Source organism: Cupressus sempervirens, chromosome 6 (assembly GCF_028749045.1).
Source record: "Cupressus sempervirens isolate cs-2001-9-10 chromosome 6, ASM2874904v1, whole genome shotgun sequence".
Taxonomy (NCBI): Eukaryota; Viridiplantae; Streptophyta; class Pinopsida; order Cupressales; family Cupressaceae; genus Cupressus; species Cupressus sempervirens.
In genome coordinates, this window is record NC_143123.1 from 188,592,250 (window position 1) to 188,664,338 (window position 72,089).

The 72,089-nt window shown below is 35.0% G+C and overlaps 2 protein-coding genes across 2 annotated transcripts; both read right to left on the minus strand.

Annotated features, from left to right (window-relative positions):
• Window positions 1-36,368: 36,368 nt before the first annotated feature.
• Window positions 36,369-36,900, minus strand: LOC149551883 (uncharacterized). Its single transcript, XM_089790147.1, has 2 exons — window positions 36,461-36,900; window positions 36,369-36,390 (listed from the first exon to the last, which is right to left on the minus strand). The coding sequence occupies exons 1-2, from the start codon at window positions 36,898-36,900 to the stop codon at window positions 36,369-36,371; spliced, it is 462 nt and encodes a 153-aa protein (XP_089646273.1).
• A 4,962-nt stretch (window positions 36,901-41,862) lies between these two features.
• Window positions 41,863-46,955, minus strand: LOC149551884 (uncharacterized). Its single transcript, XM_089787384.1, has 2 exons — window positions 43,012-46,955; window positions 41,863-42,762 (listed from the first exon to the last, which is right to left on the minus strand). Exons 1-2 carry the CDS (start codon window positions 45,596-45,598, stop codon window positions 42,284-42,286), a joined length of 3,066 nt encoding a protein of 1,021 aa, XP_089643510.1. The 5' UTR covers window positions 45,599-46,955; the 3' UTR covers window positions 41,863-42,283.
• Window positions 46,956-72,089: the final 25,134 nt, after the last annotated feature.

Sequence of the window (72,089 nt, forward strand, 5' to 3'; positions counted from 1 at the left end):
AGATGAATAATAGATATAGGATCCCTAAGAAACTAGTTGAAGATTACAAAGATGATATATGTTTCCTGGTGGAATGTGACATAGTATACATTCAAGCAATCAAACCTAGAGTGGCATGGGTTAAACCTCTAGCATATTAGGTTAACATTGATGACACCAAGGATATCATAGAGGCTTTGGTGAATGAGCATGTGGATCCCAAAAATACATACTTTGGCACATATGATGAAGCTAAGGCAAGAATAGAGCTTGAGATTAAGCTACCTCAGGTAGTGAACAAAGGAAGGAAAAGAGTAAAAAAGATATTGAAAGGAAAAAAAAAAAAAAAGCTCCCCTCTAATGCTCACTGGGGGAAAAGGTGATGATATCAAAGAAGATTATGCAAAGGATGAAGAAGAAGAAGCAAAATCTAAGGATGAATAGCCTCTCATGAAGAAATGAAAGGTTATCATAACCAAACCTGTCAAGTCATCCCCTGTTGTATTCACTATAAGGGTAGCCAAGTCAAGGAAGAAATTGAAGTTAGGTGAAGATGAAGCCAAGAAAATAATTTTCAAGAGTTCTCCTCCTACACTTCAAGAAAGATTAAAGGAAATGGAAGAAGGAGTTGGCATGGTAAATTTCAAATCTCTTAAGTATGAGACAAGGAATATAAATGAGATAAAGAAGATTGTGGACATGCTTATGTCAAAATTGGGCAAATGGAAGTACTTACTAGATTAGCTTGCACAGTAGATTCCTAATGAACTTATGCAGGTAATAAAGCCAAGATGGGGAAATGCACAAAATATTATCAAGGATATCTATGAACATACCTTGAGGAAACTAATGCTAGGTCTCAGTAACAAGGAAATGAAGGAATCATTAAATAAAAATGAAGAAAAATTCACTCTTAAATTCAACACATGTATGATATTGATGAAAGATATTGATTATGTAGTGAAGGTAGCCATAACTACATGGAAAAACATTTACAAGTTGCATCAACCTAGTGACATTATTGTACATGTCGATGACAAGGATGATGATGATGAGGAAGAGGACACAGAAATAAAATATGATGAACTTGATGATGTTAATTTGGATGATGAGGAGGAAGAATAGGAAGCTACTAGAGGAAATCTTCTAGAGATACAAGGTATTGAGGAGACTAATGTAGAGAAAATTGTAGCAGCAGGCCTCATTTCCTCACTCTTTGAGCACAACCTTAGTGCAATCTAGCTCAAAGATAGTTGCTACTGATTTGGTTTTGGATAACACTACTACACCAAGCACCCAACCAAGCTCTAAATTTGTTCAGCTAAATGTTACAATGACAGAAGTACCCATCACTTCATCTATCGAGCAACAAGGTCCTCCATCATCAAGCCTGACTGAGCAACAAGGTATTCATGTTGTTAGTGCCATTTCAAATTTTATTGCTAGTCCATCATTTTCAAATATTACTTCTATTCCAAATCAATATGTAGCAAGTACAATGACAATTGAGAAAGAGTCTCAACTGAGTATTGAAGTCCTAGACAAGGGGATACAAATTGTTTCCACCATTTTGAAAGAAATGAGCAAAGAAAAAGAAACTATTGATCTTGATGAGGATATAGTTATTCAAAATTAGGATACCTCTACCCTCACTCCTGATCAAATGAACACCATGGGTGAATTACTGAAGAAAAAAGCTAAGAAATAGAAGCTTAGAGAAGAGAAGAAGAAAGAAAACCAAGACTTTGAAGACATAAAGAGCATATTTGTTGATGCTCTAAGTATTGAGGTTGATGGCACTCAACCTATTTTGGATCAATTAGCAGATATTGTCCACAAATTCAATGAAGACTTCAATGTATAGGAGAAACTAATCCAAAGAGAAGAAATGAAGTTTGAGAAAAGAGTATTGGAACAAGTTGCACAAAGGATTGCAATAGACTAAGTAGAATTAGCTACTATTCTTGGTACACTAGAAACATTTGTTAATAATGTTGTATCACTATTTGTCAAATTAAATGACACATCTATCTTTACCAAGGATATCAAGGAGAAATTATCCAAGATAGATAAAGACATGAAGGAAAGTGCACATCAGCTTTCACTTGACCCAAGCCATAGCTCTACACATTATACAAAGATCAAATATCTGACTAATATGTAGGTAGAATTACTGAAGGAAGAAGCCAGGATCAGGACCACACTTACAAAAATCCAAGGCATGATTCTTCCAAACATGGATGCATTGTAGAAACATATTGCACATGCAAATGCACTCATCCATGATAACAACTTCCATGGAATTATCAGCAAAAGTGCAGATTGCATTACATGCAAGAAAGGTACTACAATAAAATTGGGACAAGAAAATGGTACTTATTTTGAAGGTAAGTTTTGAATTCTTGTCACATTTTGGTATTAACATATAGTTATTATACACCTGTGGCATTTATTTCAAAAAGGGGAAGTAGTGTATATAATATGTAAAGGAGAAGTATACTATACTATGTATATATATAAGGGAGATTTATGTATGGGGGAGTAGTATAGTATAGTATGAATAAGCAAGGAATACCTTTACAAAATCAATTTTGAAAAATCAAAAAAATAGAGTATGTTACCGAGCCATAGTAGGTGGAAGTCAAAACTGAGTTGAAGACACAAAATGATGGCAAAGGAAGTTTTGACTTATAGTTTTGAATGATCATATTTTTGTTCTGATAAGTGTTTTTATCACTAATTCCAAAAGGGGAGATTGTTGACATAAAGGTCAATTTTTCTATCAATGACTTGACACTTAGTCAATTGGTTACATTACTACTGAGCTCTACATTAGCTACTAAGCTTATCATTCAGTTTTCAGTTTTCAAAAAGTGATGCAATTTTTCCCGAGCTAAGTATTCATAATACTATGTCTATCGAGCACCTAAGTTAGTTTACAATGTTTGCAAGCTACATAGTGTTTACTGAGCTTTAGAGTTAAAGTTTGGTGAAAATTGAGAGTAGAAGAGGCTACCAAGCTAGTCAGTAGAAGTGAAGAAGATCATAATGTTAACTAGGCTCTATAATGTTAACCAAGTCCAATAGTGTCTACTGAGCTCATAGGGTTAACAAATTGGATCTAGTGTTGATCGAGTCATGTAGTGTCAACCGAGTGATCCAGTTGCTATAAAGTTTCTCAGAGTTCACTGAGTCACACAATTCTAACCGAGTTCAAGCTCCATGGAAGTGATTAGTATGGACTGAGCTTCAAGTTCATTCGAGTGTCAAATATTGTCAAGTGTTGATAGTGTTTTTCATGTATCAAAACGTCACTAATTTCATCTTTAGAACCTAAGTTACAACAATTGGGCTAACCCTGTGAATTATGATGAAATTGGTATTGTAGATGACTCTAGTAAGTTGTAATTTGGATTGGTATATATGTAATACATTGTATCATATCCAAATAAGATAAGTAAAGAGTGCATGATGAGAAGTACAAATTGAAGAAGGCAACAAACAGTATAAGGGATAACAAAGATTTATCTATCATAGTTAGGTGATCATTGTAATACAAGGAATCTCAACTAGCAAATTAGAGTTGTGGATTAGAGATCAACCATTGGTTCATCCTAATAGGTGCATCAACCAAATCCTTTAACAAGGTAGACCTAAGTGCATAATTGTATGTTTGTATATATTTTGACAAGGTGGACCTCACAATCCGTATTGCTCCTAATAGGGTAGATCACCAGAAGTGGTCAATTGTAAGCTTTAACAAGTTAACTTTATATTGTAGTACTAAATCTTGTGGGTATCATCCCCACCCCATTTTTACTTTCTAAATGGAAGGTTTATGGGTCACCATAGCTTGTGTCAATGTTATGAATGTTTATTTTCTTTCATTCTTTCATGCATACAATTAGATCACAATATTATATGAAGGATTAATTAGTGAAGTAAGATAAAGTTTTATTGGTTTCTGATTCACCCCTCCCCTCTTAGTAACCTTGCCTACCTTATATTTCCAATAGACTTTTGTGCCCCATGTAAGACAAAAATCTTTATTTTGTTTTTTTTTTAAAGCGGGAATCATGCTTTATGTGTGCATGACTTAGGATAAGTGGGGAATGGTGTCTTTTATTTAATTAAAGGGGGACAAATTCTTTTTAATTAAATAATGAATTATGGTATAGTGTTCAAACTATAGGATAAAACTAAATTAATTTTTTTTGAAGATTTGATCAAGAATGAGTGATTAATAAATTAAGCAAAAATGATTGAAATGGGGCTAATAGTCTAGATGACCATTTTTGTTGATTACAGAAAGAGTTCATTACCTATCACTCTTTGTAATAATTATTCCAGGTTGGGAAGATCATAATTATCCTTTACTGATGACATTTAGATTTCTAAAATCAACACATAAACTGGTATCATCATTCTTCTTTCTTACAGGAACAAGATTTGAAACCCATGTAGACTATCTAACAAGTTTAATGATCCCAATATCTCTCATCTAAATCAATTCCTCCTTCATATTTGGTGCCAACATTGGTTTTATAGGTCTTTGCTTCTATTTGAAAGGTTTAGCATCTAGCTTCAGAGGTATCTCATGTTGGAACATAACCTTTCTTAGGAGTAACAATTTCATCTCTCTAGGAGCCCGTCCCAAAGCCTTGGCTTCCTTCTAGGGTGAATAGTTTGTGGTTGTCTTCTTCTTCATCTTCTCCCACTTCATCTTCAACTTGGTAGGTTTCTGGTTGATTCTCATCATCAAGGGTCTTTATATTATAAAAAGGATTTTTCTCCCTTTCTAAATAAATTATGAATTATGATATAGTGTTCAAACTATAGGATAAAATTGAATAAATTATTTTTTGAAGATTTGATCAAGAATTAGTGATTAATAAACTAAGAAAAAAATCTAGAAATGGGGCTAATAGTCTAGATGACCATTTTGGGTGATTATAGAAAGAAGATCATTCCCTATCATTCATTGTAATAAATATTCCATGTTGGGAAGATCATAATTATCCTTTAGTGATGATATTTATATTTATAAAATCAACACATAAATTGATATCCTCATTCTTATTTCTTACAACAACAAGATTGAAAACACATGTAGAATATCTAATAGGTTTAATGAACCCAGCATCTCTCATCTTAATCAATTCCTCCATCATCTTTGGTGCCAAAATTAGGCTTATAGGTCATTTTTTTTGTTTGAAAGGTTTAGCATATGGCTTCAAAGGTATCTCATGTTGGAACATAACCTTTCTTAGGAGTAACAATTTCATTTCGATAGGAGACCATCTCAAAGCCTTGACTTCCTTCCTGGGTGAAATAGTACATAATATCTGAAAGGTTGCATCTAGTTTGTGGTTGTCTTCTTCGTTTTCTTCTTTGTCATCTTCTCCCACTTCATCTTCAACTTGATAGGTTTCTGGTTGATTCTCATCATCAAGGGTCCTTATACTATAAAAATGACTTTTCTCCCTTTCTAATTAAATAATGAATTAGGATATAGTGTTCAAACTATAGGATAAAATTGAATAAATTATTTTTTAAAGATTTGATCAAGAATGAGTGATCAATAAATTAGGAAAAAATGCTAGAAAGTGGGCTAATAGTCTAGATGACCATTTTTGGGTGATTACAGAAAGAAGTTCATTCCCCATCACTCTTTGCAATACTTTGTTCATGGTGGGAAGAGCATAACTATCCTTTAGTGATGATAATTAGATTTATGAAATCAACACATAGACCAATATCCTCATTCTTCTTTCTTATAGGAATAAGATTGGAAACTCATGTAGAATGTCTAATAGGTTTAATTATCCCAGTATCTCTCATCTTAATAAATTCCTCCTTCATCATTGGTGCCAAAATTGGGTTTATAGGCATGTGCTTGTATCTGAAAGGTCTAGCATCTGGCTTTAGAGGTATCTCATGTTGGAACAACTCATGTCTATAAGCTTTTAGTTCATGGTAAAACCATGCAAATACATGCCTGTATTTTCTTAATAAATAGATCAGGCCTGATCTGACCTTAGGAGTCAGTATTTTACCAATAAAGATTTCCTTTGGAGAATTTTCATTCCCAGTATAAACCTTCTTAATTTCTTATGGTGTAGCAATAGGATTATAAGTTTTGAGATTCTCATGTTCATCAAAATTTATTTCCAATGCTTCTAATCCTTTGGTATTTTATTAGATATGAGCTGAATAATTTCTTCTCCAAACAAGGTTTCTTTATCAGCCTAATTTTCAACAAACCATTCCAATCAATGCTTTGATTTTGGTAAAGTCCTTCACACGTCATATAGTTAAGCAAGTCCTTGTCATCATCAAAAACTTGCCAATTGTGCACTTTATCTAGTTATATAGATGGTCTATTCTTCATTTCAACCTATATAATTTCTTGCAATGGAATCTTTATTTGTTTTATAGATAGTTTAGCCATCATATCAACTAAAAAACAATTACTCCTATCAATCCACTTTACTAAAAATACATCAAATAATTCAATTAAATTCCAAACATAGTTTATGTATTGCTTCAATCTTGAATTCTTAGTGGTAAATTGACTTCTAATTTGTGACACTATCATTTCAGAATCTCCCAAGACTGCTAAGATTTAAATCTTGTACATTTTTGAAATATTTATTGCTAATATCAATGCTTCATATTTAACACTATTGTTAGTGCATTCAAAGTTCAACAACAAGGAATATTTGAAGATTTGTTTAGAGGGATATGTAAGAATCACTCCTCACCATTACCATCCTTACCACAAGCACCATCAAAGTGAATTTTCTATATTTCATTATTTTCTTGTTGTAGACATATATCATTTAATTAATTAGTACATTGAGCTAGTTTACTTAATTTTACCTTGAAATTGTCTATGTCAATTTGACAGAAGTTAACTCCATAATTAGGACTGAAGCTTTCCACCAGCTATGTGAATCCTAGTTCCCTATCAATTTTGACATGTCTTCCATTTACAAGGATGGCTTCATATAATTCTAAGTGAATGTGTCCTCCAACCAAGTTGGAGCATTGTCTTGAAAGTAACATACCATAATAAGCTGGTATTTCCACCATAGTGACATCCATTTTGTATGATACATCAGGACATGAGGGAGATTTGAACTTAGTGCCTTTCATTATTCCTACCACTGGTACTAATTGGTTATCCATATCATAGCACTTCCCATCAGGTGTATCCACATTTAAACCCAATTCTTTCATGACATCAATAAGAATAATACTCATTGCATCACCTGAATCTATCATGCAATTCCTCAACAATTTATTGTTAATAAACAAAGTCAGATAGAAGAGGTCTATATGTGGTGAATTCTCATATATATTTTTCCCTAGGTAAATGATTGGTGCATCACTAACATTTTTCTCTCTTGAATTATCATCTTTGTTTACCTTAGATAGAAGCTCTAAGGCTTCCTTTCCATACTCAAGGATCTTGACAATTTCAAAGAATGGAAGTAAAATTTTAATTTGTGTAATGGGCACCATGAAAATGCCCAAGGACTGAACCAGCTAATGATAAAGATTTTAATGTTTTTTTTTCCATAGATTTTGAAACCACATAGCATGAACAAGAAGGAATTATGCAAACTAGAGATTGAACTACTATTGAAATAATATTAGTTTTCAAACTAATAAAATTAAATACAAAGAAAACTCACTAATTACTCCAGCATCATAAAATCAGATACATAACAAACTCTTCAACTCACTAATTACACCCAATCTGCCTATAGCTAGAAATGTGCCCAAGATGCCTCTAATGAAGTTGATAGAAATGAATTCCAAATTCCAAACCCCAAGGGAATAGTGTCTATAATGTCATAAGAGAGGATAAATGTCCTCTAATTCTAAGAACAAATCTGTAACTCACACAGCCATGTTCTTCTCACATTCCACCATGCCTAACAATAGCTACAAGCTCTCCTTTTATTCCAACTTCATAGGGTTGACCACTTTACACAAGAAAAAATGAATAATAAATTAAATAAAAGAAAAGAAAAGGCTAATGGTTGCACAACTAGACAATTGCTAAAGTGGGGACATTATAGTCTGCCCCCCTTGAAATTGCTTGTCCTCAAGCAATCTCAGTCATGTTTGTTGTAACACCTGCTCACTCTCCCAAGTAGCATCTTCCTTTGGCAGGTCTCTTTATCTGACTAAATATTCTTTAATCACTATGTTCCGCAGAGTCCTTTCCTTGGTATCCTGAATAGCCTTAGGAAACAATACGAGATTTCCCTCCTCATCTAATCGTACCAAATCTGCAGAAAGCATAACTCTATGACCAATGGCTTTCTTGAGCCTCAACACATGAAACACATTATGCACCTGACTGCCCTCTGGAAGCTCAATCTCATAGGCAACCTTGCCCACCCTATGAATCACTCTATAGGGGCCATAAAACCTAGGCTTCAACTTCTCTACCCTGGTCTTCTTGAGTGATGACTGTATGTATGGTTGTAACCTCAAGTAAACCATATCCCCAACCTCAAAGCTATGCTCTATTTGATGTTGGTCATCATACAATTTCTACTAATTTTAAGCTTGTTGTATATTCTCCTTGAGCACCCTCAAAATATCCTAACTATCCTACAAGAAGTCTTTGGCTTTGGAAACTCTACTATCCCGCAAAACCATATCCATGAAGCTAGGTGCTTCATAACCATATAGTTCCATGAATGGAATCATCTTGATGGACATATGATAAGTGGTGTTATAATAATACTCTCTCATATGTAGCCATTTGACCCAAGCTCTCTATTGTGCAATCACATAGTTCCTTAGATATTCTTCTACCCATAAATTTATAATCTCTATCTATCCATCTAACTGTGGATGATAACTAGTGCTAGGTTTAAGATCTATGACACACTACCTAAATAATTCTTGCCAAAAAACACTCATAAATTTACTATCCTGATCACTAACAATGAAACTGGGTAGCCCACGTAACCTGAATATCTCTCTAAATAAAATATCGGCCACCTATGCTACTATGTAGGTGGATGGAATACCAAAGAAGTGAGAAAACTTTGTTAGCCAATCAACTACCACATAGATGCAATCTCTCCCCTATACTCATGGTAATCCGATGATGAAGCCCATAGAAATACTTTCCCATTTCCTATCTGGAATGGGTAAAGGTTGTAACAACCCTGCAGGATATGTGTGCTCTCCCTTATTCTGCTAACAAACTGCACACTCCCTGACATACTTCTAAACATCATCCTTGAGCCCTTTGCATGTGAACTGCTCATGGATCTACCTATAGGGCTTAAAGACCCTTGGATGTCCAGCTGTAGGTGCATCATGGAATGCCTTTAGTATTAACTCCCTAAACTGTGACGGAATCAAATATGTCCTACCCTGGAACTTGATCAATTTGTCTATCACCACATAACGATCATCCTATATGGTGCCTGCAATCACTCTAGAAGCCCAAGTATCCCTTGCATACTCTACCATAATATTATTTCTCCAATCTCCTATAATCTCAACTAGAGCATAAATATGAGGTCTCCTGGATAAAGCATCTGCCACCACATTCTTCTTACCTTTGAAAAATTCAATGTCAAAGTCATAAGCTTGCAACTTCGTAATCCACTTCTATTGTCTATCATTCAAATAATACTGACTCGTGAAGTATTTGATGTTGTTGTGATCAGTCTTGATAACAAACTTCCCCCCAACTAGGTAGGACTGAAACTTGGCCAATGCATGCATAATAGCCAACATCTCACAATCATAGATGGAATAGTTCCTCTCCACTCCACGAAGCTTCCTACTCTCAAAAGTAATGGGATGCTTGTCTTGCATCAAGACTGCCCCAATCCCATCACTTGACGCATCACAATGAAGCTCAAATGGCTTCGTGAAGTAGAGCTAATACTAGACATGATGACATCACTTTCTTTAAATGATTGAAGCATCTTTGAGCTTCCCTTGTCCATACGAAGGCTCCTTTCCTAGTAAGGTCTATCAAGGGTTTAGCATCTATGAAAATCCCCTAACAAATCTCCTATAAAAATTGCAGAGACCAAAGAACCCCTTAAGCTATGTGAGGTTCATAGGAGTAGGCTAATCAACAATAGCTCTAACCTTTTTGGGATCTACCTGAACTCCATCTACGCTAATGATATGCCCAAGGTATAGTAGCTTTGTTAACCCAAACTCACACTTAGATTCCTTGGCATGTAGTGACTCTTTCTCCAAAATGGACAACATCATCTCAAGATGTTGTAAATGCTCCTCCCAAGTCTTATTGAAGACCAAAATGTCATCAAAGAAAATTAGGACAAATCTCCTAAGCTGCCCCCTGAATACCTAATTCATACAACTTTGGAATGTAGCAGGGGCATTGGTTAGCCCAAACGGCATAACCAAAAACTCAAAGTGGCCATAGTGACACTGAAAATTTATCTTCTCAATGTCCTTCTCCCTCATCATGATCTGATGATACCCTGACCATAAATCAATCTTCATAAAAAAAATGCACCATGCAAACATCAATTAGCTCATCTATCCGTGGGATGGGGTATTTTTTCTTAATGGTCTTCTTATTTAATGTCCTATAATAATTGCACATGTGCATCATCCCATCCTTCTTCTTTACTAACACTACTGTTGAAGCAAAGGGGCTCTTACTAGGCCTGATATGCCCCATCTCCAACAAATCCTTAATTTCCTTCTCTATCTCATCCTTATGTTTCTTAGGATGATAATAGGGAGTAATCATAACTGGTTTGGCTCCCTCCTCAAGCTCAATAACATGCTCTATCCCTCTATCAGGAAGAACCCTATGCAGAATCTTGCCAAAAACTTTTGCATGCCTATCAAGTATCTCCTGATACCTAGTGGATCACTCTTCACTTGTGCCTCCTATGAGGTTGGCATAGTGAAAAAATATACTGCCCTCTCTACATTATCATGCCAAAATAGACTTTGCATTCTCCTTAAGGAAATTACTCTGCAACTCCCATCTGAAAGTCCTCTAAGTACAATGGTTCTACCCCCATGTTGGAACCTCATCTCCAATTTTTCTAGGTTGAGTGTGAACTCAACTAGCGAGGCCATCCATGTCATGATGAGGATGACATCATAGTCTCCTGTGTCTACTACATAGAACTCATCCTCCAACTCATAGCCATCTCCAAACCTTATGTGAAGATTAGATATCTTTTAAGTGCATAATAATTTGTCACCATTAGCTACCATGACTCTAAACCCGGCATACTCCTCAATATGTAAACCTCTCTTGGCTACCAATCATGCATCTATAAAATTATGTGTAGCCCTAGTGTTAATAAGTAAGATCATTTTCTGCCCCTGGATAGTACCCCTAATCTTAAATGTGATTGTCTTCTTAGCCCATGTTAATCATGCCAATGACTTCTCATCCTCAGGAATGTTGCTCTCCTCTGTAGTGCTATCCTCATCTGAATCAAAGTGTTGATCCTCCCTCTCTGACTATGACTCCTCTGTTGAGAAATACTCTATTTGATTTTCCTTAGCCTGAAGAGGACACTTATGAGATAAATCCCAAGGCTCTCTGCAATGAAAATATAGCTTCTTCTTCCTCAACTCATTCAGGGTGTCATTATCCAACTTATTATCCCTTTCTAGTTGAGCATCCTTGTGAAAAGATTTTTTGTCCTTTTCCTTGTCCTTTTTCATATATGAATCCCTATGCTGAAATCTACTCCTAGAAGAAGAAGGTGCTAAGTCACCAGCCTTCTTAGTAGCCTTCTGTAATGTAGTTGGGTCATGCCCCTTGACCCAACCCCTCAAGGGATCTAAAAGTACATCCATACACAACACTACTAACCTCCTCTCTGAAATATCTATGACCAACATAGCTAACCTTTAAAATTCACTGATATATGCCTCAACTGATCCCCACTACTTGAGTTGTGTCAACTCCTTAAACTGTAACTCAAGATCCCTAGTATCAAATCTCTCTACAAGCTTCTTAGTGAACTCCTCATAAGATGTGATCTAATTATGCGCCAAGGTTACAATGCCAAATGCCACCACTAATGTGCCTATCCATCCAAGTGAATAGCCACATACTTTATAGCCTCCTCCTCAGGCATAGGATTCAGCTACAAGTATTTATCTACCTTTTGCACCAAAGTTCATGCGGTCATCTTTCCTGAAGCATCATAATAAGGTAAAGAAAGTTTCCCAACTTTCTTAGCTCAAAGTTTTGATTTCTCTTTCCTAATCTAGGCATGTGTCTCATCCTCAAGTCCATATAATCTCTAAGGGAAATACCCACTTGAAACTCTAGTCCACTACCCTCCCAATCCCTCTTGAATTGATCATGTAACTCTGTAATCTATGGTTCATTAACTAGTTGAACTAGATCTCTGGGCAAGAAGGTGGGTACAAGAGGTCTTGAGCTTGTTGTTTGAGTTAGGCGTGCAACATGTCTAAAGTTATTAGCCTCATTCCCATTGTTGCCATGTCCATTAATGTTATTCTCAAGACTGTTGTTGTTGCCTCGGCCGCCATTATTATTTCCCCTATTGTTGTCATTTCCCCCATTGTTATTGTTTCCATTGTTGACATCACCTAGATTAATATTGATACCCATCTATCTAGCCATAAGTTGCAACATCATATCTATTCATCTATTATGCTCCTGTTGCATACGCTACCCCTCCTCTAATGTACCCAGTAACCATCTAAACATTACATCCTCCTAGTCTGGACTAGTATTCTTGCCTCAACCTAATCATGTATTCCTGTCATCTTGGTCACCCATTTGTCTTGTTTAAAGAATATCTCCTCTGTGTTTGTATGACTAGATTATATGTCCCTCTACACAAATGAACTAACCTATTCACTTTTCAAGTCTAAACTCCACCTTTGTCTTGCTCTAGTATTTTGGAAATTATAAAGCCCCTATTGCATGCTCAAACATAAATGCTTAGCCCCTTTTAATTTCTACTTCTAGTGTTTTGACATTTTGTCAAACACTTTTCCCTCTATCCATCTATCCCAAATTCCAAGACCTCCATAGGATGGTAGGACTTATAGCTCTCATACCACTATAATGGCACCCTGAAAATGCACAAGGACTTAACCAACTACTGATAAAGATTTTAATGTTTTTTTTTCATAGATTTTGAAACCACATAACATGAACAAGAAGAAATTTATGTAAACTGAATATTGAACTACTGCTGAAATAATATTAGTTTTCAAACTAATAAAATCAAATACAAAGAAAACTCACTAATTACTCCAGCATCATAAAATCAAATTCATAACAAACTCTTCAACTCACTAATTACACCCAATCTTCTTGTAGTTGTAAATGCACCCAAGTTGACTACTAATGAAGTTGATAGCAATGAATTCCAAAGGCCAAACCCCAAGGGAATGACATCTAGAATGTCACAAGAGAGGACAGACATCCTCTAATGCCAAGAATAGATCTGTAACTCACACATCCATGTTCTCATATTCCAACATGCCTAAAAATAGGTACAAGCTCTCCTTTTATTCCTACTTCATAGGGTCGACCACTTTACACAAGCAATGTGGGATAGATAAAATTAATAAAATAAAAGGCTAACGGTGACACAACTGGACAACTACTAAAGTGGGGACATTACAATTTGTGATAAAGAATTTGAAATAAATGAGTTAGCATTTAACATCTTCTTGCCTATTATTTTCTTATTTAGAGGATGATTTTACTTTGTTTGTTGTTGATTAGATATTGTCTTCTCATTATCTTTTTTATACAAATCAATCTGTGGCTTGTTGACACTTACTCCTGGTGATTTCCCCTTTTACATATTTATAGTCCTATTTCTCAACCTATAACTACTTTAGGCTTGTTCCACTACTCTAATGGTGTACACTCTTCTTTCTTATTTAGTTGATTGTCTTACCCTTGGATTTTCCTCTTCATCAGAGCAAACTTGTTGTGAGCATTGTTGCCTTGTACTAATCATGTCAATATCAAGACTATATTCATCTCTGAAGGAATCATCATCTCCCCAAAGTCGTTGTGATGAAAAATTATTAGTGGTTGGTTTCTCTTCTCGTTGCCCCTCTTCTTCTAGAACACTATGAGAAATCAAACGTCGATTAGGAGAATGTGGCAACTTACAAATTTCACACCAAGGACCATTTTCCACACAATTTTTATTTCTCTTTAGAGGGTCAAGGGTTTCATTTTTCCTTATAGGTTTGTCATCCTTCCAATTGGTATTGTATGGCATATCTTGCAATTTGAATTTGTAAGGCTTGCCATTTGTTTCAAATTTGAAAGTTTCAATTTTTTTATTTAATTTGTAAATATTTGATCATATTTAGTAATTTATCAATCTTATCCTCAACCTTGTTTCATTTTGGATCTTTGGGATTCAATAATTTGGGATCCTCTCTTTTTCCAATCTTACCATCAACTTTCCTACTATTCTTAATGATTGATACAACTTTGAAAAATTCTTACAATATGTTGGGCATATAAGGCCTTATCTCATAGTGAATTTTTCTACCAAAAAAACTTAAATAAAAAATTATCAAGAAAGAGTCCACTAGCCAAATATCTCTTGGTATCCTATTCAAAACCTTATTAAACCTTTTATTGAACTCTATCAGTGATTCATTGGAATTATTTTTTATGCTTGTTAATTCATGAGAGGAAATATATGTATTACTATGATCCCCAAATTTTTCAATACATAAATCTAGAAATACATGCCAACTAGAAATAGAACCATCACGAAGTCCTCAATACCATTCAGTAGCAACATCAGTGAGGGACTGCACAAATAGTATCATAAAAATATCCTCATGATTTTCTTATGATTCTTCAATGGTATTTTTCAAATTGATAACATTTGCTTCATCAGATTGAGTCTCCTCTCGAGAAAACTTTGAGATTTCATTTCTTAACTCATTTTCTATAGGATTTGGGTATCCTAAAATTACTACAAAATCAAGTTGTCTATATCTTTTAGTCACCATAGGAGCTCTAGCCCCTTGTCCTATATTTATTTGATGTTGAATTTTCCCCCTCTAATTATTTGATACATTTTGTTGATTCTTCTTAATATTATTCCTAGTATTATTTGCATTTCTATTCACCCCATTGTAGTTTTTATTATTGTGACATTCATTTTCCTTATTCTAATCATGTCTCCAATGTCTATTAGTTTTCTCTCTTCTATTTCTTTCATACAGGGGTTTTTTATGTGAATTATTATAAATGAAATCTTTATTCTTATGAGGTGGGTTGTATTTAGAATATTTATCAACCTCCTAGTTCCTATTGTCATCACCTTTCTTAGAAGTAACAATTTCATCTTGCTAGGAGCTCGTCTCAAATCCTTGGCTTCCTTCCTGGGTGAGATAGTACACAATATCTTAAAGGTCGCATCTAGTTTGTGGTTGTCTTCTTCATTTTATTCTTCATCATCTTCTCCCACTTCATCTTCAACTTGGTAGCTTTCTAGTTGATTCTCATCATCAAGGGTCCTTATATTATAAGAATGATTTTTCTCCCTTTCTGAAGTCTTATCACTAGATTGTTCACCATCATCAATAAAGGGTCCATTTTCTCTATAAAAAAATTGCTTTTATCCAGTATACAACATGTCTAATGATTGGTTCTTTTTTCTTCTAGTTCTCTTCTTAAATTCCACTCTAGAAATTATTTCCCTTTGTGGATACATCTCCTACCCAACATACACTTTATAGACCAATGCCTATAACTTCCCTTCCTCTCAAAATGAAAATTCTAATCATTCATAAAAATTAACATAGAGTCACCATCTCTGTCTTGAGGAAATGCTTTGTCAAATATTCTAGGCTTCTTCCAATAGAGTACACTTTAAAATAAAAATCCACTTCTTTTGGTCTATGAAATTGAAATTTTTGGGTAACTTCACGATGTTAATTATGTGCAACTCTCACCAACAAAGTCACCAATCTGTTGGTGGACTTGGATGAGTTGAGTAAAAGTCTTAAAAATCTCTTGTAAATCAAACTAGGTAAACTTTAAAAATATCTAATGGATAGTTCCTTAGTAGAGTCACAAATCTATTGGTTCCTTAGATTATTGTTTGAAAGACATATAATCCTTGCTTACTCAATGCTAGGAAGTTCAACACAATTTGGCCAATGACTAGGATTAACACTTGATGATTGAATCATCTTCTCTTCAAGCTCTGCTAACCTAGGTGGGTATAACTTATGAAAACTATTTAATCTTACTTATGCATATTCTTTTAATTTATTCTCTTGATATCACAAGTTATTTTCAAGGGGAAATCAAACTTTTGAATACTTAGAATGATTTAATGAGTATTTTATCATTTGAAAGTGCAGAGCACTTGAGTATGAGAGAGAACTCCACCAGCTTTAATTGATCACAAACCTTAGTAAATTAATTCTAACCAATTATTTATTCCAAATGGGAAGAATATAATTAAATTAATATTAACTTCAATATCATCAAAACTCTTCAGAGACAGTGCACACTTACCATCAATCACCAGACAAAGAACTTTAACACAAACACTAGTTCAATTATTTTTAACTTCAAACTTGGAAGACTAATTAAACAAAAAGCATAATTCTTGCAATTTTTTATTATCAAGAGGTTATATCAAATATTAATCTATCAATGGTAATTTGAATCGAAGAGGACAATATGTTAAGTACAAGTGAAGATTATTCTGCACAACTTTTTAAAAGGAAAATAAAGTACTTCTATTAATTTTGAAAAAGGAGTACAACTGAGCCATGACCAATTGCAATGTAGACTCAAAATCTACATAGAATATACGTTTATGTGTTATACCCTAATTTTTACATGTATATTTTTATATTCTTATATCGATATATATCTAGGGTCTTGGTACCTTTTCTTATAGGAAATGAAGAGGTGCAACAAAAAGCTTCAAACCCTTCAAAAGTGCATATCTAAAACTAATTATAACCAGGCATAATATTTACCTATTAAAAAAAGATATTTTCATAATCATCATGGAAGAAGGCCACAGAACATGTCTAGTATGTCATTAAGGTAAGAAAAAACACCCAATTATTCCCCTCATTTAGCTAATACTAGCTCAATCTTGGCTTTATCTTTCTCCAAATTGAGCTCATGGTAGTCTCTTATATAATTGGTATAGTTCTTTCTGAGATCCCATGTAGCCATCTACATGCTATTATAATATCATATTTCTCTTCTTTAGGAGAAAGACCTAGTTGTGTAGCTAGTTCTTGGTTCCTGACTTGCTAGATGTTCTTGCATTGGAAATCACATTCTCACACCTACAACCTAAAATTATACAAGTTGAAGAATTTACCATAGAATTCACTGTAAACTTTTTCTTGCAAAATTAACTTATGATGAGGCCTTAATAAAATAGTAGCATTTAACAACCCATTAACTTGAAAATTATGTCAACAACATTCTACACATGTTTGGCTTGTGGATGTGCAAAATTTATGTCTTTTCTAATTAAAATGTACAAAATTTACTTTGTATTTTCCAAGATATCCTATTAACAGTCATTTCTCATTTTCATTTTCTTATCTCTCAAACTGCAATGACCATCAATGCATTTGAAAACTTTTTTTCCATTTTGAGGCATGCCCTAGACACCCTGCAATTTGGTAAAAATCATTATTTCTCTTAGCACCTTAATCATGCTCTCTAAAACCTCAAAAATTGCCAATTCACAAGCTCTTAACATCACCCCTTGTGAAGTTCCAAAAAAATCTCTATTCACAAGTCTTAACAAGCTTCTCTTTGGAAGTCACAACTTTGCATCACCCTTACGAGCTTCTTCTAAAATAGTGAAAATTGCATTTTTGAACCATGTCCTACATGCTTCTTGCAATTTGGTGAATTTTTTCCATTTTGCACCATCCTTTACATTGTTCTTGCAAAATTCCATTATTTGTTGTTTCTTTGACCTCTCACACTTGTCCTTCCAAAATTCAACCTTTATGAAGCTTTGATGTCAAAATTTAGCATGAAATTGAGGGTTCTACCACACCATTCTATATCATTAGGTTGTAATTTTTTAAGAGTGGGTCAAGAGTTGCATAGGTTGCAAAAAGTTGTCTTGACAACTTTTGCATTTTGACAATGTTGCCATGACAACATTTGGGAGCAATTGTGTATTTCACCCAAAATCAGTTATGTGTGTGTCTAAATAGTTTAAATTTTATGTGTAAACATATATAAGGCCTTCCAAGGAATTTTACGAGGGTTAGTTAACATTTGGCACAATTTTCAATAGAAAAGAGTTGACAATTTTTTGGTAATTCTTCTGCAAACTCATTGCAACATGAGAAAATCATACCAAATGGATTGAATCTTCAAATTTTTCACTGTAAATAGTTAGAATAACCTATTTTATTTCATTGTGTGCTTTTATTTTTTTTCTTTCATAGTTTTACTTAGGCAAACAAAAATCAAACCTCTAAACATTGTTCATTAGACAATTCAGGGTTTGATCCCAAATAATGGCTCTAACTTGAAACTTTTCCATGGGAATTTTATGGCCATTTAAGGTTTTGAAGTAGGGCCTATGTGCATTATTTTTCCCTTTTCTTATAGACCATAATACCATGTTTGTAACTTTTAAACTCTTTCCCTAGGCAAGCTTTGTTATAGCCTAGCTAGGAAAATAGAGTAATAGTGAATGAGATCTTGCAGGAGAAGATTAGAATCATGAATCCAATGAATTATGGATTTGTAAAGGATCCAAAAAAAAATTGATTTCAATATAATATTGAAGTGAATCCATTTGAGAAGAATTGAGAGGATCTAACTACTTACTAGTCTTGTTTAGTACAAAACACCACCTAATAGTGTTTGGCATTGTAAAAACATACTAGAAACTAAGACCTTTAAAATATTTGAGTATATTAAAAATGGATATTTATTCATAGGGTCCTTTGAAAAAAATTGAACTACAGTCTAAAAACCTATTTAGAGGCCTAAAAGAATGCAATATTGAAATTGATAGCAATTTTCTTGTGAGATCAAATAAAATGGAATGTTTCATGATTGTTTTAGTTGATTTGGAAGCCCTAGACTCCTACAAGATGTATCTAAGGAGAAGTGGAAGTTGGGGATTAATCTTACTCTAGTGAGGTTAAAAATCAAGTGTTTAAACATATATTTGATGGGGAACCTCAAGGAGTGGAGGAATAAAGTGAGCTTAAAACTCCTAGTCTATTAGGGTGTAAGATTTTGATAGAAGTCCTAGAAGGTCCTAGAAGTGTTAAAGAGAAGAGCTTAAACATATCAGAGTAGAGCCTCCCTATCAAATCAGTATTAGATCCCTAAACAATTTGGGCAAGTTCTTGTTTCATGACAAGTCAACAATTAGTGGGTGAAACAAACATGGTAACAAATGCATAGCTGGTCAAGAAGGTTCAAGAATATGAAGAGGAAAATGGGCTACTAAGAGAGAAATTAGAGTGGTTTGAGATCAAGTTGGGTGAAGTACAAGTAAAGACTAAAGAAGTAAGTGAAAAGGTGAAATAAATAGAGAAGAAAGGAAAAGAAATAGCATATTAGAATGAAGTCCTAACACCTAATCCAATCTTGCACAAGGAACCCTTTCCTAAGGCTTTGAAATTTTTGGATGGAAAAGCATTAGAAGAAATACCACTCTTTAGTGGAAAGATGAAACCATACTTAAATATGGAATGGATAGAAAGCTTGGAAAATAATTTTGAATGTAAGGGTATAAGTAAATCACACAAGGTTAAGGTGCCCAAGTCAAGATTAAGAGGAACTTTGTTAACATGATAGAATTTTTTTGCAAGTAGAGAGGCAAAAGGAGGGCAAGAATCCCATTTCTATTTGGAAAGGTATGATTGCTAAGATCAAAGAAACTTACATACATGATGACTATGATATTAAACTTCATAGGAAGAGGTATAATTTTAGGCAAAGAGATCTGGATGTTAGCACGTACATTGAGGAGTTTCAAAAGTTGTGCTTGAGTTCTAATGTGATAGAGGATGAGGGTATCAACATTGCAATATACTTGAATGGGTTGAGATGGAATATCCAAGAAGATATTAGCCTTCTAAGTTCCACTACAGCCCATAAGTGTTATCGATTAGTACTCAAGGTGGAAGAGAATAGCAAAAATAAACATGCAAAAGGTAAAAGGGATAGAAGCAAAGGAAGAGATACTAGAGGTCATAGAAGAATTTTTGGAGGAAGAAAGACAAACCAAAGATCTTAATGAGAATCAAAGTTGGTAAAATAAAGTGGGGATTCTAGTAGTAGAAAAAGCTATAGAGGAACATGGTTTAATAGTTGCAAAGGAAGGTCTAGAGGATTGGGGAGAGGATCGAATTTCTCCATAATGAAGTGTTACAATTTATATCAAACTGAGCACCCTACCTATAGATTCCCTAAGAATACTTCTTCATCCCAAGGAGGTAATATGAGAGTGAATTATATTCAAGAGGATACTGTAAGTGTGAAGTCACCAAAGGTGAGTTTGGATTTAAAAGTTGGAGAGAACCTCATGATAAGAATAATTTTAATCAATGAACCTATAAAGGAGGAGTCAAGCCAAAGGAGATTCTTGTTTAGGATAAATTGCAAGATTATGGGTAAAGTGTGCAAAGTTTTTATATACTCAAGGTCTAAAAATAGCATAATCTCAAAAGAGGCAGTTAGTAAGTTGAAATTGTGAAGGATCCCTCATAGTAACCCTTATAGAGTTACTTGGCATAACAAAGGGAAACATGTTCTAATGAATGATAAAACTTTGGCCGAGTTTATGATATTATGTTACAAAGATAAGCTATTGTGTGATGTTTTACCAATGGATGCATGTTTCCTACTATTGGGTAGGTCATGGCATTATGGTAGAAAAAATATTTCATAATGGGGAAAAGAACTCATATGCTTTCCAAAAAGATGGTGTCACATATAGAAGAGATTAAGTTTGTTGGTCCTAATGTATTATTAGTAGGTGAAAAATAATTTTTGGACACTCTAAAAGAAGGAGAAGGAATTTGGTTTATAATAGTTTTGAATTCCAAAGAAGAGAGAAAGGACAAGAAGGTAAACATCCATGTAGTAGTAAAAACATTGTTAGATCAGTTTAAGACATTATTAGTGATGGAACCCCTTCCATCCTACCACCACAGAGAGTTGTAAGTCATAAAATTGACTTCATTCTAGGGTCTTCCTTGCCTAATAAATCTACTTACAAGCTGACACCATAAAAATAAAAATAAAAGAATCGGCCAAACAAGTCCAAGAGCTTCTTGATAATGGATTGATCAAGAAAAGCTTTAGCCCATGTGTAGTTCCCATAGTTTTGGTATCTAAGAAGGGAGGAATATAGTAGTGTGTACATATTCAAGGGCTATAAATAGAATTACAATCAAATATAGGTTTCCCATTCCAAGGATTGAAGACCTTATGGCCTATTTAGGAGGAGCACATTATTGTACCAAGATAGACCTTAAAGTGGCTATCATAAAATCATAATCAAGGAGGGGGACCATTAGAAGACAACATTCAAAACCACATAAGGCCTTTATGAGTGGCTTATTATACCATTCAGACTCACAAATGCTCCTAGCACATTCATGGGACTCATGAATGAAGTATTAACAGATAATTGGTAAAATTATAGTTGTTTATATAGATTATATCTTAATTTTTAGTAAAACTAAGTAGGGTTTTATTAAGCATTTAGAAATTGTACTAAAGAAGTTACATAGTCAACAACTTACTATCAATTTGGAGAAGTGTGAGTGTATAAAAAAGGATCTTGTCTACCTTGGTTGTGTGGCTTTAAAAGGTGATTTGGAGATGGACCCCTCAAAGTTTGAAGCAATACTCAGTTGTCCCACTCTAAAGACTTCTAGTGAGGTGAAATTTTTTTCATGGATTAGCTCAGTTTATAGCAAATTTATAAGGAACTTCAATGAGATATGTGACATAATAAAAGAAGGTGTAAAGATCAAGTTCCAATAGGAAAAGATGGAACATAAAGGTTTTAAATTCTTGAAGAAGAAGGTGGCTACACAACCTGTATTAGTACTACCAAGCTTTGACAAACTCTTCACCATAGAGTTTTATGCAAGCAATATTATAGTATGCTCAATCTTGAGCAAAGAAGACATGCCAGTAGAATTTTTTAATCAAAAGATTAATGAAGCTAAGAAAAGATACTCATCCAATGAATTAGAATTATATGCTTTTGTTCAAGCACTAAGAAAGTGGCCACATTACATCTTGCCAAAGGAAGTTATTGCTTATACATGCAATCAAGCACTTAGTTTCCTTAATTCATAAGATAAGTTGATTTTGTAGGCACATAAAATGGGTAGAGTATATGTAGTCCCATGCATTCACTATTAAACACAAGAAGGTTCAATGCAATCAAGTTATTGATTCTTTAAGTGTTAAATATTGTGGCTATGTTAGAGATCTTTATCTTTGGGAATACAAATGTTGTTACTGCTATTGTCACCTTCAGCTGAAAATGACACTTATGTTGAAACTATAATATTAAATGTAATGACATGTGCCATTTGACAAGCATTAAGGCATGGAAATTAAAAGAGTTGTTATTGTAATAGAGTCTCATTTTGGGAATTTGGAGAGACCTTTAGTTGAAATGTGAAAAGTCTCTCCTTAAGTTATTTATATTGCATCAAGTGATAAGCATTGTACACCTGAATTTTATTATCAATAAAATGACATTTTTTGTTGGGTTGTTGGATTTTTCCCTTCATTCTATAAGGGCTTTCTCAAGATATTTATGGTGTTCTTTGTTTCAGTTTTTTCTCTTTCTTATTGCTGGTTATCTTCTTTGATTTCTGGGCTCAAGTTTTAACATGGTATTAGAGCCTAGTTAATATCAATTTTGAGGGAATCGGCCTCTCAAAATTCTCTTGTGCAAAGTTTTTTCTTCCTCTAATAGGGTTGTGATTATTGGATCTATGTTTCATCAAAAGCATTTTATTTCAGTTTTGTGTTTGGCCCAAAGGTGTGTGTGTGTGTGTGTAATTTTATTTTTCTTGTCAATGATGATTCATTGCATGTTTCACCTCATTGTGTTGGAGCTGATCCTTGGCATATTTGAGCCTTGTCACTTTTCTATGGGCACCGGTTATGTTGTATGAAATTTTAGTCAGTGTAGAAGCATATAGATTTGTTGATCATCTGGGTAGAATCATGTGAGAATTGGTTGCATGTAAAGAGGGAAAGTAACCTTCGATTGATTTGCTTGGTCTATGTTTGCTTCATTGTTTTCTCTTTTTTTGTTATTTGAATCTCTTTATGATCATAGGAGTGCTCTTTTAATTTGGAAGACAATGTATGTATCAAGGTAGTTACGTTGATAAAGTCTGGATGCTCTACAAATGGCTTATTCACTCTCTTCATCTAAATGTAATAATTGTCTTGAGTTCATGTGATACCAATGATAGGAGTGTGATTTTTATTTCTTGATTAATGTTCTTATCCACTCATTTTTGCATATTCAGTGGCACTTTTCAACATTGTTATTTCCTTCTCCATTGGGGTCTTGCATATGATCATGCGATCTTGAAATCTATTGGATGATTATATTTTTTCATTGATGTTTCCAGCTTTGTGGGTTTGTTTCTTTTAAGATATATGTTTCTAGCTTCATAGGTTTTCAAGGAAAAGATCTGAGAAATGAAAAATACACAAAATCTCTAGACTCGGATTGATCATTTGACGCGCCTATTTATTTCCTATAAACTAGTGCACATTTCTAGAGTAGAGAATATTGTGTCCCATGGAAATGAATTTGTGATGATTTATAGGTCAGAGGAGTCGGTGGAGGAACATCATCAATTTCACAATGATTCCAGATGATGTTGACCACTTTGTCAAAATTTTGTTACTTCAAGAGATGCTTTGTAACGGCTTAAAGAAGATGTTTCTCAAGATGATTGGAATTATGCATCAAGAATCATTGTGTGAGTACCAAAGTAATAGAAATGTGTAGAGTATTTTCCTGATTATCACCATTTTCTTGTCGATAACACAACTGCAGGGGATTTATATTGTCAAGTGTTGTCATTCATGAGGAAAGATCTCAGCTATTTTGTGCATTCAGTTGCATGGTAATTGGTGAGCTACTATTTGTAAACTTTGGCTATTGAGTAGTCAATGTTGCAGAGAGGGGGTCTTTATTTTATCTCTACCTTTCTTATATATGTCTTTTTAATGGTTGTTGCATTATAGAATGTGACTTCATGATATGAATATTTTTCTTGATGTTTGGGACATGTGAGCTAATCTACATGATTTCAAGAGAAAATATGTTCAAAAGATGACAAGTAAGGAATTGGGATTAAAGTGAACAATCTATGTAGAAGCCATTAAAGTCTACAACAAATATTATGGCAGATAAGTTATTGTTACACAATTGAGCAGTATTTAGGATTTATCATTTCTTTGGTTGCATTGATGGTTATTAACTCCTATTATGGATTGATGTTATTAATCTCCCTTTGCTATAGGATACAACTAGAAAAGCAATATGGAGAGGATGTTTCTTTCATTAAGAGGGAGATGTTGACTTTTAGAGGGATATTTTAGCTTCAGGGGGAGGCTTCATAATTAAAAGGGAGTGCTTATGGAATCCCCTTCATTTTCATATATACATATAATGCTTGTGGTATTTGTAAAATTTGAGTCTTGTTTCTTTATGCCTATTTCTATTCTTGTGTGAATAAATGAGATTGTAAGTGTTGAGATAATGGGTGTTGCACACATTGCATAATATTTTTTATATTGTATTATTTTATTTTATTAAATAATGTTGCACCTAGATGGACATGCAACATGTAGAGATTCCCATGGGATATACTTGATGAGTTGTATTGTAGCATTGTGATAATATTTCATGTAATTATTTAATTTTGGAGAAAAGAAATAAAATTCCAATGTTAAATGTCGGGTCAAGGGGTTAGGTAGCACATGGTTTATGTAATACCACTTGGTGTTTTGTGGGACTTGCGACTATATAAGCACCCACAAGGGTAGTTGTGTGAAAAAGAGAAGGCAAAAAGGGAAAGAGTCGAGTGGGACAAGGCTTGACAGGTTAGTCAAGGGAGCATTTGTGAAGGTTAAAAGCATGGCATGGGATGTGTGGATTCATGCTTGTTCACATGGATTATTTGGTTGTGGTTATAGCTTTGAAGACTTCCGTGGTTGTATTGCAATGGTGTTTTTTGCTTAATAATACATGGCGATGGATGCTTTTGGAGGCTGGATTTTTCCCTCAATGAGGATTTCTCAGGGTATATCTTGTGTCACAATTTTCATGGGCATGTTGTGTATTCTCTTACTTGTGGGTGTTTTTTAATTTTGTATTCATTTCAGATCTATTATGGATTATATGGAAATAGTTATATTATTTCTTGCAAGTTTTCTTACAAGTGGTATCAGAGCTATGGTTTTATTGTTGTAACCCTAGATTGAATCCATGGGAATGCATGAGAGGATAAAATAAAGGACAAGATATATGAGTTGTTTATTGCATATCTAAGAGTTTTGGGTTTGTTATTATGATGGGATATTGGTAGATTTTGGACATGTGAAATTGTTGGACAAAAGGGTTTTTTTAGATGTTTCATTTAAATGAGAGTTTTATGGAGTAACTTGCAAAAATGACCTCTTGGGCAAAAACAAACCTCACCATTGGATCTAGGTTGATGTTTCCATAAATTTTGATATATAATATGCCCTAGTTTGGCCATGTTCAGAGGAAATGAAAGAGTTTTTTAGTTTCAACCCATGATCGCCATCAAATTTAATCCCGTCAGAATTTTTGTTATAAAAAAAATTCGCAGTGAAAATGGTAAAAAGACTATCTTAGTAAAATAGCCATAACTTTCTCTCAAGATATCATATTTCAGACTTCTTATAGGCATTGGAAAGCTAATTTAGAGAACTACAACTTGGTGTAGGTTTGGTTTTGTGATTTTGACATTTTGTTAGGTTTTAGGAGCCCAAAAGTTAGATGTTATTTATTTTGAGCACAGATTAGGACATAACTTGGGCATACGGAGTCATATTTTGGACTTCGAGTAGTCAACGAAAAGCTCTTAGAGAGCTCTACACGTTGGTTCAGATTTGGTGTAGATTTGACATAGTTTATTTGGTGATATATTAATATGAAAAGTTTATGGTATATATTGATAATGGTAGCATTGTGATTTTATGACATTGCATGTTTAGAGATTTAAGATTTGATGTAATTGTATACTCAATTAATATTTCAAATTGTTCTCATGATAATATAGTTATCAGTGTTTGGTTTGGATATGTATGATGACTCGTTGGGTCTACAAGTTGTGCAGTGTTATAAGTGGTATATACTTACATGTTTCATTTATGGCTTGGTTATGTGTTGCCCATTGATCTTTCATTATTGATGCATATTCAAATTGGTGTCTTGTATTTGGATTGTCTATGCCCTAAGTCACATGATTTGCTGGTTTTTTTTCATGTAGAAGCAATGAGATGTTGTTACTAGGTACATTCATGGTGGAGGATTATGATTGACTATTTTATGCTGACAGGTTGGACACATAGAGAGTTAGTTGTTTGGTTCATGGACGTGATCGTGGTGCCATGGATTTTGGCATAACATGATTTATAGGTACATCCTTCATGTTCATTGGTTTAGATTTCTAATTTGGTTATGGTGGTATATCTTCTTGGTTGAGGATCATGGTTATTTGGTTTCTTTTGAGGATCTCATGATGTGCACTTTGAGTTCTTTGATGGTTTGATGCCTTGGTTGATGCTCATGGTTAGAGGAAGTTATTTCATTATAATTTCATGGATAGCTTGGATACACAGTTTAGTGGGATCTTGTGATAGTGATGGGGTGATAGTACAGGATTAGTTCTTGGTTTGGTTTGTAAGTTCTTGGTTTGGTTTGTATCTTCTTGGGTTTGGAGATCTTGGTTTCACTTGGTACTAACACTTTGGTTGTGTGTATAGGCCTAAAGAATCTTCATGTAAGAGATGGATTTTATGATGCCATAGGTGACTTGGTACCACAGTTGAGTGGAATTTTTTGGCATTGATATATTTGTTGAGTGTTTGCAGATGTTGGAGGTTTGTCTTAGATCTTGTTCCTGGAGAAGCATCTTTGACATTTGCATGGTGCACTTGGTTATCTTCATGGTGTGTGGATATGGTTCTTCATGGTATGTGGAAATAGTTTTCTTCATGGTGTATGGAGATGGTTGCATATTGAGAAATAATGGGGTTCTTGGTAAAGCTGTGGTTTATGCTTTCATTTGACATGTTATCCTTGGTGTGAGGATGATTTTATTATTATGTCATGATATACTCTTGATACGAGTCTAGAGTTTTGACATGTTATAGTATGTTCATATGGCACATGTTATCTCTTTGGTTGAGATGGTAAGATCATGTTGTCATGTTTATGTTCTTGAGGCCATGGTTGGAGCTTTGACATTGATCTTGGTTTAATTTTTTGGTATTGAGTACATTGATCATAAGTTGGATACTTCATAATATATTGCTATGTTGTGTTTGGAGTTGCTGTGGATTTATTGGTTATAGGTGCTCATGGATACTTGGAGATGGTGGTGATGCTAATTTCTCTTGGATTAGAGGAGCATTTGTTGGTACAGTCGATGGTTTCAGCAAAAAGTCTGAGGGGCATTCACTTGATATGGACTTGAGAGGAGATTGTTATTAGATGAATCTTGGTTGGAGATTTGGATATCTTAATGAGCATTCTCATTCCCCACTCTTGGTATACTCGGTCGTTCACTACTTGAGAGGTATAGTCCATTATTTTTCTCAAGTGCATTATATTAAGCTTATCTTTCATGGATATGGATCTTGAGCAAGGGTACATTAGTTAGTTCTGGAGGGTTCATTTGAGAGATGGTTTAGCATTGGTTATCTCCATGTGCATATATTGTTATGCTAGTTGAGTTTGGGAGATGGTTTTATATTGGGGATATTCCTTGGCTTAGGAATGGTTATTCCTTGAGTTAGGAATGGTTTACGAGTTTAATCTTCTTGTGAGAGGCTTACATCCATGATTAGTTATATGGTATGGTTTGGGTATTGTTGTGGCTTCTTGGTTGGGGTTTTATGGAAGAGATCATACTTGCACAGTTTACATCTAGAGGTGTGTGTAGAAAGACTTGATATAGGTTATGATTTATATAGTTTCTCTTTGGTCTTGGTTACCTTCCTAGATGTTCGGTTTCACTTACATTGGATTTGAGATTGGTTGGAGATTGTGATCATTGGTTTGTGCTCATGTATGTCATGTGAGAGATGACATGGTTATTCCTTTATCTCTTTCCTCTATTGGTTGTGGAGAGCTTAGGAGATTGTTGGAGATTTTTTATGAGAGTTATTCTTGCAGGTTATTGGTTTATGTGTTGTGAATGTCCTTAAGACTACATGGATTCACTTCTTTGAGATGTTGTGAGTGGATTGGTTATAGATTTGACATTATCTTTTGTAGTAGGAGCTTCTTAGTATATACATGTGTTAGGTATTTTTCTTGAGGCTTGTGACTATAGGTTAAAAATTGGATATGTTGATGATGTGAGATTAACTTGGTATACCTTTGGAGGTATGGATAGTTGGACGGGTTTGGCACTTGTTGTGGGTGCTATTTCAGCTATGGATATTTTGACAACTATGGATACATGTGATTACCTTTGGATCAAGTTTTTGTGCTTGACATTTTAGTTGGTACAAGATTTTATAATCTTCTAATGCGATAGGTTGGGTGGCTCTCTCTTTGGATGGGTTCTATGTATGTTCAGTGGCAGTGGCATAATAGGAGGTGAGATCATTCATGTTTGAGATGTTGGATACTTTGATTTTATTGCGGGTACCAGGATGGAGCACATGGTTTACTTTGATCCATGATGGTGAATGTGCTATGAGGTAGATTGTTCCCTTATTCATTTATGTGGCTATAGATTGACCATAAGCAATGTATATAACAATTGGGAGATTGTTGAGATAATGGGTGCTGCACACATTGTATAATATTCTTATATTATTTTATTTTATTTTATTATGTAATGTTGCACCTAGATGGACGTGCAACATGTAAAGATTCCCATGGGATATACTTGATGAGTTGTATTGTAACATTGTGATAATATTTTATGTAATTATTTAATATTAAGAAAAAGAACTAAAATTTTAATATTAAATGTGGGGTCAAGGGGTTAGGTAGCACATGGTTTATGTAATACCACTTGGTGATTTTGTGGAACTTGCTACCATATAAGCAGCCACAAAGGTAGTTGTTGTGTGAAAAAGAGAAGACAAAAGGGAAACAGTCAAGTAGGACAAGGCTTGATAGGTTAGCCAAAGAAGCATTTGTGAAGGTTGGAAGCATGGCATGGGATGTGTGGATTCATGCTTGTTCACATGGGTTGCTTGGTTGTGGCTATGGCTTTGAAGACTTCCATGGTTGTATTGCAATGGTGTTTTTGGCTGAATAATAAATGATGATGGATGCTTTTGGAGGCTAGGTTTTTCCCTCAATGAGGGTTTCCTAAGATATATTTTGTGTCACAATTTTTGTGGGTATGTTGTGTATTCTCTTGCATGTGGGTTTTTTTTAATTCTATATTCATTTTAGATCTATTATGGGTTATGTGGAAACAGTTATATTATTTCTTGCAAGTTTCCTTATAGTAAGATCAACAATGATGACTCTTTTACTCTGTGATATTTAACATCATGTTGAGAGAGTCCATGATGTCACCACATTGAGAGATTTTGTAATTGGAGTTGGATGACATGTTGAGAGTTTCTATGACAATTCACATTGAGAGAGTCTATGATTAAAGGCTTAGCTGTGAGTCTTACAAATCTATCGTGTTGAGTGATTTCATGATTATTAATAATGAGTAACTATTAGAGGTTTTCATGTTGAGTGATTCCATAAATATAACTAATTGTTATAGATTGTCATGTTGAGTGATGCCATGATTATTAAAAATGATTAATTGTCATAGGTTTTCATGTTGAGTGATTCCTTGAATATGAGTAATTGTTACAAGTTTTCATGTTGAGTGATTCCATGAATATGAGCAACTGTTAAAAGTTTTTATATTGAGTAATTCCATGAAAATTGTCAACTCTTTTCTATTAACAAATTTCAATAGAAAAGAGTTGACAATTTTATGGTAATTCTTTTGCAGACTCATTGCAACACAAGCAACTCATTCCAAATGGGTTAAATCTTCAATTTTTTTACTATTCATAGTTAGAATAACCTATTTTCTTTCATCTTTGATTTTTTTTTCTTGCACAATTTTACTTAGGCAAATAAAATCAAGTCTCATAACACTATTCATCAGGCAGTTCAAGGTTTGATACCAAATAATGGCTCTAACTTAAAACTCCATGGTGGGAATTTCATAGCCATTGGTACTTTTGAAGTAGGGCCTATGTAAATTATTTTCCCTTTGGTTTCGAACTAGAAGACCATGTTTGTGATTTTTAAACTCTGCCCTAGGCGAGCTATGTTATAGCTTGACTAAGGAAGTAGAGTAATAGTGAATAAAATCTTGCACGAGCATATTGGAATCATGAATCCAATGGTATAGGGATGTGTAAAGGATCCCAAAAAATCCCTGATTGTAGTACAAGAGTGAAATGAATCCATTTTATAAGGATTTAGGTAATATAATTGCTTACTAGTCTTGTTTAGTTCAAAAAACAACTAATAGGGTTTGGCACTATACAAACAGACTAGAAATTTGATACCTTAAAAATATTTGAGTGCATCCAAAAGGGTATTCATAATGGAGATTTATTCATAGGGTCATTTGACATAAATTTGAACTATAGTCCAAAAACCTAATTGAGACCTAAAAGGCTAGGAGGCCTACAAGAATGCAAGATTGGAATTGATAGAAATTTACTTGTGAGATCAAACAAAATAGAATGTTTCATGATTGTATTAGTTGATTTGGAATCCCTAGACTCCTGCGAGATGTATTTGAGGGGAAGTGGAACATGGATGTGCACATCATAAAAGCATGAACTAGGTATATACAAACATTCGACCAAATTGTTGAGATAAGAAGTCATAACACTACAACGCATGACAAGTGAGAGATCATCATAATAAGTGACACCATGCATGATGAACATAGACCCATGAGTACCTCTTATAAAAATATACAAACATGATTCAACATTAAATACATAAAAGAGCATGTCATCAGGCCTGTGTCCATTTGCATGAAAGCCCTATGACTATCTCCAAAGCCCTTGGAACATTGTTCATCCACTATCATGAGTCAGGAGTGTGGCCCATGCACTTTTACCACCCAACCATGGAGTCATTAGCTCCCTTAGGGTTCTTCCTGACACGAAGAACTCCTTAACCCTTCCTGAGGAACCTAGCAACTCAAGATGATTGGATCAGATGGATATGGTGCAGCCATATGATTTAATTTACTTGACATATATGTCTTAGTAGAAAAATCTCAAGGATGTGGTATGGAGAAAAAAAACCATGCATAAACAAACAAATGGAATCTTTTAATAGCTTTCCCAAGCTTGCAGAACCTAGTATGTAAAAGTTAAACTAGCAGATAGAGAGAAGAAATCTTTATCTTGTCCTTTACTACCCTTCCCTAGTATTTCCACATTCAACACCGACCCCATCATACATATATCTTTCTCAAGAAGTATTCATCTAGTTGTTGCAAAAATCATTCCAAAAAACCAAATAGAGTATAATCTTCTCATGTTTGGAATTTCAATTTGAAGTGTACTTATCTATTAATGGTGAAAAGAAAGAAGATGAAACTTAGCCTAAGTATCTACTTAAATGGAAAAATATAAGTCATTAACTATTTTCCATACGCACAAAATAAAGCACTGAGATATATGGTTTCTTTCCTCTAAATATCAGTAACTTCATGCTCAAATAGTGCCTTTGATCTACTCAAAAGCTATTTTTTATGAGGATCAACTCTTAGCCCATATATAGTTACCACATACAATATGTTAAAAGTTATGTCCACAAACGTAAAGGTTTTGATGTTTTCAAGATTTTCCACTATGAAATTAGATCCCCAAAGTCAGATGATAGTCATTATATAGCTACAATAATAATAAAAATTTACTAATGAAAATCTGCTCAGAAAATATCATTACCACAATAGTAAAATAGAAATGGTATTGATGAAAATTAACTCTGATGATGACCATTGCTACATAACAAGGTAGACTCCATTAACAAAAGAGAAATGGACCAAGCTTAAAAACAATATATATATAAAAGAATAACAATGGTTAAGAAATTACAAACTAAGTTAAGTCTTGTATATTCACTCAAAGTTTCGCACTTGACAAATTGTAACTTTAAAACATGTTTGAAAGCTATCAATTTATATTAATTGTCATCAATTATCTACGGGTATGTACATATCATAAGTGCTTAAACTATTTTATGATGAAGTCCTCATGTTTGAAGGAAAGTTCTCAAAGGCACTTAGAAGTTAACGTTCTACAACAAGAATTTTCAAGTTGATAACAACAATTGTGAACATTGATCTTATTTGGGATGAGTCGCTCTACATGATCAATTTTATATATATATATATATATATATATATATCAACACATCAATTAAGCTTCAAGGATGACACTTCTAGACAAATTGGGATGCTACTTTTTCTATAGATATATAGCATTAAAGCCAAAAGTTGTGGATATGAACTAGACCATCGATTTATTTGATCAAATCACAGTGTCTCAATTTAGCCTAAGGCTTCAAAAGTCATATATATATACTGTCCCAACGCATTAAACTCAAGCTCACACTCAAACTAGAAAAACATTATATTTTTAAAAAATTAATTAATTAATTAATTAAATTAATAAATAGAGAGTAGATGTTCACTCTATCAGCTAAATAGTCATTTCAGTACAGATCCAATAGCCAAGACAATGTATTTATTGAATAAAAAAATAATTTCACAAGTATAGTTATTGTACAATACAGAAGAATATTTTTAATTCATTGTATAAAACTATCTAGATACATATAGTTGTGTGCCAAATACATAAAGCTACAGCAAAGGAAACAACTACTGGAAAGCTACAGGAAAGGAAAGAATAAAAGAATAATTTAGGAAAGAATAGTTTAGGAAAGAAAGCTCTTTCATTATTAGAAACAATCTAATATTGCAACACTCCCCCTCAAGTTGGTGCATAGATATCCCACATGCCCAACTTGCCCAAAAACTTTGAGAACACTCGACTTGAAACCGCTTTGGTAAGAATATCGGCCAGCTAATCTTCTGATCGAATCTTAGGCAACTCCAAAATCTTCTCATCCAACTTCTCCTTAATAGAGAATCTGTCTACCTCCACATGCTTTGTACGATCATGTTGAACCAGATTATGAGCAATATCACAGGCTGCTTTATTGTCACAATATAGTTGAATTAGTCGCCTAAGCGAAAAACCCAAATCTCTCAGGAGAAGTCTTAGCCACAATGCTTCACATACTCCAAGTGCCATACCTTGAAATTCTGCCTCTACACTTGATCGTGCAACAACATTCTATTTTTTGCTTCTCCATGTAACAAGATTACCTCCTACAAAGGTAAAATAGCCTGAAGTAGAACACCTATCATCTACTGCTCCAGCCCAATCAGCATCAGTATATGCATCCACACTTTGATAATCCTCATTTTTAGTGAATAAAATTTCTTTTCCAGGAGCAGACTTCAGATGCCTCAAAATGTGCATAACTACATTCATATGTTGCTCTCTAGGATTATGCACAAACTAGCTAACAATACTTAATGCATAGGCAAGGTCTAGCCTTGTGTGTGCTAAGTACATCGATCTTCTTAAGAGTCTTTGGCATCTTCCTTTATCAACTGGTACCTAATTAGACTCAATACATAACTTCAATCCTTCCACGGGTGTATCAGTGGGTTGACATGTTGACATACCGGTTTCTTGTAACAAGTCTAAGGCATACTTTCTTTGAGACAGAAAGATCCCTTTATCAAATTGAGAAACTTCGATCCCATGGAAATATTTCAAGGGACCTAGATCTTTCATTTCGAATTCTCTGAACAAGTAATCCTTGAGAGCCCTCCTTTCTTCAAGATCATTTCCTGTAACTATCATGTCATCCACATACACAATAAGAGCAGTGATCTTACCCTACTGATACCTTATGAATAAAGTATGGTCTGAATTGCTTTGATGGTAACCAAAGGCTTTCATTACCTTCGTGAATCTTCTGAACCATGCCCTTGGAGATTGTTTCACCCATATAGTGACTTCTTTAATCTGCACACCTTCAGACTATGTACTTCTGGTATCATGCAGCCGGGTGGGAGTTCCATGTAGACTTCTTCAGACAACTCTCCATGTAGAAAGGCATTCTTCAAATCAAACTGTTGTAATGGCCAACCCAAGTTCACAACTAGAGACAACAAGACCCATACTATATTAATTTTAGCTACAGGTGCAAATGTCTCTATATAATCAATCCCGTAGGTTTGGGTGTACCCTTTTGCCACCAATCTCACCTTAAAGCGTTCAATTGTACCATTTGCTTTGTACTTAACAGTATAAACCCACCGACATCCAACTGGTTTCTTTCCTGGTGGATGGTCAACAAGTTCCTAAGTATTATTTTCCTATAATGATTTCATCTCCTCATTCATAGCGGCTTTCCACCTTGGATCAGCTAAGGCTTCCTACACATTGTTAGGAATAGATACAGTAGATAATTGATTTACAAATGACTAATTTGATTCTGAAAAACAATGGTTAGACACATAATGACTCATAGGATATTTAACTTTACTAGAAAGTTCAGGTTCATATGTGGATTTAGGAATACCTCTGGTGAGACGTTGAGGTAGTAGTTTTCTAGATGGTTCAAGAACATCCTTGGTAAGCGATTGGTGTGGTGTCAAGGACTCAGACGGAGGTGGACCCACAGCTTCAGTTTCTGAGTGTTCATCACTACTTTGATCCAAAGTTTCACCTACTTCTTGATTAACAATATTAGTTTTTGGGTGTTCATCACTTCTCTGATCCAAAGTTTCACCTACTTCTTGATTAACAATATCAGAGAATTCCCCTCCTTTAGAGATGTCCAAGCTACCCACATCTTTAGGAATGTGAACATTCACATTTTCAGAGGTGTTATCCACATCTTCAAGGATGTTCAAGCTACCTACATCTTCAGAGATGTGATCATCATAGTCTAAAGTCTGAATTTCCTTTTGGTACTCCCCCTAAAGTTCAGGATCAGAGGAAAAATACATCAAGTCTTCATGAAAAACTACATCCAATGTAATAAACATTTGTTGAGTTGGAGGATGATAGCATCGATACCCCTTTTGATAAGCAGCATATCCTAGAAAGACATATCATAGTGCTCGAGGAGATAACTTGTTGCATTGATGCTTTTGGAGGTGTACGAAAGCTACACAACCAAAGATGTGAGGAGGTAAATTTGGGATAGCAGGAACAACAACTGCCTCAGCAAGAACCTGAGATGGTGTCTAGAAACCAATAGTGCTAGAGGGTACCCAGTTGATCAAATACGCTGTAGAGGTAAGTGCTTCACCCCAATAGGATAATGGCATATGGGCTTCTATCAGAGAAGCACGGACAACCTCCAACAAGTGATGATTTTTCCTCTCAGCTACCCCATTCTACTAAGGTGTATTGGAACAAGTAGTTTGATGAATAGTTACATGTGCTTCCACATATTGCTGAAGTTCAAAACTCAAATATTTGCCTCCATTGTCACTACGAAGAACTTGAACTTGTACATTGTACAGAGTATGAATCATGTTATAAAATTTTTGAAATAACAAGTTCACATCACTTTTAGACTTCGTTAAGCATACCCAAGTCATCCTAGTACAATCATCAATAAAAGTAACAAACCAACATGATCCACCCAAGGTAGTGACTTTGGATGGACCCCAAACATCAGAATGTATGATCATAAATGGAACTGGACTTTTATTCAAAGTTAATGGAAAAGAAGCATGATGACTTTTTGTAAGTTCACAAACTTAACACCGGAAGCAAGAAACATCAAATTTTGCAAATAAACTAGGAAATAATTTCTTCAGATAACTGAAGGAAGCGTGTCCCAAACGTCGATGCCATAACTAGATTTTAGATTTCTGCTTGTCCCCCTTAGAGCCATCCATCGCTAGAGCTTAACGTAGCTTGTCTGAACTCTTTGACTCCAAGTCCAAGTAATAAAACTTCCCTCACCTAACACCACAACCAATCATTTGCCTCGTTTGGATGTCCTTAAACACACAAAAATCAAGCGAAAAAATTACAACACAAAGTAAAGTAGTGGTGATTTGGGAAACTGACAACAAATTGTAATCCAAAGACGGAACCACTAAAACAGAATCTAGATTCAACATATCAGTGAGAGGTAAGGATCCTTCTCCAATAACTGGGGCCGAAGAGCCATTGGCAGTGGGAACAAATTTTTGTGAGGACGATTTAAGGGATGAGACCTGTCTAGAATCAAACGTCATATGATCTGTAGCACCAGAATCAATTATCCATGCACTATTAGAAACAAGTGTAGACATTTTTAAAGACTTACCACCATTACCTGCCACTGCTGCTAATGACGAGATTTGTCCAGCAACAGTTTGATTGCAATGGGTGCATTTGTAGGTGGATTTTTCAGCACCATTAGTGATCCCTGCCTTGAACAATGAACCTTCATATTGAATAATAATGGGAGCAGATTTTCTCTCAAATGATTTTCTCTCAAATACTTCCAAATCTAAATCGGCCATAGTTCGATGAAGGGATACAAATAATTTAAGCTTCAAATCTCTGATACCAACTTGAAAATCAGAAATACAAAAGAATATTTTCCATTCATTGTATAAAACTGTCCAGATACATATAGTTGTGTGCCAAATACATAAAGCTACAGCAAAGGAAAAAGCTACTAGAAAGCTATAAGAAAGAAAAGAATAAAAGAATAATTTAAGAAAGAAAGCTCTTTCAATATTAAAAACAATCTAATATTCAATATTAGAAATAATCTAATATTGCAACAAAAGCTTTTACAAAAGTATATAGTGTGCAAACATTCTTCGTATATAGTGTGCAAACATTCTTCGTGACCAAGATCCTTTGTGTACAAATGAAACTTGTGGAAGATCATTTGCCACAATAGTTATTGTCTAGTGAGAGTACCGTGTTATGCTTTTGTCCTTCAACTGAAATTATATTCTACAACAAACTTGGCAGACGTTGATCATGTTCTAATCTGCACACTACACAACTGGCTCGTTCTCTAGCACCATAATGATTGTAAACCAATTCAAGTACCTCAATTAAACTCTCCTTTTTCTTTTTAATTCTCACAATTTTCTCGTGCAATAACATGCCATATAATAGAGTAACTTATATTGTACATACATGGGCCTACATGTTTGCACATAAGTGGCAATCAATTCTACCCTTGAGCACTAATTTCAAACTATGGGACGATATATAGTTGATTACTGCTATATGATGGCGTTTGTAGCCCATAAAATTATCAATCATTCCAAGCATGCTGAGATCGACTAATAATCTTTCAGCGTGTAGAAGCTCTATTGAGTGATAACTATCATAACTACGTGGCCTGTGTAAAAGATGAGTTTAATCAAAATTGGGTGTAAGCATTCATTGCATACTGTAGATACTTTCCAATCAAATATTCATTGTACAAAGATGTTATTAAAAATTAACCTCTCCATTACAATGCAGTTGAAGCTTGTTGATAGCATAAATGGCCATATTAAACAAAGAAATATATAGTACCAGTCTTGAGCAGAAACAAGGGACTATATTTAAAACAATGGGAGGTTAGCTTATTAATTAGAATTGATGCCAGTGTAAATGGAAATTTAGAAGAGACCCAATAGAAGTGATTGTGTTTTTTATCATCTGTGAATTAGTGCCGTTTCTGATCAAGTTTTTAGAATGGAGTGATGAAATTGTTGGTAAACAATGACCAGTGATGTTCAAAAGAGATTTTGAACGACAAATTAGCAGGGCTTGATCATATTAATAAGAATAATAATGGAGTTGATTGTTTTAATACCAAGCTGCTCATGAGATATTTCATCACTTATCACAATGATGTCATTCAACCAGAGGTAGTATAATAAAAGGTTAATTTTTTGTGGAATTATTTTTTCTATTAAATTATTGTAAAATTAATAATTCATGCTGGAAAAGTTTTATAAAACATTATGATCAAAGAATGATGTCATGTCATTTTCAGGTGTAGGAGAGGAATCTTTTAAAGTTCATTCATGTACCTATTAATAATATATGATAACTATGTTGTAGGAAATATCTTATCTTCTAAAGAGGTTTCAATTCATATGAATTCCAAATGTCTATAGAAGATGATGATTCAAATGATGATAGTATTTCCATCATTAAAATTAAATAAATGAAAGTGTTCAAAAAGTATTTGTGTAGTAAAAAAATATTTATAGCAACTAGACAATAAGATACTCTAGATAGAGGTTGCATTAGTGTGCCTCTTATAAGTAACCAAGTTCTTAATGACTCCATGAAAATATGATATATATAATTTATCTATTAGAAAGGAGACACGTATATATAGAAAAATAAATTAGAAAGTCAAAATGAAAAGGTCCATTATCTACTACAAAATTGTCCTGCAAGCTTGATATACAAACCTAAAATATTTTGATGATGATCATGCCCATGGTTTGATCAAGTCATAAAGGCCAAGGATTTAGGACATGCTTCATTGTCAAGGTTTAGTTTCATATATATTTTTGTCATGTTGGCATGAAGATTTTGTAGAAATCTATACAAATTGTCACTATTAGGAAAATTTGTTGTCTTTGATGTTGTGCATAAAGGGACCAGAGTATGAATTTGCCACTTTTTGGCGAATTGTATGATAAAAAAGCATGTAAGATTATTGTGATCATGGTCAATCCTTTTATCGTGGCACAATTCATATACTCCACATGTTGCAATATTTTAGCTACACTTGGCCTAGTGCCCCTATGTGCGGTACTACATGTATGCAAATACATTTTCTCATTGAGTTGCCTTTTCAACCCCAGAAAGAGGAGCCATGAGTATTAGTGATCTTTAACAGATAGCGGTCCAACTTTCTAATTGCAAATTCTATGGTTATTGGGTTCTATCTACAAATTTTATGAAGCGCTCAAGATATGAACTTATATTTCAAAATTCATTGTCATTTCTATAAGGAAATTCATTATAAATAAAATTGAGATATTGAAGAAGGATAGAATTAGGCTTTTGAGTTAATAGATATTTTGGACACATGGTTTCTCTCATTCAACTAAGTGAGATAGTTCATGTATAGAACTTTAATCAACCTTTCAACACATTGATAACCAATCTACATGCGTAAGGAAAACCATTTGTATAGAATGTGTAGCCAAAAAAAAATGCCAATAAACAAAAGGGTCCAAATCTTTATTTCCTACCAAGAAATATGAAATCTAAGGTCCTATTCAAATCTAGTTTGAAGAAGATTGTAAGGTTGCATTATAAGCTAAGTGGGAATGAGAAACAAACAAACCTCATAGATTTCAAAACCTTGCACCTCGATGCAATATTTTTTACTAGTAGGCATAAAATTTCAACACCCTGCCATATAACCAATCAATATTTTAAGTAATGGATTCCCGCGTCCAATTCATGATGTAGCATATATCAATTTTGGTGTGTACTCCCAATAACCAAAAGGCCTCATTTTTATTTTTATAGGGTAAGTATCAAAGCTAATATACAAACCAAAGTTTAGAGTTAGTGAAGCATTCGAACATCTTAATGTGTGTGCCTCACTTCCACCTCTATAAGTTATATCTATATTGACAACTGGTCACTATATAACACTAGAGACAGATGAAGATGGCCAAGAGCGCATGACCTTAGCATCATCTATATTGATAGATGAAACCTTGAAAATTTTAGTTCTCATCATAACCAATTTGTTACAACATTATATCAAAACCTATCATTACAATCTAGTGTGGGCTATAATTAAAATAGAAGCAATCAATAAAGCATTATGAAAATTCAAACAAGTTCCAATTATTGTATCATAAGTAACCCTTCAAACATAAACCATATTGCAACATGTTACAATTAAAATATTAATTATTCAAATTTATAATTGTTTGTTGCATGTACTCAAACAATCCACAAGATCAACCATTTAAAAATGATATAATCCTTGGTTACATTGGTCAAAATAATTTTTGCATTATGTGCTTCCTATCCACAATCATTTATTAACTTCCCTATGCATTTCATTGTCTATCCAAGAGATTAGAAGATGTAGTCCCTTGCAAGTGCAAAAGGAGAAATACATGTCATAAAGTCACAAAGATTAGACTTAAATTCGGTATTTGTCAACATATTTTTCAAATGTTATAGTTAGATTAAGGTAGGCACTAGGTTAAGTCCACTATTTTACTTAGTCATAGTAAGATTAATTAGTATATAATAATAAAGGTTGACACTATTTAAAGTCAAACTATATTGCTTGTGTTGTAGATATGTTCTTTAATTATTAAAATATATTTAACTCAACTCAATTTTATAATTAATGATAATTTATTAAAAAATATTATTATCTTAAAATATTCCACAAACAATATGTTGTTTAATAATTGAACCAAATCTAACTCAAAAGATTCTACTACTATTTATAATGATTTAGACAAAAAAACAAATTTATAATGATTTAGACAAAAAAAAACAAATTTATAATGATTTAGACAAGAAACAAATTTTAATTTAAATATGTACTTGTGTTTCTAGTTTTAAATAATAATTGTTTTTCACATTTATACATTTTTTATATCATCAAATATCATTTACTATAGTTTTAAATAATAATTGTTTTTCACATTTATACGTTTTTGATATCATCAAATATCATTTACTATAGTTTTAAATAATAATTGTTTTTCACATTTATACATTTTTGATATCATCAAATATCATTTACTATATTTATGCATTGTTATTTTTATATCATGCATATATCCTTTACCACATTTATATATATATTATTTATTATTTATATCATGAACATATCTGTTCACTACTTTTATGTATTGTTTTGATATCATGAATTATGTCCATGTGTTCTTGTGGCCAAACCCTGAGTAAAATATCTATATCAATAGAAGAAAGTGCAAGAAAGAATCTGATATCATGGTATTCATAGCTTCTGCTGCAAATGGGCTTTTGCACTGCTCAAAAGACTGGAGAATAATTGAGCCTCGTTTACTGTTGAGCGTGGAATTGCCGCCAAATAAATATGAAAATGAAAATGAGATTAGTGCGGTCCGGAAAAGTAATGATAATGGCGTGAGGGCCTACAGATGCAGTCACGTGACAATACATTTTCTTTTGAGCAAAACAAACTGTTGAAGAATAGACAGATGATACGTACGTTTCATAATAAACAAATAGAAAAATCCCTTCTTCTGTCACCCTCACTATTTCAGCCACTTTTTACGTGGCAGTACCATTCTCAATCCTCCATTATGCACAAGAATCTTATTTTATTTAAATCGAGGAGAGCAAAAGCACAAGAAATAAAATAAACAAAATTGGCGTGTCATGTTAATGGCGGGAGCGAAAAAGCACAATTCTGCCTCTGACAGTTTCAGAATCTTTTTCTCATTCATTCAAGCAATGGGTACCGTTGAGAGTCAAGAAAAACGTGCATAACAACATTCATTATCATCTTCTTAAGCGAAAAATTACATGTATATATTTCCCCCACACAAATTAAATTCAGCATTGCCTACCTAATTGTTTTTCGATTTCAGGACGCCCATTTTACCATTTGCTGCTCCAACGTCGACTACATTCTCTCTGGAAGGAGACAGCTACAATTCCCAATACGTTGTTTCAAAGACTCAGACTTCCTAGAAACTCTTCTTCAAAGAAAAGACCTCATTCCTAATGCCACCTGTGAATTCTCCCTTGCCCCAACATTAAAATAGTACCAACTAGAATTTTGAAAATGCACATTACCCATTTGTACAGGAAGGAGCTTTCCTTTCCTTCCACAAGTTTAATATCTCCACCACCCATTACAAAAATAACAAAATAACAAAACTAGTATTGGTATGGAACTTATTATATGCTAAGAAGATCAGGAGGGGACTGAGCTGTAGGTGGGACTGAGACTGGATTTGGGGCATGAATAGAAGTGGGAGATGCTGTGGAATCCTTGGACTCCTTGATGTCTTCAATTGGTGAAGTGCCCTTCACAGCTTCATTGGCATTGGCATTGGTGGGCTTTATCTTTGGAGGCTCAGAGATAATTTGCACAACTTCTCTCATTGTTGGTCTCTCCACACTCTGCTCCTCAACACAAAGCATTGCCACGTAAAACACATGCATCACCTCATGCAATGGAACACTGGAGAGCCTTGCATCTAAGATCTTGGGGACTCCTTCAGTTGTAGATTCTGTCATCTTTCTCACCCATTGAACAATGTCCACTCCATCGCCAAATTCGCCAACAGGTCGCCTTCCTGTAACCAACTCTAAAAGAACCACACCGAAGCTGTATACATCGCTCTTCTCATCCACTTTCAATGTGTACGCATACTCTGGATAAAACATGAAAGAAGAGGAATCAACAATTAAAGGCTGACTCTTTGAAAGCGGCAACAATTGTACATAACTGACCGAGACTTGTATATTAACAGTATTGTACATGAACACTTCATGAACCCAACAGTTAAAAATCGAATCCTAATTCATAAATCCTACGAGTACTAAAGATCATGAAAGAAAGACAAACACATTTGAAAAGAATATGCGAGGAAGTGTCATGTGAAACACTAAAAACAAGTTACCTGGTGCAATGTAGCCATAGGAGCCTGCTATTGCAGACATGCATTCAGATGCTCCAGAGTCTTGCAAGAATTTGGCGAGCCCAAAATCAGCAACATGGGCTTCGAAGTTGGAATCCAGAAGTATGTTGTTGGACTTGACATCTCTGTGAACAATAAGTGGAGAGCAATCATGGTGAAGGTAGCATAACCCCTTGGCAGCCTCAAGTGCAATCTTGTACCTTGTATCCCAATGCAAATGACCTCCTTTTTTACCATGCAAGAGCTCTCCGAGGCTCCCGTTTGGCATGTATTCATATACCAGCAAATTGGTTTCCTGGTTAGAGCAGTAGCCAAGAAGTCTCACTATATGTCGATGGCGGATTTTGCCCAACGTCTCAATCTCCGCTTTGAAGCCATGGTCGTGCGAGGGTATTCCTCTGCCATTTCCAGGAAGCCTTTTTACTGCTACTTCCTCTCCATTGGGCATGAGGCCCTTGTATACTATTCCAGCTCCACCTTTGCCTATAATGTTGTCTTCCTTCAGGCATTCTAGAACATCTTCACAAGAAAAATCAAGCCTCTGGAATGCAGTCAGCTTCCACTGCCTTGAAGTGTTGTCCTTCTTCAGAGCTCTTGCTTTAATGATGGCAGCAATTGCAAAGGCCATGGAGCAAATAAGGAGACCTATGACTAAAAGTAGCTTAAAAGTTGAGGATAATGGACCTTTCACATGGGCTTGCGTTGGAGAAGAGTTGTCACGGCATGGACTCAAATATGGTCCACAGAGCTCAGCATTGCCAACGAAGGACGTTGCATTGAAGTAACTGAACTGTCCCGTACTTGGAACTAGACCGGAAAGATTGTTGTAGGAGAAATCCACAGACGTTAAGCTCAGCATGTTTTCAATCTCCCTAGGAATACTTCCAACCAGATGGTTTCTAGAGATGTTGAGATAATTGAGAATCGGCAGCTTGGTGATCTCCGGGGAGATTTGTCCCGTCAGCTCATTTCTACTCAAATCTACGAAGGCTAAATGCTTACAGCGTCCAATCTCTGGAGGAATTGCTCCTGAAAATCTATTACTGCTGAAATCCATCTTAGAAAGATGTTTCAAACTGCCAATCTGCGGAGGAATGCTACCAGTGAACTCGTTGCCATTCAGGAGGAGGGTTTGGAGGCCCGAGAAATTTCCTATTGAGGCAGGAAGTGGGCCTGAAAGCTTGTTGTTGGATAAGGCTAACTGACCTAGGCCCATTGTGACTGTAGTTTGCTCCGGAATGCTGCCACTCAGATCGTTATCCTGAAGTTCAATCAGATTACACTTGGGAAGGTTCAGCAGACCTTTAGGAATGGATCCATTGAGAAAATTCTGGCCCATACGTAGCCTGGTAAGAGACATGCAGCTGCCAAGCGCCTCAGGAATAGGGCCAAAGAAGACGTTATCAAGCAGTATGAGTGTTTGCAACTTCCCACCAATACAGAGATCCGGAGGAATGAAACCAGTTAGTTTGTTAGAGGAAAGATCCATTTGAAACAACTTACCATTCCTTCCGAGCTGCTGCGGAATCCCACCAGTGAAGTTGTTCTCCCACAGCTGCAAAACTTCGAGGTTGGGCAAGTCACCTATGAAGGAAGGAATGCCGCCATGAAGCTTGTTCCGGAAGAGATTCAGCAGTGTCAACTCATTAAGCTTTGAGAAAGCTTGCGGGATTTCTCCTATCAACTCATTGTTAGAAAGATCCATGGATTTCAAGCTCATGAGGGTTCCCACCTCTGGAGGAATAAGCCCAGATAAGCTGTTCACTTGCAAGAACAATGTATCAAGACGCTTCAGTTTCCCAAGCTCGGGGGGAATGAGACCAGACAACCCACAGTCTGACATATCTAGACGAAGAAGGTTACTTAAGTTACCAATTTCAGGAGGGATTCCGCCATCATAGGAATTGTAGTAGCCTACATAAAGCTCATGAAGCTTAGTGAGATTTGCAAGCTCTGGAGGTATTTTCCCTTGAAGTTCATTTCCAGATACTGCAAGGTACTCCAGGTGTTCCCACTTACCATACTCGGTAGGTATACTTCCAGAGAAATAATTCCCTCCCAGGTGGAGATGCCTCAGTTTAGGAATCTGACAAACATCCAAAGGCAATGGCCCTGTGAAGTTGTTGTTGTAAACATCCAAAATCTCCAAGCTTTTCAATCTGGAGAAATTGGAGGGGAAATTTCCAACAAAAATATTGTTGGAGATGTTGAAGGATCTTAGGCCTACAGCATTGGTTATCTCTGAAGGGAATGGACCCGTGAAGGAATTAACAGCAACAGTGAAATTGATGAGGCTATGGAAATGGCCTATTTGGGGCGGAATTTGGCCAGAGAGATTCATATTTGACATATCCAGGCTTACGATACGATCAGAAGCATCACATTTAACCCCAGCCCAGGAACAATGGTTACCAGAATTTGCCTCAGTCCAGCCATCGAGAAAACCAGATGGATCATTAATGGTAGATTTCAGAGCCAGAAGCAACTTAGCATTCGACGAATGCGAAGATTCCGATGAACCCACATGAAAAAGAAAAACCAGGAAGAACACACAAAGACCCACTTTCATGATTGAATCCCCAAAGGTTTCCCAACACAAAGACTCTAAAAACCCTTCTGATTATTCGCTCCCTGGAAACTCAAAACACAGTACAAGAACATAATACTTGTTACTACTAAATAAAGACCTGAAGTATGGTAAGCGAAGACATGAAGAAGGCTTTGCTTGAGACTTGGGCCTTCCGGTCTATGGCTCAGAACACAAGATCAGACAAATTAAAGCGAGGTAGAGACATGAAAAAGAACACCATAGTCTGGTTTTATTGCTTCAAAGGGGCATCATTTGCTCTCCTGCTACAAGCTCGCAGAATAGGCCAAATTTAATCTCTGAGGACTAAGCAAATACAGATACGGGTATTGTCACAAATGTAGACCCGTGAACGTGCCTTGCAGATTGACAACTGGTAGCAGCAGCAACTACAATAATATAGCAGGATGCGGGGGAATAGTCTCAGCTAAAACAACGGGAAATGAATTTCATTTCCTATTACTTTCTACCTCGACTGCCGCGCAAAATTTTCACACGGCCCTACTCACTGACCAAACAATTTCCCCTCGTACAAACACACTCAAATGAAATCTCGTTTGCAGAGGCAGCACAACAAAGCCCCAAAAATCTCAAATTAAAAAACTCATGAAAACACAAAACTTCACCAGAACTAAGGTAGGCACAGCATGCGTTCTGCATCAACAACAAAATGCCCTTTTAAAATCCACCTCTCCCAACCACTTAATTTATCAGCAATAAAAAACCACTGTTCAACCACTTAACCCCAATTCCCAGCAAACAGCCCTAATTTATCATTAATCCAAAAACCCCGTTCAACCACTCGCCCCAATTCCTCAGCAAACAGCCCTAATTTATCATTTATCGAAAACCCTGTTTACCCAATCAGCCCTAGTTTATCATTAATCGAAAATCTTGATCAAGCAAAAAGCCAAAATTTATTTTTAATTAAAAACCCTGATCAACCAGTTGGCCCTAAATTATCATCAATCACAAAAACCCTGTTCAATCACTTTAGCCCCAATTCCACAGAACATAGACCGTCAAAAGTCCTACAAAGCTTCCCCGCACTGAGTTATCTCTTTTTTATTTTTCACAACCTGTCGGCCATGTGCCCACCATCCATCTCTCTGCCAATAATTTAAAACTAAAACCCCATTTTATCACCATTGAAAAGCCCCACACGACACCACTATACATAAACAGCCATAATTATATCTCAAGCCCTCTGACAGTGACATAATCCTAGTTCAGTCCTAGTCAAACCAGAGAATAAATACAGAATACAATACACTACTCTAGGTAGATAGAAAACCTACTGTCATTTAAAAACCAGATCCATCGGTAAAAGGATTAATGCGGAGCTTAGTAAATTAAATTACGCCTAGATATTAGGGCAAGGCGTGCTGCGTGACGCAAAAAGCTTGCAGAAAGGAAGCGACGTGGAATAATGAATGATGATTGACAGCCCAGCTTTAGCTTTATCTTTTACTTTAATTTGTGTCAGATTTAGAGGTTGATTAGATTGTGGGATTTCTTAAATTTGATGCCCGTCCTCTGGTTCTCTCCACTTCTGCAAACAGCAAAGAATTTTGCACAAGCACGACCTTAATGTAACGTATAATACATATATACAGGTATATTGCTTCTCCCTTCCCCCAAAAAAATTCTATTTAACAATAAAGATATAAAAGTGAAATGTTTTTTTAATACATAAAAGATTTTGTTAGGGAAAATTTGTCAGAAGTAAAGTGAAAAGTTCTATTTCAATTAAAGGTTTAAAGAAGTTATACTAAATGATTTGTCAACAAAGGGAGGAAATTGGAAGTTATATTGGTATAGAGTGTATATTTTAGTTTTAGATAGAAATATGTTTATAAATATGAGTATTTTATTATTTAAAAGTTTTTTAAAGTTATTGTTTATATTATTGTTTCAAATCTTTATCAAGTTGTTATAAATAAGATCTATAGTAAATCCAATTCTTATATTAATGATATTTTCAAAGAATCTTTACTATTTCAAATCATAATTGTCTTTGTTATTATTTGGAAGTCTATGCATGGATTATTCCCTCCACCAATTTAGTGCAATTAAAAGAATAGCTATTGATGTGCTCTCTCGTTGAGAAGCACTTCTAGGGAACAAAATTCCTATTATTTCTCATCTTAATGATAGTATTGTTATTTCAAACTACAATTTAGGATTGTAGTGTTGTTTTTACTTACAAAATATAGACCAGACAAGAGTTTTCCAAGTGATCTATGGTTAATTAAGTGAGCAAAGGATGCACATTGAGGTAATCTAAGGAAAGAGATACATCTCATGCATGTTCCACTCTCCCAAGAGTGCCCGAGATACTATCTAATATGGTCTTGGATAGGCTATGGTCAAATTACTTACTCATAAGGATAAGATTTTCATTTTCGCCCTAAGGGCTCCTTTAATCTATGTATCCTAAATGGCTTGAATATCCTTATCTTAACCTAGTCTTTTCCTTGCTAAATAAATATTCAACTAGTTCAATTCATTTGATGTAAGAACAATGTTGATAACTTTATTATTCTTCAAAATCAATCATGAGCTTTCATTGAATCTGATTCTATGGGCAACCCTTGTCAAACTTAATAAAAAATAATTAGCACTTATTTTGACAATTTCTAGATTAGATTGTGTAGCAATTTTTTCCATCAAAGTTTCGGATCACACTACATGATCCATCATCAAGATATGCAGGAGAACTTGGTTCTGAAGTCTCTTAGCCCCATAAATTCTTGATCCTCTAAATCCTCTCCTCCATTTGACCTCTCATCCATTCATGTAAAGTTAACCTTTCCTAGTAAACTACCATATCATGGACTAGTTGTGTCTTTCTCATAATATTACTACGGTAGAGAACTATTTGGGTGGACTTTTCCTAGTGATAGTAATAGGTGGGGGAGATGAAACAAGTGTTTACTATAGAATGTGCTTGTTGTCATTTTAGATTTTAAAAGAGTTGGATTAGAAGAGGATCTATGGGCTCACACCTTTGATTAGGTTGTATATGGGTGAGTGCACCAAGATAATGTGCAAAAATGGGGTATAAGTGGACACCTTTTTTCTGAAATTAGGTAAACTTGATCTTGGAAGAGTCATTTGAGGGTCATGCACTCAAAATGAGAAAATTTGTAAAACACAAAAAATTGTAGTACTCTAAATCAAATTCTATTTACTACTATGATTTTTTTTAAATGGATAAGATTAAGAGGGCCAAACCTCGTGCACACAAGAAATTGTTCCCATTTTTTATTGAAAAATAAAATTTAGTTGTTTCCATGTACTCCACAAAACACATTATTATATTTAGTATTTTGCAAACCCTTTATTATGATGATAGGTAAGAGTGAGATCCAAAAGTTTTTTTTTTCGTTATTTTCTAACAAGTAGTTTTTTTCCAATGATTTTTGAAGTGACCCCATCGTGAAATTTTGGTACCTCTCCGTGTGTTGGGCATAACTTACATCAAAATAATCTAAAATCAACACTTTTTTCTTTAAAAGTGTATAGAATCAAGCATATAGTAATAATATGTATTTATTTTCCATTTGGTTAAGTATATCAAAAGTTATTTTTAACAAAGGTAAATGTATGTCTAAGAGGGTTGTCAAGACACTGATATAGAAAAATTAACTTCGCAATGCTAATGTTATCCGAAAATTAAAAAAATTATATGGTTAGAAAGGTACGAAACATGTGAGATTATGGTGGTAATTTCAGATATACCCACTTCACCATTTGCAAACCTGATGAAGTCAAAGACGAGACTTGATCTTAAAAGATGAAAAAAGTCTAAAGTAATGAAAAATGGAGGGAAAACATCAACACAAGCCTTTGGGTCATTTGATGGGCCTATTACCAAGCCTAAACACGATCACACTTTTATTTTTATCAAAACACGATCATGATATGCATAGTAAAACTAAATTGTCATACTAGTCATAACGTGACTGTGTTATATTTGTATAAAAGTAAAGTCAATTGTAACTTGCCATTATACATGTAGATATGCATGTGTGTGTGTGTGTGTGTGTGTGTGTGTGTGTGTGTGTGTGTGTGTGTGTGTTTGTGCCTATGTCTGTGTCTGCGTATGTAGTTAATGGCAAGTTACAATTGACTTTACTTTTACACAAATATAACGCGATCATGTTATGACTAGTATGACAATTTAGTTTTACTATGCATAACAATATTGTGTTTTTTATTCATATATGTATGTATATATATACATGTGTCTGTGTGTGTGTGTGTGTGTGTGTGTGTGTGTGTGTGTGTGTGTGTGTGTGTGTGTGTGTGTGTGTGTGTGTGTGTGTGTGTGTACTAACATATTTATATTTTGGTTATCTTTAAATATATGTATAATATGTCTTTAGATATGTACATATATTTATATAAACATATAAAAATATGTTTATATGATCTACCTACATTCTCTCTCTCTCTCTCTCTCTCTCTCTCTCTCTCTCTCTCTCTCTCTCTCTCTCTCTCTCCCCCCCCCCTCCTCCCCCCCATTTTCTCTCTCTTCTTCCTCGCCCCTATCATTCCTCTCTCTTTATTTATAAATTTATTGTAGATCCAATGGGTGTATCTCCTCCATTAAAAAAATAAGTGCTTCTAGAGACTTGGGTTTAAATGGAGATTGTTAGTTCCCAAATATGCCACAATCGAGCAGATGAACTAGATGTCCCTTAAGGAAAGAAGATATGGGTTTATTAGAGCATCTTTGTGATCCCACTTGCACTCAGTTACAACCTCATGCAAATACATGCCAATTATTTTGTATTGATCCCTTAGGACCCCATATGACCCCTTGGGACATATTAGAACCATTAAGTGTGCCTTAAGGGGTCCTAAGACCCCTTAATGCACACTTGATGGCTCAAATGTGTCTAAATGGGTTATAATAAGTCCTAGTGTGTTGAGAGGAACATTGAGACCCCTTAGGACCCCATATGACCCCTTGGGACACATTAGAACCATCAAGTATCTCCTAAGGGGTCCTAAGACTCCTCAAAGCACACTTGTAGGCTATAATATTTTGAAAGGGGTCATGAGGGGTCCTAGTGTGTTGAAAGGGATATTAGGAGCCCTTTCAACACATTACAACCATCAAGTGTTCCCTACGAGGTCTTAAGACCCCTTACAACACACTTGATGATTCTAATGCATCTAAAGGGGTCACAAGGGATCTTAGTTTCTTGAAAGGGACATTAGGGCCCCTTATGACCCCATATGACCCCTTGGGATAAATTGAACCCATCAACTCTGTTGTACAGGGGTCCTAGGACACCTTAAGGCACACTTGATGGTTTGAATGTGTCAAAAGGGACATCGGGATCCCTTATGTTCCCATATGAGGTCACTTGGGACACATTAGAAACATAAAGTGTTATTAAGGGGTCCTAAGACCCCTTAAGGCACATTTAATGGCTCAAATGTATCTAAATGGGTCATAAGGGGTCCTAGTGTGTTGAGAGGGACATTGAGACCCCTTAGGAACCATATGACCCCTTAGGACACATTAGAACCATTAAGTGTGTTCCAATGGGTCTTAAGACCCCTTAAGGCACACTTGATGGCTCAAATGTGTCTAATGTCTTCACTTCTTCAATTCCTAGCCTACAACATAAAAATCCTAATTATAAATAGAATATTTTATTTTTGTATCATTTAACTTTTCATTGAAATTAGCAATGAGTCTACTTTCTTTACCCGAAACAACTCCAATGGAACTAACACTAACATTAGAGTCTACCTAAAAACCTTATTAAAATCTAGAAGTGCTAAAACAGGTTGTTATGTAAATTTTTGTTTCACTAATTCAAAAAGATTGTCTAGTCCTATTGATCCTATAGGTGGCCTATCAATTCTTCAAGATTTTGCAACCTTAGATTTCACATCAACATTCTATATCAATAATAACATTATTCACTTTTCAACTCAAACACCTTTATTTGATGGGGGTATGCATATTGCATTTTTACATTTTAGTCTCACATCTTCTTTTCCTAAGACAAGTCAATATCATTATTCGCAATATAAAGAATTCATTTCTTATGTTATTTTTCATATGAATTGCGGTGATGAATGATATATTTTTTATGATCATTCTACTTGATACATCTACATTCCTATTATGTTGCTCCTCTATATGACACTGCTAGCCTATCATTGGTAGTCTCATTATCCTACTTTATGTGCAACATAATAGTAATTTCCCTTGTCTCCTTACTTTGAGGGAAATGACCCTATTTTCTTTTTCCATCTATAGAAGGATCCATTTTATCCCTTTGTCAACTTATTTTCCTTTTATATAATGACATATTTTCTTGCATTTTTTTATTGTGTTACTTATAGATTAACAATCCCAAGTGCAATCTTAAAGTTTCTTGAAATGATATGTCTACTAAAAATTAAAACCACTTAAGGTGGCATAATGTGTCCCACCCTTGTTCAAGGCATCCAATATCCTTTATGAATTTGTATACTCCTATAATTTTATTTTCTCTCTTGCATGCATTTATCATGTTACATAGGGATTAGCATCCTGAGTACAATCTTATGCTTATAAGTACATCTATGTTATAAAGGATCTATCATTTAGGGAATATATTGGATATTCTTTTTCATTTTTCTCAAGGATCTCTTATCTCTTTTTTGTTTCCTTCATGATCACTAAGTAGGCATAACATGGTGTCATGTTATCTCCCTCTTTCATTTCTCTATAGATTTGCATTATTTTATGGTCCATTAATATATGTGGATATATAATGTCTTGTTTCATGTATGACGTGATTGTTATTGTCTAACAATGTCTTATCATGCCTTGTATTTTAATGTTTGTCATTTAATTATCATATATATTTTACTTCGTATGTGATAATTTTTTATAGTATATATGTTGTTATGAATTGCATATCCTATGATGTTTCTTACTTTCTTTTCTCTGTGGTGTTGCACAATTCTATGATAGTTCTTATTTGATATAGGGTATTTTTTCTTGTGCACAACTAGATTATGGTTGTTTCTTATAGTTCGTCTTTATATCTTACAAGATTTTGTTATATAATCCATCATAGACCTCTCTTTCTTGCCACACACTTAGGGGAAAGGTTGTTTTTACATTCTTTTCCACTCTTTATCTAAGGATCATCTTTCCTTAGTATAGTGGCATTTTTATCATATGACATTCTTTTCTTATAATGAATTCTATCTTGATCATGACTCTCTCATATATACAAGAGGTGCATGTCTTCGATCATCACCTCTTCTTTGTTTTCTTAACTATGTTTATTATGAACATTTACCCTTACTATGTGATTTAAAGTTTTTCGTCCTTCATCCAAGGATCACTATCCCACCTGGAAACAAGGGATTGAATAGGTGCATTATTGTTCTTCTTCTCTCTTTTGCCTTGAAACTTTATTATCTTTGTTCATGACACTCTGTTTAATGGTAGATGTCTTGTTAACAAGATCTATTCATTTCAAGGGTATCTTGTCATAAGGGACATATCCTTTCATAATATATCTATTCTTAGCTTAAAAGAGTCTACGCTCTTTGCTAAGCTTGTGGCATACATTTTTTTTATAAAGGATATCTCCTTGTTGCTAGAAGTAGGTATCATTGAGTGTCTTTTTTATGATGTCTATAGCTATATAGTTATCATAGGAGGGGGGTATACATACACCCTTCTTGTACTATAGTTTATCCTTTTAAGCACTTTTAGTTTTGTATGCCACTCCCTAACAAGTATTAGTGACACTTCTCCATCCCAAGAAAATGCATTTTCATTTTACTCTTTATTATGTCACTCTACTAACAAGTATTCATGATACTTCTCCATCTCAGGGAAAATCATTTTCACACACATTTTCTCTATAGATAATGGACCCTTGTCCATCCATAGAGAGTACAAACATATTTACACTCTATCAAAATACCAAGGAATTGATCCACAGGTGAGCACACACACACATGCATGCAAAAGTCACTGATAGGCACACAAAATTCACTACTAAATACCCAAACCCATTAGAACATTTGATCCTACTTTTTTATTATTATTTTTTTGTAATTCATAGTAAGACACACAAACCTTACTGGGCAAGATAATCACTCTCTTTATCTCTATGCTTTCATGGTAGCAAGATATAATCATGAGGGGTATAAGCCTTTGTGATGCTCATGCCTTTCCTATGTGGTCTCTTATACTTTGTAATAGCCTTCTAAATATGATATTAGTAGGTGAGGCATTTACTTAGCTAAGGTCTCTTTCACTAGTTGATTTTGGTTTTAGTACTTTCCCCTTTTGTTGAGTCTTTTTTTTCTTTTTCTTTTTCTTTTTCCTTTGTTTATGTGCTCTTATGCATGGGAATGGAGTTAGGATGATGGGTTTGGGGAATTATGTCCTTAACTTGGTGATGTTCTATCTTGTGGTGATAATATTTCCTCATATCTTCTCCTTTGCCATTTACCAACAGTATAAATTTTCTCATACTCTTGATGAAGTGAGAGCTAAATGTGTCATCTTAAAATGGGCGCACTTTATTTTGAGACCTTTTAGCCCTCCTCAGTGTGGTTTTTGTCTCTCTCCCTTCTTCCCAATGTTGTCCACATTTCTAGGTCATGTCATATCTTTGAACATGGCCCTTTAGGCAATATTTATCATCTTTTTTTGTCATACCTCCTAGAAGTTTCAGTTTTTCCTAATTCTTTTTGCACCTCCTCTAAGGTCTTAGGGACCCCTTTCTAGGACCTGTCTCAAGAATATGTTGACTTAAATTAACCTATTATAGAATATGTTGACTTAGGTCAACCTATTGTAGAGAATAGGTTGACTTAGGTCAACCTAGCTTGACATATACTATGAAGTTCCTCAAGGATTTTTGATTTTGGGGCCCAAAGTGCATCGTGTTTTCCAATTGTTTATTCTTGCTCTAGGTTGGCTTGCTTTATTTTTTATTTAGAAAATTAGTATATTAGGATGCTTGGGCATTCCATTTTCATCCATTAAGAATCAATCAATATATTATCATTCATCAAGAGAAAGCATACACATGTTCATGAGACTTCAAGCAAGCATCTTCACACATTCATCAAGTTCAAGCATTCTCTTCTTGCATCAAACTTCTTCCTTCAATGTGGTAGTGGAGTTTAGCTTCTAAGGAAGAGATCCACCATTCCAAACCATTCAAATTCTCTCATCCTTCAGTATGGCATGTTACATATATACTTATTCATGAGATTTTGGCTTCTTTGATTTCTTTTTGGTTTCTTTGAGTCAAGGCTATTATATTTTCATAATTGATCACATTTTAAATTCAATGACGTCTACAAAGGTAATTGTATCTTTCATTTGATTTATTCAACTTGACTAATGTTAGAATTTATTTTAGCATTACATTTACATCTCAATGTCAAGGTTAATTCCTTAATATTGGGCTTGACCAAGGTAAACCCTTATCAGACCAAAATAAAAACCATTTTTGCATGTGTAGGAATAGGATATATCAATTTCAAACACATATCTATAAATTTTTCACTGAAATTTTCCTAAAGAAGTTAGGTCAGTTTTTCTATTGTGTCCTAAGAACACAATTACTTTTTCATAAAACATTTGGAACATTTTTCACCAAGTTGATGTCTTCCCAAGGCCGTGAGAAAAATATTTTTTCTAAGTTTTCTATTGTGATAGTGAATCTATAGTTAGAAGTTCTGTCACAAGTTTAGATCCAAGATTTTCAATTCGAAAAATGTATATTCCTCTATAAATTTCAAGGTCTAGACCTATTTTTAGTCTATTTACATTTTAGTTTAAACCTATTTTTATATCTTAATTGGGTTAATTACATATATATAACACGTAGATCTATCTTACTATTCTCATTTAATCAATTAGCCCAATTTCACATTTACATTTACACACCTTTAATCAAATCTACATTACATAGAAGAGGATACGCTTGTGTACTTCCTTGATTTAACTTGGGTTTAGCATTGGCATCCCTTTATCCCTTTAATTTTTGCTGAGAGTTATATTTCGAAGCCCCTCTTTCTCTTGTATTGATTGTTAGTGAAAAATGAAGGTCCTACTCTATTCAGCACTTCCATTTCACCACTAAATAGTTCTAAGGGGTATTAATGGGTTATAATGTTCCCTAATGCATTATAAGGGGTCATAATGCTTCATAAGGGGCCAAAACAATTAGGACCCAAATTGATACATTAGGGTTCCTTATGACACATTAGTGTGTCCTACACCCCTTAATGTGTTCTAAGGGGAACTAACATGCTCTAATATCCCCCAATGGGTTGTAATGCATCATAATGCATTCGAATGTGTCCTTAGGAGTCAAAATGAGTTCATACAAGTTATAGGACCACTTAGGACCCACTATAAACCCTTATGATACATTAGGAACTATTAAAACACATTAGATCCCTAAAGTGTGTCCTACGAAAATTAATGTGTTCTAAGGGGTACTAGTGGGTTAGGTAATGCATCTTATCAATCCTTTTTTTTTGTAATGGATCGTAAGGGTTTGTAGGAGGGTAAAAGTACAAAGTTGTGTCACCTTTCAAGGTGACTTATCAGAACAACTGAATTTGATTATTTCTATCTAAAAATCAATTTTGTTCAAACATATGATCTAGATAAATTCATTCTAGCTAAGTTATATACACTCTCACACTTTTCCAATTGGAAGTGTCTATTAAGTGCATGTTCAATACTAGTTTGTGTCCAATTACTAAAGAAATAAAAAATTATTTCAGAAAATTGACATTTCAATAACTCTTACTCTTTTTATTGTTATTTTTTAAGTAACATATAAACACCATTTTATAGAGCTCAAAGTCAAGAATATTCTTATATAGATTTTATAGTGTTTTAATTAGATATAGTGTGTTGTAATTAAAAATACTACAAGTCCATATTTTAACACTCGAGAAGATATTAATTTTGAGAAAGAAAAAATATAGTAAATCATATCAAAAAAAAGAAAAAGAGCATAGGATGTTCTATAGGAAAGAGTCCTCTTCCAAAATCTATAATTTTTTCTTTTGGTTAGAATAGATTTGTTTTGAAAAATGTGGTGGGAGATGAAAACTATCAATTTCACATAAGTTGAAATTTGAACTGTTATAAAAGAGAGAGTATAGGTTAACAACCAACTTTTAATTTTGATGGATCAGCTATATATGTCATCTACTAAATAATCTGAGATCAAAGGGAAAAAAGTTTATTTCCATATAGTTTTGTGGTGGGAACTAGACACCTAATTTTTAGCAACAAAAAATTAGCCTTTAAAATTAAGAAAATATATTAATTATTATTATAAATAATCATTAAAATATTAATCCTAAACTTCATCCATTTCTATATATTTCATTAGTTCACTTCATTTTGAAAGTCTAAGTGATAATACTAGTTTTATGTCATTAAAGTTGAACAATTATACTTTTCTTAGCTTTTTCCTTTATAAAAGAGTGACACGTGTTTGTACTTTTACCCAGGACCACTTAGGACCCATTAGAACCCCTTATGACCCATTAGGGAACATTAGAACACATTAGTGTGTCTTAGGTCCCTTAACATGTTTTAAGGTGTATTAATGTGTTCTAATGTGTCCTAATGTGTTTTAAGGAGTTGTAATGGATTCTGAGGGGACCTTGGACCATTATGACTCGCCGTGACCTCTTATGATACATTAAGACCATTTAGAACTAGTTAGTGAGTCCTATAATGGTTAATACATTCGAAGGGGTTGTAATGTGTTATAATGTGCCTTACCATAGCATAAGTAATGCAATGAGCAATGACCATTAAATGATCATGCACAAGTCAACGACTTAAGGTTATTGTATCACATATTTTAGTAGTTGCAAATAGAATACTAATATTAAAAAAGCACTCATAATACAAAATAAACTAACACTTATTATAGAACAATGAAAAACATCATGGAGGAAAGTAGACTAAGAATGGTAAGCTCCTCAAATGTGTAGTCTATGATGACGTCGACATGTTTTGATACAGATGGATGTGTCCTCCAATATGCTCAAGCTTCAAGTGGTAAGTGGTCATGCATGGGGATGGCTATAAGATTCAACAATATAGGTGGAGATTGATTATAACATGGTAAGGGTGTGAAATGATTGTGTTGTAGTGATCAATATGGCATTATAAGTTTGCATTAGGAGATGTTATGGATTGTGAGAGAGAAGGGTTTGATTTATAGACCAAGGGGTAGTGAGATGGACGGTTAGGATGCGAGGATGAGAGAGTGGTTAGGAAGGGCTAGGATGCTCTGAAAGGGAAACACATGGATTGTGCTTGTTTGAAGCCAATCAGCAAGTGACATTTGTCACAAGGAGGATGAGTATGAGGTGATGGAAGACTTTAAGGGAATGTGACCATTTTGGGGAATGTGAGGGGATAAGGTGGCATTATGAGGGGTGTGGGCTTTTAAGAGGCATTTATGGCATTTGGTTGAGGATGTGAGGGATGTCACAAGAGGGGAGACTTTGATTTGGGTTAGAAAGTCTTAAGTGGTGCTTAAAGTTGTGCACATGTTTAGGAAGGGGATTAGGCTTAGCTCAGAAAGGGGGTTAGGAGTTAAGTGTCTTAGCTTTGATGGGATGGGTTAATTAGTTGGCTAAGTGAGGTTAGTATGGGTGAATGGGTTGGATTAGGGATAATGATAGGGTTTAGGGATGGTTTAGGGGTTTAGGATGATTTATTAAATAATTTTTTTAATAAGTAGGGGATGTGGGATTAAATTAAATAGATTTTTGCATTTATTTAAGTAAATAGAGGAATGGGGATTTAATTGGTAAATTGATTTTGGGTTATCATTTAATTTTACCAATTGGACTATAGTTAATTAAATAGTGTAATTAACTAGGGGATGATGATTAATTAATTAAATATAAAACATCTAATCAATAATGTCCTACAAGAAGAATAAATAAGATTACTTAGTGATGTAATCAAATTTAGATGTCTATGTACAATTACAATCAATAGTCCACCGAGAATCATGTTGTAGACAATGTGTCTATTCTCAGAATTCAACTAAATATGAAATTTCTTTAAAACCCTCAAAATCTAGAATCTTTATATTAACTCCTATGAAGTTGAAACAACTCTCAAACATCCTAAAAGTGCATACGAAAGAAAGAGTATGCAATTTATATATAAATGTTACATTTTATGTATGGTCCTAATGCTGAAATTGACCTGGAAGTGCATGTTGAATTTTAATTGACTATTTAGAAGATTTTTTACATGTTTTTATTTGTTAGGAACTTTACATAAGGCATACTCACTATAGTATGCATACAATTTATTAATTTTTTGGGGCCCAAAAAGTATTTGACAACTTTTGTTAGCATGATTGTTAATGATATTCTTATGGGGGAGTATCCTAGCATTTTTGGAGCATTGGGGAGATTGTTAGCATGATTGTGTGTTGCATTCATGACTCTGTTTGTCATTGATGTCAACATACTAATGATTATATGAAGATTGACAAAGCAACAAACAAAGACTAAGGTTGCACAATTCGAGGATTTATGATGAAGTTATGCATAGTTAAGGACGTGTTTCATAGGGTGTCCTAATTATTGGTTAAGTGCACATATAGAAATATGAAGATAAATGATAGTTATTCGAGATTTATTGAAGACAGAGTCTTGGCAGAGTTCCTAAGAAGCAGTTTCTAGTAATTGGATTATATCTTCTAACAAAGATAGAATTTGGCTAAACACAATTGGACAGAGGTAAAAGAAATAAAAAAGATGATGTGGTTGATCGTGGTAAGTCTGAGGTTACACGTGTGAATGATTGTGAAGACTGTGATTTGACAATGTTATGTAATTATGAAATAGATGTAATGTAACATGTATTGTATTATCTTAGTGTGGTCCTATATTAGTTGTAAATTGAGAAAAACTCAAAACCGACACAATAATTAATTTGGGGACTCGGTAAAAAGGAAAGACATTTTCCTTTGTTGTAAAAGTGTATTAAGAATTGTGGATTATGAATGGTGATTAAGTGATTGTAAGTGGGTAAGCGATGTAAGGGATTCTATGTGATGCAAGTATGCGAACATGGATGTAGGATCTACTAAACTTGATATTGAGATTAGAGAAGAGTTTGGTGGGGGTAAGGCATGATGAGCTAATAGAGAGACTGTATTTGACAAAGAGGTTATTGTTGACAATTGTTTATTTGTATTATTCTACAAAGGATAGTACTAAGGCTAGTTGGACAGTGAGTTCGGTGGTCTTGCCCTTAAAGCTCTTTGGATAGTGGGGCCTCCTTCCTTCCTAACATGGTTGGAATCTTCTGAAGGGATACAAAGTCTCATAAAAGGGACTAATATGTATTGAATAAATTTCATTTACTCCTAACAAGGTCCATCCTCTTGCAAGGAACTTATATATTAGTACATCATTTTGTGGGTACCATCCCCACTGGGGTTTTCCCTAGTTAACAAATTTGGTGTTATTGTGTATAGTGATCTTGCTATGGTTGTTGCACTTATTGATTACATGTTTTAGATTTTTAATATTTATAAGATTTATTTTAGTTGGATAACTGATTCATGATAGTTAAGTGCACTCGATTTATTTTAATTGGATAACTGGTTTATTTATTTTAATATTTTCTTATTCATGATATTTAAGTGCACTCAATTTGGAGTAGCTCTAGAATGGGTGACCTCTTGAGAAGTTCTAGTGCTTCACCTTTGTGAGCATCATCTAGATACAACGAATGCTAAATATTCCATTCATTCTCATGAGAGATGGGTTCCTTTGAACCACTACTCATGAGACATGGGTGAACAATTTTGACTCGAAAATCTATATAATTGAGTGTTGATATCACTATCACAATTAGACTTTCTGTAAAAGAAAATTCTTCTCCTTGTCATTTTTCTTATTCAATTTTGAATAATTTGAGTTGATCCTCACAAAGTTTGCACTCTTACATAAAGTGTTCTTGATCAAGCACTTATCCATATTAGAAGATTACAAAGACATTGTTAGGTGCCACATGCTTAAGGGATTTCAATAAGACCTTTTAAAGTCTTTCCCTGTTAGGAGTAGTATGGTTAAAGGACTTCATAACACAAGTTAATGTGTTACACTGTTAAGGGATTTATACAAACAACCTATTAGGGTCCATCCTCGACAAGATTTTAGTGTTGAAAAGGTCAGTAAACAACAAGGAATGAACTAATAGATAGCTACTACACTTAGCTTGAAATAAATCCTTCCTCATCTCTCTTGACCCATCTAGAACTATGTTCTGCCTTCTCTTGGCTCTACAACTTTAGACCTCAATCACTTGTGTGCTTGGTTCTCCTTTCCCTTGCACATGCTAACCTTGTGATGTTTGTGCTTGTTTGTTTCTCCTCAATACAATAACTCTACAAAGGTGACATCGCTCTTGTCACTCTCCTTCACTCCTTGAGATTCCACTTAGCTCAAGGTTATGTGCAGGATCATGGTCAACCAAACTATGGCCTTAAGTGGCAGTGAAAAACCAACAAATCAGGGTTATGTCAACTTGACACATAATTTTAAAGTGGTTATGGACTTTATATCAAAAGGTTGTAAGAAAATAATTTGTAGAAAATTGAATGTAGTTTCTAAACTACTAAGCTTTATTATGAGAAAAAAATAATTGATTGGTCAAAAGTTTGAATTTTAATGCAGTACTACGAAAATTTCAGGGCAAAAAATAAAAGTAGGTGTATGTCTGACCACCTTAATCAAAATCAAATGATAATTTTTTTTAATATAATTATAGATATGAAAAGTAGACTCATGCCCAGATGTCACGCATATTTTTTGGTATTTTTATTTCAAATAAATAATTAAATATGAATTTTCTACCAAAACTTTTTGGAAAAAAAAAAGTCTCGTGTCTAACCACCTTAACTAATAGAAAATTTTACCAAATTTAATTTATTTTTTCTTATACTAGGCGAAGCATAGAATGTGACACAACTTTTAGATTTAAAAAATGTTATACCGTTTGAAAATTATAGCTATTTTTCAATCAATATGTCAATTAACACTTTACAATAATCTTCATTGATAATTAACGAATAAATACTTATCGATCTCAAAATTTGACAGAAATTATATTGATGGAATCTTGAGAGCGATATTAAAAAATCCTTTTCGTTTCATTCAATTTCGATCAAAATAACATTGTCAGACGACTACCCGAAGTCTAAGCATCACTAAAACCCTCTTCAAACACGTCTTTTGGGTTGACCGAGTAGGCTTGGTAAATACCAAGCCTAATCGGATATCCAATATGCTACGATAGAATTTGGGTGAAAAATTTCAAATCCCAACCCATTTTGGAGGGAAAATTGCGTTTAAAAGTTATAGCTTATGATTTATAAATTATTTCACTTATATTACTATGTAAAGACGTATTTTAGTATATTATATATATATAATAACGTAATGTAAAGATATAAGATATAATCTATTAATATATAATAATATATTATGTTAATCTCATTACAATCTATAAATATAATTTATACTATTATTATTTTTACTGAATATAGTAATGTAATATATATATATATATATGAGTCAAAGGGGGTCATAGGTCAACCATTGACCCCCTTTGACGCATTAAATGACGACATATGTCCCTAGGGGTCCTATGACCCCTAACGACATATGTCCCTAGGGGTCCTACGACCCCTAACGACATATGTCCCTAGGGGTCCTACGACCCCTAACGACATATGTCCCTAGGGGTCCTATGACCCCTAGCGACATATTACAATGGTTAATATGGGTCAAAGGGGGTCATAGGGTGACCTATGACCTCTTTTGACCCAGTAAATGACAACATATGTCCCTAGGGGTCCTAAGAACCCTAGGGACATATTAGAATCGTTCATATTGGTCAAAGGGGGTCATAGGTCATAGGGTGACCTATGACCCCCTTTGACCAATTAAATGATGACATATGTCCCTAAGGGTCCGAGGACCCCTAGGGACATATTAGAATCATTCATATGGGTCAACGGGGTCATAAGGTGACATATGACCTCTTTTGACCCAGTAAATGACGACATATGTCCCTAGGGGTCCTAGGACCCCTAGGGACATATTAGAATCGTTCATATTGGTCAAAGGGGGTCATAGGGTGACCTATGACCCCCTTTGACCCATTAAATGATGACATATGTACCTAAGGGTCGTAGGACCTCTAGGGACATATTAGAATCATTCATATGGGTCAAGGGGGACATAAGGTGACATATGACCTCTTTTGACCCAAATGACGACATATGTCCCTAGGGGTCCTAGGACCCCTAGGGACATATTAGAATCGTTCATATTGGTCAAAGGGGGTCATAGGGTGACCTATGACCCCCTTTGACCCATTAAATGATGACATATGTCCCTAAGGGTCCTAGGACCCCTAGGCACATATTAGAATCATTCATATGAGTCAAAGGGGGTCATAGGGTGACATATGACCCCCTTTGACACATTAAATGATGACATATGTCCTTAGGGGTCCTAGGACCCCTAGGGACATATTAAAATTGTTCATATAGGACAAAGGGGGTCATAGGGTGACCTATGAACCCCTTTGACCCATTAAATGACGACATATGTCCCTGGGGGTCCTAGGACCCCTTGGGACATATTAGACTGGTTAATATGTGTCAAAGGGGGTCATAGATTGACCTATGGCACCCTTTGACCCATTAAATGACGAGATATGTCCCTAGGGATCCTAGGACCCCTAGGGACATATTAGAATCGTTCATATGGATCAAAGGGGGTCATAGGTCACCCATTAAATGACGACATATGTCCCTAGGGATCCTAAGACTCATACGGACATATTAGAATAATTCATATAGGTCAAAGGGGGTCATAGGGTCCTTTGACCCATGAAATGATGACATATGTCCCTAAGGGTCCTAGGACTAGGACCCCTAGGGACATATTAGAATGGTTAATATGGGTCTTTGACCCATTAAATGACGACATATGTCCCTAGGGGTCCTAGGACCCCTAGGGACATATTAGAATGGTTAATATGTGTGAAAGGGGGTCATAGGTTGACCTATGACCCCCCGCGACCCATTAAATGATGAGATATGTCCCTAGGGGTCCTAGGACCCCTAGGGATATATTAGAATGGTATATATGGGTCAAAGGGGGTCATAGGGTGACCTATGACCCCCTTTGACCCATTAAATGACGAGATATGTGCCTAGGGGTCCTAGGACCCTTAAGGACATATTAGATTGGTTAATATGTGTGAAAGGGGGTCATAGGTTGATCTATGAACCCCCACGACCCATTAAATGATGAGATATGTCCCTAGCTCCTAGGGGTCCTAGGACCCCTAAGGACATATTAGAATGGTTAATATGGGTCAAAGGGTTTCATAGGTTGACCTATGACCCCCCATGACCCATTAAATGACGAGATATGTCCTTAGGGGTCCGAGGACCCCTAGGGACATATTAGAATGGTTAATATTGGTCAAAGGGGGTCATAGGTCAACCTATGACCTCCTTTGACCCATTAAATGACGACATATGTCCTTAGAGGTCTTAGGACCCCTAAGGACATATTATAATAGTTAATATGTGTGAAAGGGGGTCATAGGGTGACCTATGACCCCCCACGATCCATTAAATGACAAGATATGTCCCTAGGGGACCTAGGACCCTTAGGGACATATTAGAGTGGTTAATATGAGTCAAAGGGGGTCATAGGGTGACCTATGACCCCCTTTGACCCATTAAATGATGACATATGTCTCCAAGGGTTGTAGGACCCCTAAGGACATATTAGAATGGTATATATGGGTCAAAGGGGGTCATAGGTTGACCTATGACCCCCTTCAACCCATTAATTGGTGACATATGTCCTTAGGGGTCCTAGGACCCCTAGGGACATATTAGAATGGTTAATATGTGTGAAAGGGGGTCATAGGTTGACCTATGAACCCCTTTGACCCATTAAATGATGAGATATGTCCCTAGGGTTCCTAGGAGCCTTAGGGACATATTAGAATAGTTAATATGAGTCAAAGGAGGTCATAGGTTGACCTATGACCCCCCACGACCTATTAAATGATGACATACGTCCCTAGGGGTCTTGGGACCCCTAGGGACATATTAGAATGGTTAATATGGGTCAAAGGGACCTATGACCCCCTTTGACCCGTTAAATGATGATATATGTTAGTAGGGGTTAGAATGGTTAATATGTGTGAAAGGGGGTCATAGGTTGACCTATGACCCCCCACGACCCATTAAATGACGAGATATGACCCTAGGGGTCCTAGGACCCCTAGGGACATATTAGAATCATTCATATGGGTTAAAGGGGGTCATAGGGTGACCTATGACCCCTTTTGACCCATCAAATGATGACATATGTCCCTAGGGGTCCTAGGACCCCTAAGGACATATTATAATGGTTAATATGTGTGAAAGGGGGTCATAGGGTGACCTATGACCCCCTTTGACCCATTAAATGATGACATATGTCCCTAGGGGTCCTAGGACCCTTAGCGACATATTAGAAGGGTTAATATGGTTCAAAGGGGGTCATAGGGTGACCTATGAACCATTTTGACCCATGAAATGATGACATATGTCCCTAGGGACATATTAGAATGGTTAATACGGGTCAAAGGGGGTCATAGGGTGACCTATGACCCCCTTTGACCAATTAAATGATGACATATGTCCCTAGGGGTCTTAGGACCCCTAGGGACATATTAGAATGGTTAATATGGGTCAAAGGGTGTCATAGGGTGACTTATGACCCCCTTCGACCCATTAAATGACGAGATATGTCCCTAGGGGTCCTAGGACCCCTAGGGCCATTTTAGAATCATTCATATGGGTCAAAGGGGGTCATAGGGTGATCTATGACCCCCTTAGACCCATTAAATGACGACATATGTCCCTAGGGGTCCTAGGACCCCTAGGGACTTATTATAATGGTTAATATGTGTGAAAGGGGGTCATAGGGTGACCTATGACCCCCTTTGACCCATTAAATGATGACATATGTCCCTAGGGTTCTTAGGACCTCTAGGGACATATTATAATCGTTCATATGGGTCAAAGGGGGTCATAGGGTGACCTATGACCCCCTTTGACCCATGAAATGACGACATATGTCCCGAGGGGTCCTAAGACCCGTAGGGACATATTAGAATGGTTAATATGGGTCAAAGGGGGTCATAGGGTGACCTGTGACCCCCTTTGACCCATTAAATGATGACATATGTCCCTAGGCATCCTACATTACCTAGGGACATATTAGAATGGTTAATATGTGTCAAATGGGGTCATAGGGTGACCTATGACCCCCTTCGACCCATTAAATGAAGACATATGTCCCTAAGGGTCCTAAGACCCCTAGAGACATATTATAATGGTTAATATGTGTGAAGGGGGGTCATAGGGTGACCTATGACACCCTTTGACCCATTAAATGATGACATATGTCCCTAGGGGTCCTAGGACCCCTAGGGACATATTAGAATGGTTAATATGGGTCAAAGGGGGTCATAGGGCGACCTATGACCCCCTTTGACCCATGAAATGATGACATATGTCCCTAGGGGTAGGACCCCTAGGGACATATTAGAATGGTCAATATGGGTCAAAGGGGGTCATAGGGTGACCTATGACTCCCTTTGACCCATTAAATGACGAGATATGTCCCTAGGGGTCCTAGGACCCCTAGGGACATATTAGAATCGTTCATATGGGTCAAAGGGGGTCATAGGGTGACCAATGACTATCTTTGACCCATGAAATGACGACATATGTCCCTAGGGGTCCTAAGACCCCTAGGGACATATTAGAATGGTTAATATGGGTCAAAGGGGGTCATAGTTTGACCTATGACCCACCATGTCCCATTAAATGATGAGATATGTCCCTACGGGTTCGAGGACCCCTATGGACATATTAGAATGGTTAATATGGGTCAAAGGGGGTCATAGGATGACCTATGACCCCCTTCGATCTATTAAATGATGACATATGTCCCTAGGGGTCCTAGGACCCCTAGGGACATATTAGAATGGTTAATATGGGTCAAAGGGTCTCATAGGGTGACCTATGACCCCCTTCCACACATTAAATTATGACATATGTCCCTAGGGGCCCTAGGACCCCTAAGGACATATTAGAATGGTTAATATGGGTCAAAGGGGGTCATAGGGTGACCTATGACCCCCTTCGACCCATTAAATGACGACATATGTCCTTAGGGGTCCTAGTACCCCTAGGGACATATTAGAATCGTTCATATGGGTTAAAGGGGTTCATAGGGTGACCTATGACCCCCTTTGACCCATGAAATGACAACATATGTCCCTAGGGGTCCTAGGACTTCTAGGGACATATTAGAATAGTTAATATGGGTCAGAGGGGGTCATAGGGTGACCTATGACCCCCTTTGACCCATTAAATGACGACACATGTCCCTAGGGGTCCTAAGACCCCTAGGGACATATTAAATTGGTTAATATGGGTCAAAGGGGGTCATAGGTCACATTCGACCCATTAAATGACGAGATATGTCCCTAGGGGTCTTAGGACCCCTAAGGACATATTAGAATCGTTCATATGGGTCAAAGGGGGTCATAGGGTGACCTATGACCCCCTTTGACCCATTAAATGATGACATATGTGCCTAAGGGTCCTGAGACGCCTAGGGACATATTATAATTGTTAATATGTGTTGAAGGGGGTCATAGGGTGACCTATGACCCCCTTTGACCCATTAAATGATGACATATGTCCCTAGGGGTCCTTGGACCCCTAGGGACATATTAGAATCATTCATATAAATATTCCTTGTTAAAGGATGGACCCTGTTAGGAGTCTATTACAACATTTAGTATATATGAAGCCTTATAGACTAGGTCATGGACCTTGTTAGGAGTTGTGCCAACCTTGTTAAATTTGTAGAAGACAGAAGGACCCACTGTCCAAAAAGCTTATGGGGCAAGACCACTGAACTCACTGTCCAACTAATCTCTCAACTATTCCTTGTAGAATAATTGTGTGTATTGTACTTTAACTTCTTTCCTCTATCTTATCAATTGGACCAATCACTGTTAGACCTTGTAGACTAGGTCATGAACCTTGGATCCAAGTATCCAACTTCAGACCACACAATAAAACCTCGGCAATGAATTTTACTTCACTTCCGCTCAGCTCTTCTTATCTTCACATTTTGCTCTTTAATTGTTCACATTCATTCATTTACACTTCGTACATGATAAAGGGAAATGTCCTTACTTTATACCTAACCCATAAAACAATTCCCTGAGTCAACTATTACACCTTCTCAATTAATTATTATAGGACCATGTTAAGAACATGTTACACTTAGCGATAACATATTCTTTTGCCTTGCAACTTGAATAGCTTTCCATAAACGTAACATTATGATGAGTGAGCTTATCCACGTCATCATCAACATGTCTTCTTCACATCTTTAACTTTGGCTTACCACAATAATAACTCTGCTAAGAGATATAACAAGTGTACCAGAACATGCCTTTATAAACTCTATCTCATAATAGTCTTCACGAAAACTTGCATAACTTCTTCCAGACTTAATATCATATGCTTCTAAGGTTAGCTATGTATACTAGACACATAGTATAATCTCCCTTTAATCTCACTAGTGAAAGTAGTCAACTATCTATTTGTACCAAGTTGATCTTTTTGTTGTTCTTCTATTATATACCATAGAAAACTACTATGTTGGAATTAATGTCAAACACGGTCATGAATGTAACATATCATCACGATAATGACCTAATCATGTTTCTACATTACTCCCCCATAAAAATATCATCAGCATTCATGCTTCCAACATGCACCTTGTGCAAACTACCTTACAGTTGATGGTTTGTCTACACACTTAGCTCGAATCACTATCCTAGTGCAAACTGCCTTATAGTTGGCGATCTACCTACATACTCAAGAAATCCTCTTACAAACTTCACTTAGCCCAAGGTCCTCGTGCAAATTGCTTCACAGTTGGTGATTTTTCTAGATGCCTAAGAACAACAACTCTAATATCATTTGATGGTGAAGAAACCTAGTGTACCCCCAATGGAGGTGACCTAGCCCCCAAAAAATGACCACACAATGGAAAATGATAAATAATAAAGATATTTAGGTCCAAAGACAAACTCTTCATTAATTATCAGAATCAAAAGATTTGCATGCAACATATCAGATTGTAAGGCCTTCTCGGTTATAGCCATTAAAAATAAAGAAACATCTCAATCCTCATATGCAAACTTCCATCTCCAAGATATCATCCCTCTAAATGCTCCCAACTATACCATGTTGAATTGATTCCTCTAGAAATCTCAAAAATCTATAGTTATACCTAGAAAGCCATAAGCTGACCTAGAAGATTAAATTAAATAAACACTCAAGCCACAAATCAGCTTGGCAAATTAAATTAAATAAACACTTAGGCCACAATTTGGCTTGAAAAATTATTTTATTAAATAAACACTCGTGACATGACCCAAGTTTACAAACATAACTAATCATATGATAAAATAAAACCATGCAATCTTAGACATAGGTTCACATGTCATCCAATGATCTAGATCCAAGGTCACATAAGTTAACTCCACACAATCGAAGATCACCAAAATAATCCCTAAGGTTTGCCCAGAAAATGAAGAACACATTATTGATAGACACCAAGAGAACTCTAACTCCAACACAATCAAACCAATAATTATGTGAACATAAGAAATGGTCCATATAGATTCCCCAAACATAACCCTAAGCTCATGGACGTAAGGTCCACTCAAAACCATGCTCGATGCTCCTACATCATCTAGGGTTATACATATAATTGCATTATCTTAGTAAACTCTATCGAGAATAAATTATTAGATATTAATTATATAGCATCAAAAAACGTGTATTCTCTTTCCCATTTGCAAGGATCCAATCATCAATCATTTCTTACTAGTCTAAGGTTAAAAGTGCAAAATTAACAAAATTATACTCAACAAACAATCAATCTTGTAAACTTAGAGTGAACTAAAGACTTTAAACATCTTCTATTTTAATTTAACTTATCATCCGTCTAGATTGAAATTTTATCTCTAACATTTTTATTTAATTTTAATTTAAAAAGTATTAATATTTCTACTATTGTGATCCATACATTTCATTAAAAAAGTATATTTTCATGACCTTTTTTATTTAATATTGTATTTACTATTAACTTTTAGATAGTAATAGTTTAGAAATTCAGATATATACTTAATGATATCAAATATTTATTTACTGTGTTTTTATTAAATAAATGAAAAATCTCATTCAAATAAGGTAATGATATGTAGTGGAATGCAATATTTTTTAGAAAAAAATGAATAATTTACTATTTTTAATAGTATATTAAATAGAAGTCACTATTTTTGGTAATGGTTCTATGTTGCTTATATAATTATATATGTGTATGCATATATGTATATGTATAGGTCTATATATACAAATGTGTGAGTGCACAAATACAGATATTTGTGTGTGTGTGTGTGTGTGTGTATGTACACATATAATATATCTATGTATCTATGTATTTATGTATGTGTGCATGGATGTATGTGTGTGTGTGCACGCATACATGTATGCTTGTATGCATGCATTTATGTTCTTTTGTATGCATGCATTTGTGTATGCATGTGCAAACACATAAATGCATAATCTCATGTGAAAGTGACTTTGTTTGACCCCTATGTGCACAAGGTAAAATTAAATACTTTGTTCTCTAAAGTTGCATCATATAGATATGAGGGGAAGAGGCCATCATGGATGTACCACATAATAGGATTCTCTCTAAGCTACTTAGTTTAAACTAATCAAACTCCACAATATAGTGGTTCCCATTTTTTGGCCAAATCAAGACTGTGAATTAAAATTTTATACCAAAGCATCGCTTTTGACACTTATAATAGCTAAACCACTAATAATTTGACAATGAAGCAAACTAATGATTCGTGATTTTTTTTGTAGATTCTTAGAAAAAATTAGAAATAATTTTTGAATCTTTTTACATATTTTTTTCTAACTTATTTTTTATGGTAATCAACATTTTTCACAAAGATGATTGTCTCAAGGCTGACAAAGATTATCCCTTTAGTTATTTTAGAGCAGCAAGGGGGATTTGTGTTAGAGAGAGAAATAATAGAGGGTGTTATGTTGGCCTATGAGGTGCTTCACCCAATCAAGGTTGATGGTTTTCTAACAATGGTTCTGAAATTGGATTTCATGAAGGCGTACAATAAGGTAAGTTCGTGTTTGGTGAGAGTAGTTCTAGAAATATTGGGATTTCATAAGAAGTGGATCAAGTGAGGGACGACGTATATAAAAGGAGAAATTTTTTAAGTCCTCATCCATGACTCCCAATGTGGTTTATTTTCTACTTCTCAAGGGGTGAGGCAATGGGACTCTTTATTCCCCTTCTTTTTTATCTTACTTGGAGAAGGTTTGACTAGAATTCTTCTTCATAAGAAGGGATTGGGTTTATGGGAAGGTTTTAGGTTCCATCGTTCATTATTGTAAATGAGCCACAAATTGTTTTTTGATGACTTAATGTTTCTTGGAAAGGGTAGCATTAAGTAATACTTGGTCATTAGAAATACATTAAATGAATATTGTCTAACTTTGGGATACAAGATCAATCCCAATAAACCTAGATTTTTTATTTAATATTAAAGGGCCAATTAGGAGGGAAATTCAAAGGAGTCTTGTCTTCATAGTAGTAGAGACTCTGTGCAAGTATTTAAACATCTCTTTCTTCCAAGCTGAGAGGAAGTTGACCTATTGGATGAGTATTCTCCATACAATCAAGGATAGGAAATCGTCTTGGAAGGCTAGATGGTTATCTCTTGCTAGTTGAATTCTCTAGGTAAAATCTATTCTTAGAATTATCCCCAACTATGTTATGTTAATACTCTTGGCACCTAAAACTATTATATTTTCATTAAAGATGTGTCTAAGGGAATTCATTTAAAAGTTTAATTTGGAGTACAAGAAGAATATTGTCTTGATATCATGAAATTTTATTTTTCAATGCACAGAATATGGAGGTTTGGGTATCCATAATACATACGAGAGAAATATTATTCTAGGGGTGAAGTTGGCATAGATGTATTATGAGAATCCCTCAACTCTATGGGCAATGATAATTAGGATTAAATAATTAGACTCAAATGCTCTTGAGAGAATATTCATTATGAGGAATCCCCCTAAAAGTTCATCCATATGGAATTTCATGTTCGAGACTATATAAGTGTTGTTAATTCATCTTTCTTGGGTTATAAATTCTAGTGGAAAATCTTTATTGTGGTTCAAGT

Excerpts from the sequence above, each read along its gene's own strand:
- LOC149551883 (XM_089790147.1), bottom strand. The coding sequence starts at position 36,900 with ATGGCCGATTTAGATTTGGAAGTATTTGAGAGAAAATCATTTGAGAGA. Across the intron at positions 36,391-36,460 it reads TCTTTGGATTACAATTTGTT|GACATCCAAACGAGGCAAAT; the intron begins GTCAGTTTCCCA and ends TGTGTGTTTAAG.
- LOC149551884 (XM_089787384.1), bottom strand. The coding sequence starts at position 45,598 with ATGAAAGTGGGTCTTTGTGTGTTCTTCCTGGTTTTTCTTTTTCATGTG. Across the intron at positions 42,763-43,011 it reads CTATGGCTACATTGCACCAG|AGTATGCGTACACATTGAAA; the intron begins GTAACTTGTTTT and ends TGTTTTATCCAG.